The sequence below is a fragment of the Schistocerca serialis genome, chromosome 2 (assembly GCF_023864345.2).
Source record: "Schistocerca serialis cubense isolate TAMUIC-IGC-003099 chromosome 2, iqSchSeri2.2, whole genome shotgun sequence".
In the NCBI taxonomy this organism is placed as follows: domain Eukaryota; kingdom Metazoa; phylum Arthropoda; class Insecta; order Orthoptera; family Acrididae; genus Schistocerca; species Schistocerca serialis.
The window spans coordinates 327,512,103-327,584,191 of NC_064639.1; the positions used below are offsets into that span (position 1 = coordinate 327,512,103).

The following is a 72,089-nucleotide window of genomic DNA, read 5'->3' on the forward strand; positions in this document are numbered from 1 at the left end:
GCTTGACTCTTCCAGGAACGTGCAGTACGCTCTGAGAAACTTAACAGTAGACCACACTATGACGCAAAACTCCTCTCTTGCAGCGTCGGCCTCTGGAGTTGCCTGAGCATCTCCGTGACGCTTAAGCGCTTATTTAACGTACCTGTAACGAAACGTGCTGCTCTTCGTTTGATCTTCTCTATTTCCTGCATCACCCCTATCTTGTACACGTCCCATACTGACGAGCAATATGAAAGTATTGGTCGGACGAATGTTTTGTAAGCTACTTCCATTGTTGATGGACTACGTTTCTTGATATTTTCCAGTGAATATAAGCCTGAAATCTGCCTTACCGGCAATAGCATTACGTGCTCATTCCACTTTACATCGCTCCATACGCACACTCCTAGATATATTATCAAAAATGGTTCAAATGGCTCTGAGCACTATGGGACTTAACATCTATGGTCATCAGTCCCCTAGAACTTAAACTACTTAAACCTAACTAACATAAGGACATCACACAACACCCAGACATCACGAGGCAGAGAAAATCCCTGATCCCGCCGGGAATCGAACCCGGGAACCCGGGCTCGGGAAGCGAGAACGCTGCCGCACGACCACGAGCTGCGGACACATATATTATCTAAGCAACTGCAAGCAGTGACTGTTCTGCAATTGTGTAATCATATAATAAAGGATCTTCCATCTATGTGTTACATTTATTTATGTTGAGGATCAATTGCTGCTCCCAGCACCAAGCTTCGGTCCTCTGCACCCTTCCTGCAGTTTTCTAGCGTCGCGAGTTCTCTGTATATTGCAGCATCATCCAAGAGAAGCCTCACGGACCTATCTACTACTTCACTTATGTATGAGGATATTGTGAAAAGTTATGGTCCTATAAAAAACTCTTCTGCGACACATCCTAAAATTGTTTTTCTTCATATGTCTGAAGTATTCTCTCTCTGCTGTCTTCTATTTGCTAGAAACCCTTAAGTCAGTGACTAAGTAGGTATGATATTCCATATGCTCGTATTTGGTTCATTAGGCGGCAGTGCAAAGCTGTACTGAATGCTGTCCATATGGTTGTATCTACTGTTTCCCGAGCTTGGTTTCACAGTATCGTTGTTTTCAGAACCCATGTTGATTCGTACAGAAGAGATCTGTGTTCACTCCCAATTGCTCCATTATGCTGTACTGGTCGAGACACTCCATAGAGGAATGTGACTATCAGAAAGTGAGAGCTACCAAGTGTCTTCCCTACATTGATCAAAATGATGTGTAGGCTGCCTGGCACAACAGATGTGTTATGTGCGAGTAGTGTCAGCATGCCCTATAGACTTGCTTTGCGGGTCAACCTACACACCAGGGGAAAGAACAGCTTTTTCCAGCCCCTGATGTGTAGGTTGCCTGACACAACAGACTTCTTGTGTGCGAGTAGTATGTAGTATCAGCATGCCATATAGACTTGCTTTGCAGGATAGCCTATAGTTCAGAGACAAGAGCAGTTTTCCAGCCCCCAATGTGTAGCCTGCCCTGCATGACAGTTGTTTTGTGTTGGAATAGTATCGGATTGCTTCATCGAATCGGTGGTAGCCTGCCGCTCCAACATACACAGCAGCTTGGCATACGGAGGTGGATGTTAAGAAGGTAGTGAGGAGAATATGAAGTGTCACTCACCAGTATCGGGGAAGATCTCGGAGAAGTGCATGTGGATGTCGAGGTCGTCCGACGAGGAGGAGGAGGAAGAGGGGGAGGCGCGCGTGGCGGTGGCGGCGGCGGCGGCGGCCAGCCGGGCGGCGGAGCTCTTGTGCTGCTGCTGGCTCTGCTGGTGGTGGTGGCCGTGGTCAGCGAAGGCGGCGCGCTCCCAGCGGAACGCCTCCTTCACCTTGGTCCACTTGGAGACCTTGGCCTTGCTCTTCTGCGGAGACTGCCGTTGCTGCTGCGGCGGCTGCGGAATGTGTACTCCCACGGAGCGCGAGCGGCCGCGAGCCGTGGGGTCCGCCGCCCCCGCAGACGACGTTCCTCCCCCACCTGCTGCCGCCCTCGCAGACGCCTGGCCGTGGCCGGCGTCAGCCTCTTCGCCGCGCAGCTGTTTGTGCATCACCTGCAGCCGCTTCAGGTCTTCCAGGTACTGCACACGTCGCTGCAGCTTTGTATTCTGCTCCTGCGAAGAAGAAGAAGGTAATGGCAGTTAAGAGTGGTAACTTTCTCTCATTTATGCTTCTGCATTATTCAGGGTGTTCAAAAAATTCAGAGGCCAAGGATGATACAGGAGCCAAAAACAAATACAGATTTAACATTAATAAAATTGACAAGCTGCAGGGGCGGATTCCACGGCAAATAGAGGAGAAACGTCGAGAAATGCATGCCACGATAGAAGGCATTGACGAGTGACGGTTCGTGTGTTCCTTGTGTGTTGCAGACTGTGTGATTAACGCAGCGTACTGTAAGTAGCAGAATTGTCCTATATTCATGTCGGGAACAATCCGATATGGTGTTTGTGTAGCCCAAGCAGATGGATACGGTCGAGAGGCAGCATGTCTTGTAGAAACCGGTCCTCCAAATCTGATGTACACACAGTCCACCACTTCTCTGCACGTTCGCCTGTCTGAAAGGACCCATAATCACCCAGAAAGGGTTTGAAATGTTGTCTGATGTGGTAGGTGTTTGTGAGGGTACTTGTTTTGGTATAGCCATGATGCCTCTCGGCCGTTTTCATCCGCTTGGCAGTATACCATCTCGACTTGTTCCCGCCATGAATAAAGGATCATTCCGCTGCTTAAATACGCTGCGGCAATTAGTCAGCCTGCAATAAACAAGGAACACACAGCAAGTTGTCAAAGGAACTTTCATTCGTCAGCGCCACCTACTTGGCAACGATGCATTTCTGGACACGTGTCCATAGGACTTTTTTCCTCCATTCCAACCGTCCCTGCATTTTGTCGATTTTATTAGTGTTCACCATACACATTTCTTAAAGCAATCATGTGCTCGAAACCTACACTGCGTGAGCACTGAGCATGCGTAAGTAATACGCGAGTGGAGCAGATACAAGTCGTCGTGCGTAACGCTGTTTTATTAGTTTGAGATACGTTGTATTTGGTGATGTCATGCTCTTCGACATTGAGTCAGTAAACGGCGGTAGCACTAGTGCCTGGAGGACTGTTGGTGCTACATGTGAGGAGAACTGCGAGACATGCATTTTGTTTCCAGTGCGGCTGAAGGCGATAGTAGAACAACCCAGTGAATGCGCCTCGAAAGTTTCCCTGCAAGCAATTGTCCACATTATCGCACAGTTACTGAAATCACGCTCGACTGGGAAACACCGGCATATTGATTGTAACCATGGATAATACGCAGACCACAGACGGTGTCTAGGCTGTCGTTGAGGAAGAAGTGTTGTTACGCTTTGAGAATAATCAAGGGACAAGTACACGAGCAATTAGTATGTACTCATTAACTGTACTTTAGTATGGGATGTGGTGTCTGAGCAGCTGCTTCATCCTTATCGTTCTATGAGAGTACAGGCCATGTGACCAGATGACTATCCACCAGGTCTTGGGTTTGTACGCTGGTTACTGCAACAGGTTAATGAACACACTCGTTTTGCTGAAGCTGTCATGTTTACAGATGAGGCTCAATTTACTCGAAAAGGAATTTTCAATAGTCACAGCTTGCTAGTATGGTCGGATAAAAACTCAAGTATCACAGCTGTGCGAGATCATCGAGACGTTATGCAGTAAACGTGTGAGCCGGTATCGTGGGCGAGTCCTTACTTGGGCCTTACAAGTTGCCTGCTTGCTCCACTCAGGTGGCCAATGTATTGAATGTTCTTGGAAGTTCTCCTGCCGGCGTTATTTGATGAGGTACCCATAGATATCAGAAGAAGGGGAGGGGGGGGGGGGTTCAGGATGGGGACCCAGCGCACCTTGAAGATGCAATGCGAGCAGTAATAATCACTGCTTTCCCGCAATCGGTGGATCGGTCAGTGAGGACTTGTACATTGGCCTGCAAGATCGCCCGACCTCACCCTGTTAGACTTCTTTCTATGTGGTTACATGAAAGCCGAGGTATATTGTACCTCTGTTGAATCGGAGACTGAATAGCTTACAAGAATTCGTGCAGTAGCCACACAAGTACAGAACACACCACACATTTTCCAGTTAACACGAGACTCCCTGCTATGCTCATTTGCCACATTTACTGTAAAGTAATTGTGACCAGAACAATAAAGCAATGATAAACAATTAACACCGTTTTTTTCTCAGTTACTCATAATAAACGTCTGCATGCACAGTGTTCCAACAATATGCGTTTCCGACACATGTTTATTTTACGAAATACAATTGTTTTTATCTGCGTTATCATCCCTTTTAGTTCGGGCGCTGAGTTTCGAACATCCGGTATATACGAGGGCGGTTTTGAAAGACTGGTAAATTTCTACGAAATAGCTGAGAAGCTCGTTAAACCACATGACTGTTGGTAACCTTGATTAATGAAACAGTCCTGCTCGAACTAGCAGCTGTCAACATTTGAGACCCAAGAAAATGTCCTCTCTTTGGCAAAATCCACCTATTCGCAACCTGGAGATTTGATAACAAATGTGACAAATTTGAAATAACTACTCCACGGCTTTGCTCCCTATCAGTTTGTTTGTTTTCTATGCTCAAAAATGGGTTACAGTTAAGGAATTTGTGCTGAAGGAATAAGAAAAACTGCCCTGTTCCTCTCGTTACATTGATCGCATTGGAGATTATACCGCGATTATTTATTCAATGTTGGTAATAAATGTTATATCGTAGATTTCTCAGTAAACGTATCATTCTATATTCACGCGCAATATCCAATCAAAAGTATCCGGACAGCCATGTGTAACTAAGAAGACAGTGGATGTCACGAGTGAGGGACCCGCCAGCGTAAAACGAAGTGCGGGGAATTGTGTTGTCAGTAAAGATGCAGTAACAGCAGAATCAGTCGATCATGAGAGCTTAGTGACTGTGAACGTGGACCAGCCATTGGATGCCACCTGCACGTCCATGAGGAACATTTCAACCCTTCCAATGCTGACCACGTCGACTTGTGGTAACGTGGGGACGTGAAGGAGCAACCATACCTAATCCAAGACGAAGCAGATCTCATGTGCTATCGGACAGGGACTGTCGAACATTGAGGAGAGTGGTTGTAAAAACTCTCATGAAATCAGCGGAAGATTAATTATGCAAAGCAAGTTTTCACGGCTGGTACTGACATCACGTCAATCTTCCGGGCTAATAATCCGTTGTCGATATATAAAGCTTTCTCTTAATGTTTCCTTTCCGAATGTGGGAGACAACTTCAGAGGTAAAGTGGCGAACTGCAAAGAGAACTAAAGGGAGCGCAGAATATACGGGCAGTTTAGAGCGCACCACAGTTCATCAAGTGACGTCAGCTACGAGATTATCTCTGGTACTGGCAACATTCTCGATTGAAAGTAATCGGTCGGCATTCTTACGCTGCGATATTGACATCAAAATTTTATATCATTTAACACCTTCCTCTTTCCTGTTAAAGTTATTACGGTGCTCATACATACGGGCATGATAATACGATGTTTTCGATATGACACTCGTCTCTGTGAATTTTATTTCGTGATCATCCTCTTGGTAAAGATGTTCCGCTACGGCCAATTTATTTGTATGTCCCACTCAGCAATTCCTCTTGTGTTCAACCAGAGGGGCGTTAACACTTTTTTGTGGTACCTATATAAACCAGTCCACAACTGCAAGGAATTTTATGTACACCCGGTGTAGGCAAAGGATGTCGTATATCTTTTGCCGATCTTAAACACTCTTTTATCTTCCTGGAGGATCTGAAGGTAGCTTCCACACAATAATTGCTCAACACTTTCCCAATGTAATAGTACTAATGAACGGAAGGAATCACCTGTGAGATTCAAAGTGATACCGGCTCAACAAGTAGCTCATTAGCACGAATCAAATTTTCACTCTGCAGCGGAGTGTGCACTGATGTGAAACTTCCTGACAGATTAAGCACGGCTAGGCTGTGGCTAAGCCATATCTCCACAATATCCTTTCTTCCAGGAGTGCTAGTTCTGCAAGGTAAGCAGGACAGCTTCTGTGAAGTTCGGAAGGTAGGAGACGAGATACTGGCGAAAGCTGTGAGGACGTGTCATGAGTCGCGCTTGAAAGGCAAAGGCCCCAATTTCCAGTCTCGGTCCGGCATACAGTTTTAATCCGTCAGAAAGTTTCAAGTAGCTCATTGACTTTCGCATGGAGTTCAAAAGAATTGGGTACAATGGTCGAGCAGCTGCTCATAAGCCACACATTTCTGTAGGCAATGCTAAGCGACATATGAGGTGGGGTAAAGGACGATGCCGCTGGCCAGTGAATATCTGGAAACGAGAGATGTGGTCTGATGAATCACGCTATATACTGCGGCATTCCTATGGAAGGGCATGGGTCTGACGATGGTTGGAAAACGTTATCTGCCATCATCTGTAGTACCACTAGTGAAGTACGGAGGAGGTGGCGTTAGGATATAAGAGCGTTTTTCGTAGTTAGTGAGTGTTACCCTTATTGCTCTTAAGAAAACAATAAATGCGAAAGGATATGAACACATTTTACAGCGTCGTGTTCTGCGCGCAGTAGAGGAGCACTTCGAAGACGATGATGGTTTGTTTCAGGATGGCAGTGCATCCCTGTCATAAAGAAGGATCTGAGAGGCAATGGTTTGTAGGCAATAAACTTTTTTAATTGACTGAGCTGCTTGGAGGTCCGACCTGAAACCAATGGAACAGCTTTGCTATGAGGTAGAACGTCAAATTCGCTCCAGACCCCAGTGCCCAGCATCACTGCCTTCAGTGGTTTTGCCTCTTGAGAGAGAATGGGCTGCGATTACAGCACAGGCATCCAGACGCCTCTTTGAGTATGTACCCATAAGAGATCAAGCCGTCATAAAGGCGAAGATTGGGCACACGCTATATTAATGTCCGATAATAAGCTTTTGGAAAACTGGCATCTTACCTATTGGAAGTATGTACCTTTGCAATTCTTTAAACACAGAAGCGCTAAAGATACTGGTATAGGCATTCGTATTCAAATAAAGAAATATATAAACAGACAGAATACAGCGCTGCGGTCGCCGACGCCTATATAAGACAACAAGTGTCCGGCGCAATTGTTAGATCGTTTACGTTGCCCGCCAATGGCAGGTTATCAAGATTTAAGTGAGTTTGAACGGGGTGTTATAGTGGGCACACACAACATCTCCGAGGCAGCGATGAAGTGGGGATTTTCCCGTCCGACCATTTCAAGAGTGTACCGTGAATATCAGGAATCCGGTAAAACACCAAATCTTCGACATCGCTGCGGACGGGAAAAGATCCTGCAAGAACGGGACCAACGACGACTGAAGAGAGTCGTTCAACGTAACAGAAGTGCAATCCTTCCACAAATTGCTGCAGATTTCAATGCTGAGCCATCAACAAGTGTCAATTTGCGAACCATTTAATGAAACTTTACCGACATGGGCTTTCGGTGCCGAAGGCCCACTCGTGTGCCCTTGATGACTGCACGACACAAAGCTTACGCCTCGCCTGGGCCCGTCAACACCGACATTGGACTGTTAATGACTGGAAAAATGTTGCCTGGTCGGACGAGTCTCGTTTCAAATAGTATTGAGCGGATGGACGTGTACGGGTATGGTGACAACCTCACGAATCCATGGACTCTGCATGACAGCAGGGGACTGTCCAAGCTGGTGGAGGCTCTGCAATGGTGTGGGGTGTATGCAGTTGGTGTGATATGGGACGTCTGTCTCTGACAGATGACACGTACACAGGAATCCTATCTGACCACCTACATCCATTCATGTCCATCCGACGGACTTGCGCAATTCCGGCAGGACAATCCGATACCTCAAAGGTCCAGAATTGCTACAGAGTGGCTCCAGGAACACTCTTCTGAGTTTAAACACTTCCGCTTGCTACCAAATTCCCCAGACACGAACATTATTGAGCATATATGGAATGCCTTTATGTGAGATCTCTTCTATCCTCATACTCTTACGGATTTATGGACAGCCCTTCAGGATTCATGGTGTCATTTCCCTCCAGCACTATTTCAGGCATTAGTCGGGTCCATGTAACGTCGTGTTGCTGCAATTCTGCGTGCTCGCGTGGACCATACACGATACTAGACAGGTGTACCAGTTTCTTTGGCTTCTAAGTGTAATTTGTTACGTCATGACCGTTTGGATACATAAAAAAATATTCACATCACAGGTTTCGACAAGAAGTCGCTATTTTCAGATCTGCTTAATCCACTAAACAACTTCGTACGGTCGTTTATTATTACAATGAACGTACATTATTTCATCGTATCATGATGTTAACATCAGAACTTCGAAACGGGAAAAAATTAATCTGTTATAACTATCTTTTTGTGCGTCAGTTCATACAGTTTTTGAAGAGCTGGTGAGTGGAGTTACAGAAAATTGCTTTTACGTGTGTAGTTTGTCCGCAGTTACTACATACAGCTTTCTCCTTGATTTTAATTTTGCTTCTGTCTGGAGTGTTTCGTGTACATGTAGAAAAACTGGTTGCGGAGACATTAAAGAGGAACAATATCTGATCTTTGAAAATCTGTGTAATAAGTTTTGAGTTCTGATTTTGATTCCCTAAGTTGTATGTAAGTCCGCCTCCATTGCTGAGTGGCCAGCGTACATGGCTGCCTTGCGGAGGACCTGGGTTCGGCTGCCGGTGCTCTCAAGGATTTTTCCGTGGTGGGAGGATTGGCACGGGGTACACACAACCTCTTGAATCCAATTGAGGAGCTAACTGACCGAGTAGTAGTGGCTCCACGGTCTGGAAAGTCTGCAAAACGGCCACGAGATGGTTATGGTGACGACAAGCCCCTCCATACTGCCGAAAGGCAGAGGATGAACACGGCGGCTGGTAGGTATCCCTTGGGCCTTCGCGGCCTTGTCGAGGAGCTCGTTTTAAAGAGGTATGTAATCCTTATCTGACGCTGAACATTCGCTGAATTCTGTTGGTATAAAATAAAGAACGGCTAACTAAAGAGACGGCAATGACCGCTGTACGACACTTGCTTGAGGAGACAGCTGTCTTGTTACCACTGTAGTGAGGTACCACGTAATGAATTGTTTTGTGTTCCTGATGCCTTGGAAATTTTTCAGTTCGTTAAGATGACCTTCCGTCTTGTGAAACCCGCATCGCGTGCCAAGAGCGGGTGGCACGCTGTACCTACGGCTTAATGAACTACCAGGCGTGCCGTGACCTGTGTTGTTAGATTGCTTGGCAGCGTTTCGCGGCCCAAATAGCCAACTCGCCGCTACTGACCTATTCCGGTGAGCTTAAAGCTCACTTCGCAGCTGGTAGCACCTACAAAACACTACAGTTCTGAAGCGTACGACTTGGTAGGGAAATGCACTTTAGTTAAACTTTTTCTTTACGTCGCATTATACGACATGGCCTTTTGTCCGGAAACTAAAATTGGTCTTTCAACTGATCATACATATAATGGACCATCAAAAGGTTTCCATTCGAAGGTCATACAGTCCAGAATCGGTATCCCAATCAGGCAAAATCGCCGTGAGCATTAAGGCAATCATCCCATTGACGTACCAGGTTGAAGGTACCCGTTTAAATTTCTGCTGGAGTCAATGTCACATGTGTTTTATTTTAAAATTTTACAACGAAGCCCTTAGGGTATTAGACTACCCACCTCCAATATTGCATAGAGTTGCAAAACTACTGTACGCTACCGTAGACTGCCATAAATAAGCGTAGACTTCGGTGGTTTTCCTCTTAGCCTTAGTCATTTAAGGTGGGACCTGTGTTACCTATATGTAAGGTGTGTTACTTTCGTGTCGGGCGTCACCTCATTTCAATCCCTTTCTTTGCGTATGCGGTCAGTGTCTCACTAGACTCCACTAGAAAGCGGAAACGGTGAACCTTCTAGTATCTGAGCAAGGATATATAAACTGCAGCCGAACTTACGGAACGTTTTTGTTCAACATAATCCTCCTGTCTGTAACTTAAAAATAAACAGTACTTTTAGCAAAATTGAAACTTTCAATGTTTAATTCAGATTTTATTTGAAAATTGTGATTGGTGTTGTGAAACAAAGGGATGGTGGAGTAAAAATAAAATAAAATAGAAACACAGATTTAGCATACAGCTCTCGAAAACATGATTTCATCAGAAATAGAGAAAACTAAGAAAAAAAGAATGAGAAACAAAAACGTGCCAGAGATCACCTCAATATTTCGTTGATATTGTATAAAACATATTTCCGATATTCATAAATAACTTCCGCACTTATCAGTACTAATAGGAAACTCTTGCATTTGATAATGATGAAGAACGTTTTGAGTACAAAAGAACTATATTAATTGTATAGTTTTTTATGTTTGTGCACGTAAACTGTATTTGCATCAAAAATAATTGCTTAGATTACATAAAAATGCGGAAGATAGGCGATCAATTAACTTTTATTACTTACAAAATGCAATTTATACTTTGTATGGATATAAAACACACGATGGACTAACACTAAACTAAGTGCTATTCTAATTACGGGCAATACAAATTCACAAATAAGCAAAAGACAAAGAGAAGTCGTCTGCTCCCAATTTCGCTCTCAAACATCCATTTATGTTTCTTTCCTACCAATGTTACTAATACCACCGATAATCCTATCACTAAGTCATTAATTACTACACCAAAACAACCGAACTATAGTTTTAGTAATCCGCAACTCTAATTATGCATTTTAACTGTTGACACTTGTGGATGTCATGCACATTGTGCTAGACAATACCTTTGTGGCTTCTGCATCCGTTTGTGTCAATGTTTGATTTTACGAGTGAGTGTCTATAATTTGGTACAAATTTTTGTAATTATTATTTATCAAATTTGCTTTCTTCTCTGGTTGAGATTTGTAACTATTTTGCAATAATTTGTTCAACAGGCGCATTTTCTTTCTGAAAAAGACACGTATATATTTGTCAAAACCATGGGAAAGAGTCAATAAATCTTTAATTCTGCAACTGTTTGACTGTTATTTCCAATCCTGTTATTTCTATTGGAATATTTGCAGATAGCTATGAGAAAAGAACTTATTTTCCTTGAAGATTCATTGTTCGTGCATACGTTTAATTCATACTGTTGTTTATACAAGTAAGCAGAAATTACTTTTGTTATATTATTTCTTCTGGAGGAATTTATTTTTTGAAGAATCTTTGCTTTGGAAAAGAAGTTAACCGAAGATTCGATAAAATGAAATATTTCTGCTCGAAAATTGGTATGTTCTGCTTCAGTATCCCAGTCCATACCAGGTTATACCAATTTACGCCAGGGGTATGCCAACTAACTCCACACCCGGTGTCAGTTGCCACAGCCGCTTAAGGAAAATTGTTTTTAGGGATTACCTAAAAACATATTTAATTAATGGGTGCTACAATAATTTTGTAATCAACAAGTTAAGCTATCGGCCGCATTCACCAGAATCTCTTCCAGTAATACACAAAAACATAAAATCAAAAACTAAAATCTATTTCAACTGGCCCCTACCACCCTTACTTTTTGCTATTTATTTTACACGCTTCGTTGTTTCTGATAAGCACAGTGCTTGTAAACGATCCCTGAAATGATTAAATGCGAGTGGTACACGATCTAACGCACATACTCAATTACACGCAATTGCACTAGTCCCCACAAGTAATATGTTTTTAAGCTCAAAACATCATAGAATGCTTCTGAAATTATTGATGATTTCCATAGCATTAATTCCAGTCTAATTCAGTCAAGTTAAATTGTAACTAATTTTGTATTTATTGAGTCTGTTAGAGCAGCTATTTCCGCCCTGAAACGACGATCTATTCACTGCATACACATTCCTCTGCTAAATGCGTAGTTAATGGCTTGTTGGCTTCTAAAAGGAAGAATCGCTTAATTAAGCAGCACAGGTGTAGCCTCAAAGTGCTAATTTCATGCATCGTGGGTTATCTGTGTCATCAGGAGATTAAGTAGACCATTTGTAACAGTGTGCGTGCAGTTTTCGGATACCTTCCGCATTCCATGTTCTCTCTGTCGATGCACTGTCTGGTTAAATATGAAATCTATTTCTATGTACAAACTGCAGCTAACAAATGGATCGTTGACGTGTTTTACGATTTGTGAGCAACGCGATTTTGACGGCATATCAGTCATGATGTACATTGGTATGTCTATTAAAGTACGCGTGAAGTTCTTGCTGGATGTGAGAATCTAGTATTAATGTTGATTGTTGTACTGACATGATAATGAAGTCAGTTTGTCATGGCTATGAGATCAAAAGATCAAAAGTCATCCCTTCTCCTGTGCCCCCCCCCCCCCGCCCCCCTCTTACAGTTTCCTTTCTGGTTAAAGGACGCGTGTAAAATACAATGGCCTCAGGGGACCCGGACAAGAAAACGATGATAACTCTGGTTTTGTATTTTTATACACTAAAATAATAGACACTTCCCTCTTTAGAGATACATGTGTTTTTTATTTTGCCTAATTGTACACTGACGCAAAAAATTCGCTACACCAGAAAGGAGTTGTGCGACATTTAACGAAAGTTGGTAGGCGTGTTACTACATTTGGAAGAAGGTTATTTCAGATTTGGCTCCGGTCGCAGAAGAGTGGCGCATGTAACGCCAATATGAAGATGCAAATAAGATTCGTTTTAAATTCACACTGCAACATTCGTGAGCGTTAGTTACCTTTGAGATTGGACGTGTTGAGTTGAAGTTAGTCAAGAATGTCTTTAAGGCGGCAAGGACGCCATTATCAACAACTCACTGAGTTCGAATGAGGTCGCGTAATAGGGCTACGAGAAGCTGGACGTTTCATTTGCGATACTGCAGAAATATTCTGCAGGAACGTAACCGTTGTGCATGGTTACCGGCCGCAGTGGTCACGGGAAGATGTCGCAAGAAGACCGGGCTCCGGACGGTCACTTGGCGCATCGTACTGTAGCTGCAGCAGAAAATTGAGTAGCAGCTGTCACCATAGCGACACAACGAACTGTAACCAATCGGTTACTACAAGGACAGCTCCAAGCCAGAAGCCCTTAGAGTGCATTGCACGGATTCTAAATGTCCGCCATTTACGTCTTCAGTGGTGCAAAGCGAGAGCTCATTCGGCGGCAGGGTGGAGGTCTGTTGTGTTTTCTGATGGAAGCTGGTTGTGCCTCGGTGACACTGACGGCCATGTGTTGGCTAGAAGGAGGCGAGTAGACGGCCTTAACGAACCTATCTGCGTGCTAGACACGCTGCAGCTACACCTGAAGTTACAGTTTTGAGTGCTATTTCGTAAGAGAGCAGGACCACTTTCGTGGTTATCCCAGGCAACCTGACTGCAAATTTGCACGTCAGTCTTGTCATCCGACCTGTTGTGCTGCCATTCACGAACAGCATTCCAAAGGGTGTTGCCGGCCGCTGTGGCCGAGCGGTTCTAGGCGCTTCAGTCCGGAACCGCGCGATTGCTGCGGTCGCGGGTTCGAATCCTGCCTCGGACATGGATGTGTGTGATGTCCTTAGGTTAGTTAGGTTTAAGTAGCTCTAAGTTCTAGGGGACTGATGACCTCAGATGTTAAGTCCCATAGTGCTCAGAGCCATTTGAGCCAAAGGGTGTTTTCCAACGCGATAACGCCCCTCCACATACCACTGTTGTAATCTTACATCCTCGGCCGAATGTCGACATGTTGTCTTGGCCTGCTCAATCACCAGATCTATCTCCAGTCGACCACATATAGGACATCATCGGGGAACAACTCCAAAAACTGTTCAGATGTGTGTGAAATCTTATGGGACTTAACTGCTAAGGTCATCAGGCCCTAAGCTTACACACTACTTAACCGAAATTATCCTAAGGACAAACACACACACCCATGCCCGAGGGAGGACTCGAACCTCCGCCGGGACCAGCCCCACAGTCCATGACTGCAGCGCCTAAGACCGCTCGGCTAATCCCGCGCGGCTAACAACTCCAGCTTCATCCATAAATAGCGTTAACCGTCTCTGTATTGACTAAGTGCAACAGGCATCCAACAAATTGACATACGACGCCTGCACAACACAAAGCATGCACATTTGCACGCTTGCATTCAACATTCTGACGTTTACACTGGTTATTAGTGTATCAGCATTTCACATTTGCTATGGCGCATCTCGCGCTTACAGTTGCCTGTGGTCCTGGAATGTTAATCACTTAAATATGTTATCTAGAGAGATCTATTCCAGGAAGTTCATTACTGTACATTAATTATTTTTTGGTGTTGTGATTCTTTTTCTGTCAGTGTACATATTTTTATTTGCACGTAAACGCTGACACAGATTCGTCCCCATGCGTTCTCTGAAAAAGTTTTCAATCGTTTCAGTTCTTACACTTTATTCATAGTAGCTTGTTTTTCTGCTAGATGTAAAATTTTTAAGTTTTAAGTTAATACATTAGAAGAAATAGAAATACACACACACACACACACACACAAACAGCACCCCAGACTATATCGCCGGCCGGAGTGGCCGTGCGGTTCTAGGCGCTACAGTGTGGAACCGGGCGACCGCTATGGTCGCAGGTTGGAATCCTGCCTCGGGCATAGACGTGTGTGATGTCCTTAGGTTAGTTAGGTTTAATTAGTTCTAAGTTCTAGGCGACTGATGACCTCAGAAGTTAAGTCGCATAATGCTCAGAGCCATTTAAACCATTTTCAGACTATATCCTTAATAAACAAACCGAGTTAGCTAACACCCCTTTCCTGAAAAATTTCCAATAATTATTTTCCCCGTCCAAAGCAAATAATATTCCTACGCCTATCTACAGATCAAGTATCAAATTTATATGTTACTACAATTCTCATGATGCTAAATGTAAATAAATAATGTACTGTCTTACCTATATAGCACTAAATAAATGGAACAACTTTATAATTAATGTAACAGTATTCGCTCTAAAACTCACAAAAACAATGTGTCTCTGATAGTGCGTAACTTTAAACTCGCGAAATTGAAGTAAATGATTTGAATCGTTGCTTTGGCACATGCCAGCTGCAGCATCCAAACTGCTGTCGATACTGTACCACTGTAGAAACTGAAGATACATGTAATTTGCCAGCTGAAGATGGGTGCAAACCCGAAATGCATATTGGCATAAATAAAACGCATTAGAAAAAGTGGCTGGTCGCTGTATTTTTATAGTAAAATATCATTATCCACGGCCACGGAGCTCAACAGTCCAAATAAAATGGACATATTGTCAATGTCTCTCTGTACTAGTGTAAAGGGAGTTTCAGTTGCATAAGTGCATATATGATATTTTTCCAAACATGGGACATCTTTACAATGTTACGATGTATCATAGCATCTTTGACACTCATATGTTAGTAAGCACTTTGTATGTATCAAAACATGTGGTGCATGTTAGAAATCTATTCTGTTACAAATCTAAAGTGTTCAATGAGAAAATTTACGTGTGCAACGATAAGAATGCAGTGGAAATGTATTCACATCTGTTGGACGAAATCTATGAAAACAAACACTTCAAACCGACATTTCACGTAAGTCACATCCAATGCAGATCTGTAACGCAACCATCTGTGTGGCGTGCTTATAATTATGTATTATTTATATTTTAGGACCATTAATCTGTAAAAAAACGCACCACATGTTGTAATGAATGCATGAAAACCGTCTGAAGATGAATCGTAATGATTCGAAACCGGTAACGGTAGGTTTTGAGTAAAGGAATTGAAAATGAATTTGTTTCTGGTTGCTGTCTCAACATCATCAACGTTTGTCTCCAAATAACAGCCACCGTCTCCAACCATGTCATCATATGACAAAATTGCATTTTTTTTCTTTTCAGAGAACGAGTCTCAAGAATAAGACGACATCATTCTTTGTTATTGGTTTGTAAATTGTATTACAATTTCAGTATAAATATCCAGTGATTCAGTAATTGAGTTTTTAAACAGAAGAAACCTCCGGGAGATAAGTAACAAAATAATGGCGGATAGTTGTATAATGCAGGCAATGCTACTAGCAGTGTAGTAGTGAGGAGACGTCAACTCAGACATCCAGTGCAAAGTAGTCGATATATCTAACTTCTGGTCCAGTCACATTGTTCAGGCTCTCATTCATATGGCGTCCGGAAAAGTGCGAACACGGAGACTTGCACATCCTGGAGATTTGTGGACATGTAAAGTTGCGTAACAATATGCAGCGCGGTAGCGGCTGCAAGTACTATTATTTAAGCTACACACAGCTATTTGCCTTCAGTAGTCGCTTCCGCCTGATTAATACGGATTCCTACGCGTACACTGTTCAAGTGACTTGAGAGGTAGTTCCTACGTCTTTAATACTCATATATACGAGTGTTTGTATGTTCATCCTTCTGAATGACGGTTTGCGGGACTTCGTGCGTTCACTTAAGCAATAAAATGGACACCTGCAGCCGTACTTTTGATGTTATTTATTACATAGTTACCAGTTACGGTGATTCAGTGCACCATCTTCAAGCCTTAACTGACGCTGAGTGGGTGAACTCCAATCATACACACGATTCCGTCAGTGACCAACATCTATGAGCTGGTTTCCGTAGACTATAACAGCGATGTTGTGTCTGCAGCCATCAACTGCCACATACTTAAGTAGCATAAGTCTGTGCAAAAATAATTATATTCGACACGTCGCAATTTGGTTAACAGATGATTCTCTAGAACACTGCTTTCATTTTAAATATTAAAACGCAGTTTTAGTTAGTCGAATTAAATAACAGCAGAGTTCCACATTGTAGCTGCGAAAATGTGTTTTCACTTCGAACAGCACATCAGATTTATGCAGTAGCTGGTACACTGTAAATTGCACGTCAGTCTCGCGAAATTATCACAAATGATTAAGAAATCTGGACATCAGGCTGTAGCAATACTTAGTTACGTCCTGAACAAAATCTGCGTCTTTATATATTTCAGACTTTTATTCCTCTTTGTTTACATAAGGCGCGACACAAAAAATAATTTGTTTTAGATCGCGCTACATTACTGAACACGACCATTAGCTGACTAAGATGATGTCCGCAGATCTCCGGCACACCCAGCTCTAGGCATATCTCCGTGTCCATATTTCACCGGCATTCACTCAGATTCTGTGCCCGCCAGGGTAGCCGAGAGCGCTAACGCGCTACTTCCTGGACTCGGGTAGGCGCGCCGGCCCCGGATCGAATCCGCCCGGGGGATTAATGACGAGGGCCGGTGTCCCGGCCAGCCTGGATGTGGTTTTTAGGCGGTTTTCCACATCCCGCTAGATGAATACCGGGCTGGTCCCCATATTTCGCCTCAGTTACACAGTTCGCAGACATCTGAACACATGCACACTCTTCCATGGATTACACTCGACGTGGACAGTTGGGGTACACTAATTCCGTCCCGGGGGGTACGGAGTGGCAGCAGGAAGGGCATCCAGCCACCCCTTAATCATTAACATGCCAAATCCGATTAACGATGGCTGACCCTGCGTAACTGCGGGACAAGGCTCAAGCGATAGAATTCACTCAGATTCTGTGTAAGACTATGAAGATACTTCTACAACAACTCAGTGTAAGACATATATCTGAAAACAGGCTTTATTTTACCCTTGGCTGGTTTGGGTAATTGGATAGTTGTCTAGTGACTTAAAATTCTTTTAGAATCTTCTGGATTTCATTAAATTGTTGTTAAAATTTTAAACGTTTCCCGCAAATCTGCTTTGTTGCCAGATAAGGAACATTTTCAAGTCAATTATTTGAGACAAAGACCTAAATTTTCACTGTTTATACGGAATAAGAGCTCTGTTACTCACAGGAATTTGAGAAAAGGTTGTTTTAAATTTTACAGTTATAAAAATATATCATCTGGAGGACAATTTCCACTGTACTGAAATTCCTTTGATAAAAGGTGTCAACATACCCACTATGCTGCTCCTAACAAATTGCCTTTACAGTGCGTGTGGTCTAAGAGGAAACGTTCCTTAAATTTAACATGACAAGCTTAGGAGCGTCCGGATCCTCTTATAGATGGTTGTGGTTGGTATAGCTACTCATGTTCTACCGTTGTAGTCATCTGATGGTGCAACGGAACTAGCCTGTAAATAAATCTACTGTCACACATATATTGTGGACAGAGCTTAGATACTGATAATTACAGCCTCATGGCCAGAAATTCGCTTGACTCAAGGTACTCATAGTAGCCTCTCGAATGGCGATGTGCTTGAAATGAGGTAACCTCACAATATCTGAGGTAACTGCCACTCACTTCTTATCTACTAATCCTACAGCGGACAAATGCACTGAGATTTCATATGTATGCCATCCTTCGTGTGATTACTTTTGAAACGATCGATACAAAGATAGATTATACGACATTCTTATATTCCCAATACCCGTTCCTCCAATCAGCTCTGAGTTATCACTAGTATACAAGATGTTTCTAAAATCCAATTTTACCACTTATGGGTTTGTTACGAGGACCAAGTGGGCTGTGGAGGAAATATTACATTCCTATTCTGCAGGAACAAACAAGTAAAACAGCAGTTTTGCTCTCCCAAGTCTGCTGCCTGAAAGAGCGGCAGCAGTCGCTCGTGACTACCAATTACTGCATACGTAAACAACTAGCTAATTCTAGGCCTCCTTGCAAATGCTAAGGGTCTAACCAAACGCACAGTAACAGTCTTCCATTTATCAGTCCGGGGCAGCCAAGGGTTCTCAGATGCGTCCGATTTCATATATGGAGAGTGAAACGCATAAGACGTAACACCCCTTTCACTTCATGAAGAGCACAAGATTTCGACACAAGGTTTTTCGGAGAATGAAAGTACGCAGAAGAACATGCGATTTTGTTGTATGTTCAATCCTCTTAATGATCGTAACAAATTAACATAGAAGGAAGCACTTTTTCTGAATGGAATGATATACTTCTTTTTACTCACTTAAAGGCAAGTATAGCGATATACGCTTGGTAATGTTTCCACTGAAACTTTTCGCAAAAATATATGTGATATCTATCAAAACTGAAAGGCAATTCGACCATAATCGTTTATTGAGGAGTAAACACTGTCGAGCAAGTGCGTTCATCATAGGCTTTGTTGTTATATGCTTTGAAAAAGTAGGATTATGAAACTAAAGAGGAATCTGCTTTTGGTATTTATACGACGAACCGGTGCTGGAACAAATTATGGACACACTACAAACACAACACATTAAAACTAAACTAAAAAGTACGCTCGAACAGCCCATGAAAGGCCAACGGTACCGACCGGCCGCTGTGTCATCCTCAGACTACAGGCGTCACTGGATGTGGCTATGGAGGGGCATGCGGTCAACACACCGCTCTCCCGCCCGTATGTCAGTTTACGAGACCGAAGCCACTACTTCTCGATCAAGTAGCTCCTCAGTTTGCCTCACAAGGGCTGAGCGCACCCTGCTTGCCAGCAGCGATCCGCAGACCGGATGGTCATCCATCCAAGTGCTAGTCCAGCCTGACAGCGCTTAACTGCGATGATCTGATGGGAATTGGTGCTAGAAATGCGGTAAGGCCGTTGGCAACACAACACATTACCATACCTAATACGATGTAGGAAAACCCCAGTGCCATTCAAAACAATTCCCTGTTCTCTCGAAATGGATAAACAGAGGTCCTTTGTGGTTTTTTAAGGGAATGGTATATAATAATTTTTGAAGAATAGTGACAAGTTCCTGAATCGATGATGGAGGTGGACAGTGATCACGCACCCATCTCTCCCAAGTTGGCACAAAGGCTCAACAGTACTGAGATCAGGTGATTGTGGCGATCAGGGGAGATGCGAAAGCTCATCGTCATACTCACAAAACCAAACGAGATATGTGGACAGGGGTTCTGTAATCTTGGAACAAAGCGTCACCACTAAGGAATAAAAGTTGTACCATGAGGTGGACCTGACCAGCCAAAATGGTCGCATAGTCCTTGACAGTTATGCGACCTTATCGAGTAACCATGGGAACCATGGAATACCACGATATGGCTGCCCACCTCATCTCCGAAATCCTGCCATGTTTTGCTCTTGGAACGTAAATTCGACGAGAAGTTAAAAACAGTGTGAAACAAGACTCATCCTCCCAAATAACATTCTTCCATTGGTCCATAGTCCAGCTTCTATGGCTTCAGCACCAAGTTTTCCCGTTACAGGCATTTGAATCACTGATGAGTGGTTTTTAAATATCAGCTCGCACTGAAATTCTCAACTTAAGGAAGTCCCTTCCTGTTGTTTTGGTGTTGATGGAGTCGCGATGCGATATTTAGTTCCTTCGGTGACTTGCATTGTTTTTCGTCACAATCCTCGTCAATGTCCGTCTGTCACGAGCAGTCAACACACATCTTCGGCCGTGTTGTGACTTAACTGATGACATTTTTCCGCTTTGCCTGTACGTGATATAAATATTCGACACGGTGTATCTTGAAACAGCAAACACTTTGACTACATTGGTTACGGAGGAACCACCCACCATATGGGCATGTACAATTTTTCCACGCTCGAAGTCACTGAGCTCCGATATAACGCACTCGCAACTACGTAGAAGACTTTTCAGATCATGACCGACACCTGCAACGTATTCAGGACATTTCACAGGTGCCGTTCGTGGTCAAATGCAATAGTCCAGCATAAAGGCGTCGCCAGAATCTGCATTTATGTTCAAATATGAATTTTTCATGTGTTTCCCTATTTTTTCCAATCCCCGTGGTCGGGTACGATTTTTATTTATTTATTTTTTTAATGGAGATATATGCTGACATGTAGCTTACCGGTAGGGGGTTAAGAAAACTATTTTAAATGTGCATAAGTCCTCATATTTAAGAGAAAAGCTTTAATGGAAAAATACTAAACAATCGCAAAGTTTGATACAAGGACGGAGGCTAAGCTGAGAGCTCCTGTTGATGGTGTTTATTCCGGTAACACAAAAGAGCATTGTATCACTATATTTGTCCTCGGGAGCTTTCGAATCCTGTTAAAAAGTGTATAGTTCCACAAAAAAAGATATTTGCTTCAGTATTTCGGTTGATACAAAAGCTAAGAATACTAACAATACAACAAAATATCTAATCGTCGGCGTACTATCATCTGCCTTTCTCTCGACGATAATAACGCCACATAAATGCTCATGTGAAAACGGCTGAATTTTTTTGGGACACACTGTGTTTTTATAAAGAACATAATTTAAAAACAGCAGTAAGCCACAAGTAACATAAGAAAACGTTTATTTAAACTACTATTTGAACGTATATCATCTTGTTGTCAAAAACAGAGATACACATTGAGAAAACATGGGTGTATTACGATTATAGTCACTATGTTTAATTTTAATTACATGTTGAATATCTTACTTGTAAATGATTGTTGTTTCTAAGGTCGTACGACAGTCATGTGTTTTTTCAAAATGTCTGTTTTAGACAACATAGTGCTATATTTACTTAACCAGGCATTGAGGAACAAACATGCTTTCGATCCATGTCTTCTGAATACTAGTATTACACCTTACTTAATTTTTCAGACTGTAGCAGTTATAAACGTACTATATGTACAAACATGTATATCAATGTTTCATATTAGTTTTTAATCGTCAACACGATTTCCTACAATTTAATTACATTATTTACGCAATTTAAACGGCAATTGCCACACCAAAATTATGTTCTTTATGTTTTAGCAGGCCTATTTTCTTTTCAGAAGTCGCTTATTTTGTCATTGCTTCCTTTGGTTACGTAATCATGCTTATTACGTGGCTTAAAGCCCTTTAACTCGAGGAAAGGGGAACCGGTAGCCGTTAGGCAATGGTATAACGTGTCACGTTTCTTCTTCTTAACCTGTCAGATATTTCATTTCATTGGGCAAATGGTTAACTATTTAGACATGCGTCGTTCACCTATTTTTCAGCTAGAATTAATTTTAATTAAGGAGACTGGAGGTCATTTCTATCTAATAATAATGTATTATTGTCGTAATTACTCTTTCAGAACCGTAAGATATTAGTTACAAGAAAAGTACGAAATAATACGAATTTAGATTGATAAGTATGTTTAGTGCTTACAAAAGAGGAGGAACAATTAGTCAAACTAGACTGGTAAAGGCGATACCTGGAACTTGTAAAGATTTTATTGAAAGTATCAAATGGATATGATGTGCTGCTGTACGTTAGTTAATTAAGATGTACGTGTGGTACCCGTGGTCTAGGGGAGCCGGCACGGTAGCTCAGCGTGTTCGGTCAGAGGGTTAGCTACCCTCTGTAATAAAAAAACTGAGTGGATGGATCAATAACGAACTTCAGGGCGTCAGGGGACGTCCGCTACGAACAATTGCAACGAACTATAACGAACAAAATGAGATTAAAAAAAAAGGGGGGGTAGCGTCGTTGATTCATGACCAAAACGTCTTCGGTCCCGGGTTCGATCCCCACCACTGCCTAAATTTTGATAAATAATCAGCATTGACGGCCGAAGACTTCAGGCATAAGAAGTCAGCCTCATTCTGCCAACGGTTTTGTCAAAGAGGGCGGAGGAACGGATAGAGGTTCAGGGCACTCTCTTGTCCTAGGGGTGGGAAATTGCCCCTAAAGGCGGAAGAATCAGCAATGATCAACGACATGAGGATGCAGAAGGCAATGGAAACCACTGCATTAAAGACACGTAACGTGTATCCACAGAACATGTGGCCTGTAATTGAAGAAGGGTCATGATGATCTCTCCATTGGCAAAAGATTCCGGAATAGTCCCCCACTCGGATCTGCGGGAGGGGACTGCCAAGGGGGAGGTTACCATGAGAAAAAGATTGAATAATCAACGAAAGGATAACGTTCTACGAGTCGGGGCGTGGAATGTCAGAAGCTTGAACGTGGTAGAGAAACTAGAAAATCTGAAAAGGGAAATGCAAAGGCTCACTCTAGATATAGTAGGGGTCAGTGAAGTGAAGTGGAAGGAAGACAAGGATTTCTGGTCAGATGAATTTCGGGTAATATCAACAGCAGCAGAAAATGGTATAACAGGTGTAGGATTCGTTATGAATAGGAAGGTAGGGCAGAGGGTGTGTTACTGTGAACAGTTCAGTGACCGGGTTGTTCTAATCAGAATCGACAGCAGACCAACACCGACAACGATAGTTCAGGTATACTTGCCGACGTCGCAAGCTGAAGATGAACAGATAGAGAAAGTGTATGAGGATATTGAAAGGGTAATGCAGTATGTAAAGGGGGACGAAAATCTAATAGTCATGGGCGACTGGAATGCAGTTGTAGGGGAAGGAGTAGAAGAAAAGGTTACAGGAGAATATGGGCTTGGGACAAGGAATGAAAGAGGAGAAAGACTAATTGAGTTCTGTAACAAGTTTCAGCTAGTAATAGCGAATACCCTGTTCAAGAATCACAAGAGGAGGAGGTATACTTGGAAAAGGCCGGGAGATACGGGAAGATTTCAATAAGATTACAGACAGAGATTCCGAAATCAGATACTGAACTGTAAGGCGTACCCAGGAGCAGATATAGACTCAGATCACAATATAGTAGTGATGAAGAATAGGCTGAAGTTCAAGACATTAGTCAGGAAGAATCAATACGCAAAGAAGTGGGATACGGAAGTACTAAGGAATGACGACATACGTTTGAAGTTCTCTAACGCTATAGATACAGCAATAAGGAATAGCGCAGTAGGCAGTACAGTTGAAGAGGAATGGACATCTCTAAAAAGGGCCATCACAGAAGTTGGGAAGGAAAACATAGGTACAAAGAAGGTAGCTGCGAAGAAACCATGGGTAACAGAAGAAATACTTCAGCTGATTGATGAAAGGAGGAAGTACAAACATGTTCCGGGAAAATCAGGAATACAGAAATACAAGTCGCTGAGGAATGAAAAAAATAGGAAGTGCAGGGAAGCTAAGATGAAATGGCTGCAGGAAAAATGTGAAGACATCGAAAAAGATATGATTGTCGGAAGGACAGACTCAGCATACAGGAAAGTCAAAACAATCTTTGGTGACATTAAAAGCAACGGTGGTAACATTAAGAGTGCAACAGGAATTCCACTGTTAAATGGAGAGGAGAGAGCAGATAGGTGGAAAGAATACATTGAAAACCTCTATGAGGGTGAAGATTCGTCTGATGTGATAGAAGAAGAAACAGGAGTCGATTTAGAAGAGATAGGGGATCCAGTATTAGAATCGGAATTTGAAAGAGCTTTGGAGGACTTACAGTCAAATAAGGCAGAAGGGATAGATAACATTCCATCAGAATTTCTTAAATCATTATGGGAAGTGGCAACAAAACGACTATTCACGTTGGTGTGTAGCATATATGAGTCTGGCGATATACCATCTGACTTTCGGAAAAGCATCATTCACACAATTCCGAAGACGGCAAGAGCTGACAAGTGCGAGAATTATCGCAAAATCAGCTTAACAGCTCATGCATCGAAGCTGCTTACACGAATAATACGCAGAAGAATGGAAAAGAAAATTGAGAATGCGCTAGGTGACGATCAGTTTGGCTTTAGGAAAAGTGAAGGGACGAGAGAGGCAATTCTGACGTTACGGGTAATAATGGAAGGAAGGCTAAAGAAAAATCAAGACACTTTCATAGGATTTGTCGACCTGGAAAAAGCGTTCGACAATTTAAAATGGTGCAAGCTGTTCGAGATTCTGAAAAAAGTAGGGTTAAGCTATAGGGAGAGACGGGTCATATACAATATATACAACAACCAAGAGGGAATAATAAGAGTGGACGATCAAGAACGAAGTACATCGAGGAAGCAATGATGGAAATAAAAGAAAGGTTCAGGAGTGGAATTAAAATACAAGGTGAAAGGATATCAATGATACGATTCGCTGATGACATTGCTATCCTGAGTGAAAGTGAAGAAGAATTAAATGATCTGCTGAACGGAATGAACAGTCTAATGAGTACACAGTATGGTTTGAGAGTAAATCGGAGAAAGACAAAGGTAATGAGAAGTAGTAGAAATGAGAACAGCGAGAAACTTAACATCAGGATTGATGGTCACGAAGTCAATGAAGTTAAGGAATTCTGCTACCTAGGCAGTAAAATAACCAATGACGGACGGAGCAAGGAGGACATCAAAAGCAGACTCGCTATGGCAAAAAAGGCATTTCTGGCCAAGAGAAGTCTACTAATATCAAATACGAACCTTAATTTGAGGAAGGAATTTCTGAGGATGTACGTCTGGGGTACAGCATTGCACGGTAGTGAAACATGGACTATGGGAAAACCGGAACAGAAGAGAATCGAAGCATTTGAGATGTGGTGCTATAGACGAATGTTGAAAATTAGGGCCGGCCGGAGTGGCCGTGCGGTTCTGGGCGCTACAGTCTGGAGCTGGGCGACCGCTTTGGTTGCAGGTTCGAATCCTGCCTCGGGCATGGATGTGTGTGATGTCCTTAGGTTAGTTAGGTTTAATTAGTTCTAAGTTCTAGGCGACTGATGACCTCAGAAGTTAAATCGCATGGTGCTCAGAGCCATTTGAACCATATGAAAATTAGGTGGACTGATAAGGTAAGGAATGAGGAGGTTCTACGCAGAATCGGAGAGGAAAAGAATATGCGGAAAACACTGATAAGGAGTAAGGACAGGATGATAGGACATCTGCTAAGACATGAGGGAATGACTTGCATGGTACTAGAGGGAGCTGTAGAGGGCAAAAACTGTAGAGGAAGACAGAGATTGGAATACGTCAAGCAAATAATTTAGGACGTAGGTTGCAAGTGCTACTCTGAGATGAAGAGGTTAGCACAGGAAAGGAATTTGTGGCGGGCCGCATCAAACCAGTCAGTAGACTGATGACCAAAAAAAAAAAAAAAGTGGTAAGAAATGTAGAAGAGGAAGAAAAGAAAGAAACGAGGTTCACTTTGGTATCAAACACATTCATTTAAAACGTTCAACAGCCGCTAAGAATGAAACCGAATTGTATGAAGTTCATTGAGATCTGTCACTACCACTTAAGTCTATGTTTTTGTCTGAAGATACAGCATAAAAATTGAAATGCGCATCATTGGGCAGTTTCAGTCAGCAGTTGCGGTCATCACACAATAAAAAAACTGAACAGTTCACTATATGGTAACAGAGTTCTGCAAAATGAATGTCAGCTCTCAGTCCATATAGTAGGCTCCTCTGCTGAACGACTACACAGATAATTTTTCATCGGGATGAAATAATTTAAATCTCTCTTGGCAAAGCAAACTACATGTTAAGAAATAAAGTTATTTCAAAAAGCGGTTATTTATTGGTGAAGCTCCAACATAATCTAGGAGCGAGGATAAGCAGGAATACTAAATTTTATTTTCTCAATTCCCGTCACAGTTGCGTTCAAAACATTTTTGTTTGTGGTGAATAGTTTCGGACTACATTGTCCATTCTGAGACCAAAGCCTACAAATAAAACAGAACTGTTTGACGTAATCATTAAAAAATGTACATTCCAGAAAATTAGGCAACGCTCGATATTGCAACTAACACTGACATGGTAACATACATTTCCACCAGTCCGCACACATACTGTAGCCACAATTGGTATTTTTACATGCATAGAATAGTAATGACTATTCATGTTCCAGTAATTTCACAAAGACAGGTAGTGAAAGTTCCCCCCAAAAGCATGTGTATACTGAAGGTCCATAGTGTGACGGTGCTAAAGTAAACTAAATAAGCCTCGGTAGTAGCCTCATGTGATATTCTTACGCACCTACTAGCGACCTCTATTGAGTTTACTTCGACTCCGTCACAACGTGGGCCTTCAGTGTACACATACTTTTGGAGCGAGCTTTCGCTACTTGTCTTTGTGAAATTGCTGAAACATGGACAATCATTAATATTCCATGCATGTAAAAAAGCCAATTATGGCTATTGAATATGTATGCAGTGGTGAAAATTTATGTTAACATTTTCAACGAAGGTATATAATGTTAATTACACTGATGACAGTTTTCTAACTTTCTTTAATGCAAACTTTTTATAAGGCTATATTAACACCTACGTATTGTTTGTAGGCCAGTGCAGTCCGAAACGCGTCGTCAAAAATACTAATTTTTTGATCGTAAGTGTAACAGAAACTTAAATAGTAAAATGTTTATGGCTTTTTCTCTAAACAAATCAATCTACCCTAGTATGTATGTTTTAAATATGTAGTGAAAATGCTGATCATCCTTAACTGTTCTCTACAAAGTGATCGTGGGTAGGTAACACAAAATATTCTTAGTGAAAAGCTTTTCCGCAATAAAAACTCTTATCTATGATTAATACTCTTAGAAACCAGCAATGCATGGTGTGCATGGGCGAGTGAACAATATTGTTTAAGAGGCTACACAATGTGTGGTACTGTCTAAATTCTCATTAATGTATACGCTCTAAAAGTTGGTAGTTCTGTATATGTATTTAGATAAGAAAACAGGGCAAAAAGACAGTACTTACTGAGGACACAATAAAAGTGAAAGAGCTTCACAAATTGAGCAAGTCACATTGCGCCGATCCACCTCTGACCTTTATGCAAGCACTATTCGTCTTGGCACTGACTGGCAGAGTTGTTAGATGCCCTCCTGATGGATGTGATGCCAAATTCTGTCCAACTGATGCGTTAGATCGCCAAAATTCCGAGCTGGTTGGACCCAACCTACTATGCTCCAAAGGCAGAGGGATCTGGCGACCTTGCTGGCCAAGGTAGGGTTTGGCAATCACGAAGACAAGCAGCAGAAACTCTCGTCGTGTGCAGGTGGGCATTATGTTGCTGAAATACCGGGTGATCTAAAACTCATTATAAATTTGAAAACTTAATAAACCACGGAATAATGTAGTTAAAGAGGTAAACATTGACACACATGCTTGGAATGATATGGGGTTTTATTAGAACAAAAAAAAAGTTCACAAAATGTCCGATAGATGGCGCTGGACAGTAAAACGTCAGTGACTGCGCATGACAATTGTGTATAAAAGGAGCTGTAATGAGAGAGAGAATCAGATGTGCCAGCAGTCGTAGCATGTTGACGTTACCTGAAAAGGCACTTTTAGTGAAGCTGTGTTAACAGAATGGGGATACGCCGCACCACTCGCTCCTTTCGCCTCCATGATTTCTACCTCACCCTTTATGGTCGTCCCATCCAGCTCACCCCCACCCTGAAATACCTTGGCCTCACCCTTGACCGTCACCTCACCTGGACCCCTCATCTCTAGACCATCCAGCAGAAAGCCCATTCCCGCCTCCACCTTCTGAAACTCCTGTCTGGCTGGACATGGGGATTGCATCCTTCTACCATCCTCCACACCTACAAATCCCTCATCCGTCCTATCCTCTGTTATGCCAGCATTGCCTGGATCTCCGCCCCCGCCCGCTTTTACAAAGCCCTCCAAATCCTTGAAAGCCATAACTCCGCCTTGCCTTCCATATCTGCCTTCCTTCCCCCACATGGCTCCTGTATGAACTGATCCCCTTCCCCCACCTCCTCCTGTTCCTCCAACATCTCCACAGCCTTTACATTGTCCGCAGGCTTGATCCCCCCCACCCTCTGGTTTCCTGTTTCCTCTCCACACCCTGCTCATTGCCGCACCTCTATCGCTGTATCCCTCCCTCTCTCCACCTCCACACCCTCCATCTCCTTCATCAGGGCAATTTCCAACACCTCCCCCTCCCGGATGACGAACTTCGCCGTGACATCTACCCTTCCTTCCAACTATAACCTGGCCTTGTTCCCCCCCCCCCCCCAGGGCCCCCTTTTTTCCTCTTCCCTCATTCTCCCAGAGCGGATTTTCCTCCTCCCCCCCTCCCACCCCTGGGACCCTGCACCCCATACTTGCCTCTTTCCTTCCCACATCCCTCCCTACCTGGACCTCTTCAGCGCGCCCCCCGCTCCTCTCCCCCATCTCTTCCCCTCCCTCCCTTCTTCCAGTCTCCCTCATCTCCTTGCGCCTGGCAGATCCTCTGTTTTGATCATCGTCAGTGTGCCACATCAGTGTTGTGTTTAGTGCTGTTTCTCCTGTGCATCAAGAGGTGTGATTTTAATTGTGTACTGCCTTGAGGTTCGCCGTCAGTGTTTGTTACGTGCTACGCCATCCGTCGATACCTTTTATGCTCCAGTCATACTGTGCTTGTGTTCTTTTAATTGTCGCAGTGTGTGGCTTTTTGTGTGTGCTACTTTTAAACAGTTTTCACAGTTTTTTATCTCCATTTTACGGTCACCCCGTTTTTTTGTCTATTGCCTTCCATGATGTTCCCCCTTTTTTATATCTATGTTTACCATATTCTCCCCTTTGTTATTTTTAAATGTCTTCTATTGTTTGTTCTATGTCTTTCGGCTGAAGAGCAGCGCATATGCTGCTGCCAGCCCGCCCCGATGGGGAATTGAAATACAATAAAGAAAAAAAAAAAACAGAATGGGGAATGTGCTAGTTCAGCGTTACGATCCTACCGCCGTAGGAAGGGGATTCGAACGGGTAAAGGCCCGTTGACAAATGCAGCTGTGGCGAGAATTATTTCGAAGTTCGAAGCCACGTGTTGTTTAGACGATAGACCCCGTAGTGGCCGACCGAGCACAAGGCGTAATGCTGCTGAGACGCTTCAGGAAGAAATGGTGACTGTAGCGGGTTCGTCTATGCACGGGGAAGTCAGCGCTCGAGCAGTCGCACGTGGCACCGGCATTCGATACACTACTGTTTGGTTGGCACTGAGGCTTACCCTCCGATGCTATCCGTACAAAATCCATCGGCATCATCAACTGTTACCTGGCGATTTAGTGAAGCGGAGGGCATTTGCAGTGTGGGCGTTACAAAAGGTGGCGGAAAATGACGATTGGTTGAGTAACGTGTTGTGGACCGACGAAGCTCATTTCACGCTCCGAGGGTCTGTCAACGTCCACAACTGCAGAATTTGGGCTACCGAAAATCCTAGAACTGTCGTGGTAACTCCATTGCACGACGAGAAACCCACGGTATGTGTTGGATTTACCACATCTACCGTTATCGGGACTTTTTTCTTCGAGGAAATGCGTGATTCTGGTTTTGTAACTGCTACCGTGACGGGTGAGAGGTACGCCGATATGTTACAGAATCGCATCATCCCCAGCCTGGCTGATAAACACCTGCTGGAACGTACGATGTTTGTGCAGGATGGCGCTCCACCCCATATTGCTAGACGCGTGAAAGATCTCTTGCGAGCGTCGTTTGGTGATGATCGTGTGCTCACCCGCCACTTCCGTCACGCTTGGCCTCCGAGGTCCACGGACCTCAGTCCGTGCGATTATTGGCTTTGGGGTTACCTGAAGTCGCAAGTGTATCGTGATAGACCGGCATCTCTAGGGTTGCTGAAAGACAACATCCGACGCCAATGCCTCACCATAACTCCGGACATGCTTTACAGTGCTGATCATAGCATTATTCCTCGACTGCAGCTATTGTTGAGGAATGATGGTGGACATATTGAGCATTTCCTGTAAAGAACATCATCTTTGCTTTGTCTTACTTTGTTATGCTAATTATTGCTATTGTGATCAGATGACGCGCCATCTGTCGGACATTTTTTGAACTTTTGTATTTTTTTGGTTCTAATAAAACCCCATGTCATTCCAAGCATGTGTGTCAATTTGTACCTCTCTATCTACATTATTCCGTGATTTATTCAGTTTTCAAATTTATAATGACTTTTTGATGACCCGGAATAAGACCAGGATGGCTTGCCATGAAGAGCGTAGAATATCGTCCACGTACCGCTGTACTGTAATGATGCCGCGGATGCCAATCAACGGGGACCTGGTATGAAACGAAATGACACCACAACCCATCACTTTTGGTTGTCGGACCTCATGGTAGGCGAAAGTCATGTTGGTTTGCCACCACTGTCAGGGGAGTCTCCCTACACGTCTTCTCTGGTCATCAGGACTCAGTTCGAAGCGGGACTCATCACCGAGGACAATTCTACTTCAGTCAATGAAATTCCGGGCCGAATGTCGCCTAAACCACTTAAGACGAGCTTTTTGGTGTACAGAGGTTAACTTAGTTGGCACGAGGAGCATTGTGAGCACAGTCGCCTTTCTGCGAGCCGTCTATTAATGGTCACTGTGGTCGCTGGAGCGCCAGATGCACGGGGTTACCTCTCTGACGACAGCTTGTTGTTCACGTTCTGTCCTCCCTGTTGGTCGACCACTTCTTTCTCGAAACTGTGTCCGGCTTCGATTCGCCCATTCATGCCAACATCGTCGAATAATGGCATCGCTCCTATTCAAATGTCGATCGCTTCACAGATTACTCCATTTGGCTTATTTGAGCCGAACAACTCGTTCTCTTTCAAAATCTGTCTTCTATGCGTAGGCCTGGCTGCAAGGCATAGTTGCGATCCAACTGAAATTCGCAAAGACTTCATGCGCTGGTATCGACATGTCCTCTCTTTACTATCCTTTCAACCTGTCCGATGAAATGACACTGCAGCGTCACAAATTCATAGGCATCGGCCGCCAAAGTTCACAACTTCGCATTTTCCGTTTGATACCTGAATGAATATCAAATGGCTCTGAGAACTATGGGACTTAACATCTGAGGTCATCTGTCGCCTAGAACGTAGAATTACTTAAACCTAACTAGCCTAAGGACATCACACACATCCATGCCCGAGGCAGGATTCGAACCTGCGACCGTAGCAGTCGCACAGTTCCGGACTGAAGCGCCTAGAACCGCTCGACCACCGCGGCCGGCGAATGAATATCAATTTGTGATCAGTTTACATACCTCCTTCGTTGTGCGCCGCATTTTTTTCTTGTCGTAGAGTGGACACAGTTCATAGAGTTTTTCGTAAGTTCCAGAAAGAAACTACGAGTAAATATCTCTGAAAGAGTATCTATTGTTAGTAATGGTATATCGCTAATTATAAGTTGTATATCTCCTTTAAGGGCAAATAAATTTAGCCTGCATTGCTTCGTGCAATCATGAAATTTTGCACAGACGCGTCTTTCACGCAAGACGCATCAGCTGCTACTGGTAGTGTTCTTCAACTCTTTTCCAACGCCACGTTCGATTAGACAAGATGCGTAAAAATAAAGTGTTTCCTTATGGAGAAAATAAAAATGACAAATTTGCCTACTGAGGCAACAAATAGGCATTGTAAGCGGCACATACAACTGTAACGATTTTCTTCTGGTCTCTGTGCCGCTAATGCTGCTAATGCTGATTTCCTCTGCTTCACCAACTTGGTTCGCTGCCACCTTCCGCGTGTTGGTAACGTGCCAGTAAAACAAAGTGCGTCTTTCACGAATGGTATGTACCCTCGTTACCGGTATAGTCAGCCGAAGTGAGTTCTACTGCTTGCCGAATAATTCTAAATTTAAATTCGCCTTACTGTCAACGGGAATCGCCGAAACTGAGTGTACTGTTAGAAAGCTGATTTTACTCTTATGTAAGTTGATAACGATATGTAGCCACTGACGTAAACTGTAAGTACATTGAAGCACATCGAAAGTACATCGAAATGGAATACCACTTCGTACATATACACATAATCGATGTGCACTTAAATGAAACGACCTGCAGCTGTAATGGCTGTTTTAAGGACGTTGCGAGCTACCTCTGTGGTATGTCATGCAACAGCCTTACCACACAACCCTTAGGCTGTACTTATGCCGCCATAGAGCAGGTCTGGCCGTACGTCGAACAGTGACCTGCTGTCTGGACACGGTGCTTACGTATATTAAACACTGAGTTGGCGTCGGTCTGGTCTCGGTGACGTTGATATTATTTGTTCCTTGCAAATGTCGGCTGAAAACAACGTTTTCTGCGAGTGGATGACAATATGATTATTATTTCGTGGTGTATTAATTGAATTTTTTTCGGTGGTAGACAAAGGTACTGTCGTCCTTTTCTGAGAAAGCCGGTACAAATTCTCATTACTAAACGCAAATCTATCATCACTGCAGCTATGTACTGTGTATTATACAAAAATCACTCGTGGAGGAGTTATCAAATCTTCTGTATATTTCTTGTGTCCAGATTTTGGCTCTCACCCCATTATCGAGTACAATGCTAGAAGTACAAACATGCAGATACTAAGACACATCGTTGAAAACTGAAAATTTTAAAAGAAGTCAGCTGTCCGCAGCCCGTGGTGTTGCGGTAGCGTTCTCGCTTCCCGAGCACGGGGTCCCGGGTTCGATTCTCGGCGGGGTCAGGGATTTTCACCTGCCCCGAGATGACTGGGTGTTGTTGTGTCGTTTTCATCATCATTCATCCCCATTACGGTCGGAGGAAGGCAACGGCAAACCACCTCCATTAGGACCCTGCCTAGTACGGCGGTGCGGGTCTCCCCCATCGTTCCCCTACGCTCTGTCAAGCAGCATAGGACTTCATTTCCATTCCAGATCCTAGCTCATATAAAACTACCAAAGACGCACTTAAATCGTAGACCATTAACGTATTATACTGTGTACTATCCAAGAAGACATATTATTTCAGGCCGAAATATGTTATTGGTGTAAGATGTAAATGCGTATCTCGTAATTTTGAATCAGCTTGCATACAATATCTTTTAAAATTTTCAATTTTTTACGAAATGTCTTAATATTTCTATATTCTTGCTTTTAGCGCTGCACTCGATAGTGGCGTGAAAGCCGAAATCTAGATTGTTCACAGGAAATGTACATAAACATAGTCAAATGGCGAGGTATTCTTTCAAAAAATACTGTATGACTGTTACTCGGCACTATCAAAAGTCCTCATATTCAGTCTTAAGTGCCCATCAAGAGGTAATTATGAATTCATCATAGATAACACACAATGTGTCCCAGACTAAAGTTGAGCCGAAGCTGACTTATTATGGTTCTAAATTTCAGTACTAGAATTTTCACCATCTTCAAGCCATCTGCAGACGTTTCCGGCTTGGTAACACCCCAATTGTTTGATAAATCTTTTACTTGTCAGGTGCCGGCCAGAGTGGCCGAGCGGTTCTAAGCGCTTCAGTCTAAAACCGCGCGACCGCTACGGTCGCAGGTTCCAATCCTGCCTCGGGCATGGATGTATGTGATGTCCTTAGGTTAGTTAGGTTTAAGTAGTTCTAAGTTGTAGGGGACTGATGACCTCAAAAGTTAAGTCCCATAGTGCTCAGAGCCATTTGAGCCATTTACTTGTCAGGTAATCGAAAACAGAGTTAATTCAGGAAATTTATTAGTATATTTATCCCCTGATCCACACCTGTGGCTTTTGCCTATTACGTTTCACATCTGTTATCAAAGTATGCCACCCTGTCACCCAGACTTCAAGCGAATTCCACCGCCTCGTTACTAATACAAGCCGATCTTCCCACATGGACCACAGTCTTGCATTCGACTATGTCCTGCTACCAGAGGTCGAGCAGATGTCCCGTAACTAACGCAACCGTCCCCCATTTACATTAAATGTCCCGTTGTCCCGAAACAGTAAATACGGGACGTGTGTCGTCCCGTTTTTCAATAATAATCCATTACATTTTGAAACAACGTGTTTTTGAGTAACGTTTTAGCGTAACTAAATGGACAGCAAATGTGGTCATACCCAAAGAACACAGAAAATACACTATTTAATTAAATCAGACTGAATGAGGCCTATCATTTTCAACTTCCTTACATCTCAAGATAACTTCTGCAAAAATTTGCGGCTCGTTACCGAGTTTGTGCTAGCTCTACCTCGCACTCGTGTTACTGCCACAAGGGTGTTCTCGATCACAAATCCTTTACGAAATGATAAAAGAAGAGGTTTAGTGTGTAAACTATTAAAAATAATTATAGCTAAGATTAGTTTCAGGTTACTACATATGCAGATTTTTATAATATTGCGCTTGAAAATATGAAACTGCTGCAAAATATAGCAAAAAACCTTTTTCACAAACTACCCACAGCGCAACTTTCAGGCCAATTGAGAGTGAAAAGTAAGTATCCTATGCAAATAACAATCATTTTTTTCCTCGTTAAAGACTGTTATACAAAAGTGATGCATTGTGTTTCCATGTCGCAGCAATAAAACAATAAAATATTTACTCGATTAGTAATGAAAGGTATTTTGACGCATTTTAGTGAAGATCTATGTAGTTGTAGTACAAACCGAGTAGTTTAACATAAATCAACTATACAGATATAATATCAACAAAAGTTTCCACAAAATGCCCGTTCATTTCAACTTCTAATTTGGGTCCCATATTTTGATTTTGGAAATATGTACACTCAACGCTCCCATAACATCTTTTGGAACAGATGACGCTGGTGCATGACTATAATTCGATTAAAATAAAGTTGTCATTGACGTCTCAGCGAGTCGAGTAGTAGAGGCCATCTGCCAGCCATATTCCTTTCTTTCACGCCAGCTAATCGCTGTGTTGTCTTTTCTGTAAGCATGCGTGGAACCCGATCAGGCGTGGCTACTTGCATGCCGGCGACATCGCCCCCCCCCCCCCTACTCACCGCCGGCCACCCACACTGGAAAGTGTCAATTATGAAAGTTAGTTTATTGGAGCTATTTCTGAGAGAACGGTCATTAGCTGTCTGACAACTGTAGCCATGTTCGTGTACCTTACTCCTTAAGTATTTATGACTCATGCCTAAATTTAATGCTATTCGCAAAAAAATACAGAAAATGTTTGGGCTGCTCTGACCGGAACCGTCACAACGACTGTTTCATGAAAACTGTGACATGACTGTCCCATATCGCTAGGCGAATTTGTTTCATTTTTCTGCCACTGTTTCGTGGTTATTTTATTGAGAGCAATGGACATGTTTGGTTCGGTAAACACATTTGCGTTTTTCTCTTTGGAAGGCCTACGCTGGTGTAGTCTCTAGTTCCTGTTTGTCAGTGAATCATGTTAGGAGAGGCAAGCATCCCTGAGGAGATGAACAATATCACAGAACTGGGACCGCGGCCCGCTCGGTACTTTTTTGGGTAGAGCCAGTGCCTGAGGGCAGAGACCACCCTACCGCCATTGGTGCCCCCAGAGAATAATTATCAGGCATGACATTTTCGCCTTTTCTTGATGGACATCAAAGGATAGGACGCTGTGGTGCTGCCTGAGAAAATCGGCTGCTCTTGCTCCAGATTTTTGGTGTAGCCAAACGAATGAATACCTTCTTCCGATGTGCTTGGTGCGAAGAGGTTGGCCAATTGGTCGGACATTGCTGCCAACCTCTTGTCAGTTAACATTCATCTTATATGTCAAGAGTGGGACGTTTCTGCTGTGTCCCCCCCCCCTTTTTTGTGAAATAATCGATATTCTGGTTCGCCACATTGGCAACAGCACTGTGTAGTGCCCTATGTATGGAGGTTTCTTTTTTTTAAGTTGGGAGATAAAGCAGAGATGAAAGTTTTAGGGCTATTCGCCTCCCGACCGCCATCTGGTGCTGACTGGCGCACCCTGTATGATTTTTTGCAGAAATGTGAGTGTCACAGTTACGGCAGCGTTATACACATTCCGGGTAACTTGCAAAATACTTGTTTTGCTAACATACTTCTGTTGCCTATAATGTTTGGTTACTTTTGTCTGATTAACTTTGAATTTGTAAGATGTCCAGATCAGAAATTCTTGTCGCGTTTTCTCCATGCAGTCTACCACATAATTTGGTACCTCCTCACAGTGTTAACGTCATTTTGGCTAATATTTGTAGAGTTCTTAGAGAACTTTCATGTCTGTAAATTTTATGAGAATTCTGTGCATCATAATTAGCAAATAAAAATCTGATACATTGAGACTTCACTTAGAATTCAAGATCCTTTAATTCTCCTAAAACTTTTCCGTAGTTACGCATCCCACAAACAAAAAAATAAAACTGTTGTAAAGCTTAGTTGTTATTTTCACTGTGACGGTATTTTCCATTGTGTATATCTACATCTACATGAATACTCTGCAATTCACACTTAAGTGACTGGCAGAGGGCTCATCGACCCACTTTCGGATTATTTCCCTACCGTTCCACTCTCAAAGAGTGCGTGGGAAATATGAACACATAAAGCTCTCCCTACGAGCTCTAATTTCTCTTCTTTTATTATGATGATCATTTCTTTCTGTGTTGTTTGGTGTCAATAAAATATTTTCGGAGGAGATTGTTGGTGGCTGAAATTTCGTGAAAAGATCACAAAAATCACCTTTGTTTTACTGATTGGCACCCCAACCGGCTAATGATTTCAGTGACACTCTCTCCCCTATTTCGCGATAATATAAAATCAGCTGCCCTTCTTTGGGCTTTTTCGGTGCCCTCCGTCAATCGATTTATCGTGCAACCGAAATCTAACGGAATTCCTTTAATACTCATATGGATAATCTCACGAGTTTCGTTATTCAGAGTCAACTGCCGGTTTTTGAACCATACAGTTATCGTGTCTAAGTCATTTTGCAATTGGTTTTGATCTTCTGATGACTTTGCTAGATGGTAAATGACAGCATCATCTGGAAACAATCAAGAGGGTTGGTTTGATTGTCTCCTAAATCGTTTACGTAGATTAGGAACAGCAGAGGGCTTATAACACTTCCTTGGGGAACGCGGGATATCGTTTATATTTCACTGGATGGTTTTCCGTCGATTGCTACGAACTATGACCTTTGTGACTCGAAATCACAGTTCAGGTCGCACAGCTGAGACGTGGACACTCAGTTGGATGTGAAGTCTCTTGTGAGAAACTGCTTCAAATACCTTCTGGAAGTCTTTAAATATGGCATCAATTTGATATCCCCTGTCGACAGCACTCATTGCTTCGTGCCAAGAAAGAGTTAGTTCTGTTTCGCAAGAGCGATATTCTCTGAAACCATGTTGATTATGTGTCAATAGACCGTTTTTTTTCCAGATAATTCGCAGAGTGCGACCATAGTGTATGTTCCAAAATCCTCGCACACGTCGACGTCAGAGATATGAGGCTGTAATTCATCAGATTATTCCTATTTCCTTTCTTGAGTATCGGTGTGACCTGTGCAACTATCCAGTCTCAGGTACGAAGCTTTCGTTGAGCGAGCCGTTGTATATGACTGCTAAGAATGGAGCTATTGTGTCAGGATACTCTGAAAGAAACCTTATTGGTATATAGTCTTGGCCAGAAGCCTTACCGTTATTATACTCTCCAATTTTGTATGGGAGTAGGAACCCGTTGAATATGACTTCAAGTCACCTCTCGTAGGCATCTGGGATATTTTAACTTGGAGCCATCATTTTATTCCCACGTATCTGATCTCTTTCGAGGGAGGATACAGTAGCTGACACATGACGTCAGAAGATGGGGTGATGTGGCAACGGTAATGCAGTTATGGCAATCTTGGAAAAACGCGCCAATTGAATTTTCATCTCACTGCCTGCTGTAATGAAAATGGAGGGATTAAACCTTTGGGTTGCGTTCCAACAGCTGTTATTTTCGTATATTAATAATTACTAAAGTATCATCCAGATTCTGTTTATAATAACATGGAAGAACTATTTAACACTACGCTATCATTTCATAAAGAAAACATCTAACTTCATTAAAACGTAAATGTTCGTTTACCTAAAATCGTATATTTCTGAAAGTTCTTCACAGATTGCTTTGAAATTCTGATACAACGCTGCATTCGAATACGTGCGTGTTGTTGTATACCTACAGGAGTGCCATATCGCGTGTAAATATATGTATTACATACATTATTAATAAATAATGTATTAAAAAGGGTGATTTAAAAGGAAAGAACAGATCTGTTTATTACAGAGGAACTATGAAATATAGAAACACATTGCGCATGTCACTGCATAGAGGAAGGTTCAAAGTTTTATGTTCGCACAGACACTGTACCATACATTCAACATGAGCACCATGCGTTGCTCGAGAAACACTGAAACGATAGTGCTTTTCATGTCACACACGAATCAACAGGTCGCTGTTTATTGAATAGACAGCTTCAACTATTCGATTTCTCAGATCTTAAAGAGTGGCTACCATATGTGGAAGAAAGGCTATGTCTCTTATGTATCCCCAAGAGAAAAAAATCACAAGGTAATGAGGTCTGGTTGTCTCGTGATCTGGGAGCCAAAAAACAATGATCAAGATCTTGTTGCCTACCTCTTCCAATTAAACCTCGAAGGATGGTGGCGTTAAGACAACGACGCAGCTCATGGTGAAAATGAGGTGGGGCGAATAAAAATGAAATCACTGAAATCTTCTTCAAATTAAGGAAACAACCGGTTTTGCAGCGCGTCCAGGTATGACATTCCGGTCTCGGTTTCCTCGAAAAAAAAAAAACTATATGAAGAGAAACGGCACAAAACACATTCATTTTCGGCGACACGCTTTCATGTTCGATGAAGATGATGACGCCAGGATTTTGTACCTCCCGAATTCTTACATTACGGTGGTTTACTTTACCCGATATATGAACAATCTATTCGTACGAAATGATTTCTCTTGTTGTGTAAATAAATACCAGCGCAGCTGCGACAATACTTTCAAACTTCTTCTATCTAGTCAAATGCAATGTGTTTCAATGTTATATAGTTTGTAATAAACAGTTGAAGTCTGTTCTTTCTTTGAATCATCCTATATATAATGTGTATATTTATATATCACATGGCGCACCGTGCTCAATTATCCTAATGTTTACAGCCGCTATCCGTTCTACGTCTGCACGATACATTAGCTCCGGTCGCATTACATTGCCTGTTATGGTATGTCATAGTTCGCTAAATGGCTACGTTGGAGCTTCGAGTAGTCCCCTGTTCGATATGTCGGAGAAATACTTCGTTGCAAATCGGTTTTCCAATTATAAGTTATGAAATACTGTCTTGTTCTGCACTCGCAGCATGGAGTGGGATCCCACGTGCCATTGGATATTCAAGGGCCATTAGCATGTCCTAAATTACGATTGTTTACTCATTTATATTCCTCCACAGCGTCGTCTGTGGCGAAACGATGAAAATACTTCAGAAAAAACGTTTGCAGATATTGCCGTTGAATCGTAATCTGCAACAAAAAACGAGGGTTCCCATTGAAGATTTCGCAGTTGCTCCCCGCCATCCACGCACGGAGTTGGATCGGGGAGGGCGGGCGCGGTTGGTCGACTGTGGTATCATTGGATGTTCCCCTCCAACAGAATTATAACTTTTATTGACCCAACATGTAGTTTTCTAGATATTTCAATGTCTTCAGTTAAAATGAATACCCTATACAGGGCGAGTCACCTAACGTTACAGCTGAATATATTTCGTAAACCACATAAAATACTGACGAATCGATTCCACAGACCGAACGTGAGGAGAGGGGCTAGTGTAATACGTTAATACAAACCATAAAAAAATGCACGGAAGTATGTTTTTTAACACAAACCTACGTTTTTTTAAATGGAACCCCGTTAGTTTTGTTAGCACATTTGAACATATAAACAAATACGTAATCAGTGCCGTTTGTTGCGTTGTAAAATGTTCATTACATCCGGAGATATTGCAACCTAAAGTTGACGCTTGAGTACCACTCCTCCGCTGTTCGATCGTGTGTATCGGAGAGCACCGAATTACGTATGGATCCAAAGGGAACGGTGATGGACCTTAGGTACAGAAGAGACTGGAACAGCACATTACGTCCACATGCTAACACCTTTTTATTGGTCTTTTTCACTGACGCACATGTGCATTATCATGAGGGGTGAGGTACACGTACACACGTGGTTTCCGTTTTCAATTACGGAGTGGAATAGAGTGTGTCCCGACATGTCAGGCCAATAGATGTTCAATGTAGTGGCCATCATTTGCTACACACAATTGCAATCTCTGGCGTAATGAACGTCGTACACGCTGCAGTACATCTGGTGTAATGTCGCCGCAGGCTGCCACAATACGTTGTTTCATATCCTCTGGGGTTGTAGGCACATCACGGTACACATTCTCCTTTAACGTACCCCACAGAAAGAAGTCCAGAGGTGTAAGATCAGGAGAATGGGCTGGCCAATTCATGCGTCCTCCACGTCCTATGAAACGCCCGTCGAACATTCTGTCAAGGGTCAGCCTAGTGTTAATTGCGGAATGTGCAGGTGCACCATCATGCTGATACCACATACGTCGACGCGTTTCCAGTGGGACACACTCTATTCCACTTCGTAATTGAAAACGGAAACCACGTGTGTACGTTTACCTCACCCCTCATGGTAATGTACATGTGCGTCAGTGAAAAAGACCAATAAAAAGGTGTTAGCATGTGGACGTAATGTGCTGTTCCAGTCTCTTCTGTACCTAAGGTCCACCACCGTTCCCTTTGGATCCATACGTAATTCGGTGCTCTCCGATACACACGATCGAACAGCGGAGGAGTGGTACTCAAGCGTCAACTTTAGGTTACAATATCTCCGGATGTAATGAACATTTTACAACGCAACAAACCGCACTGATTACGTATTTGTTTATATGTTCAGATGTGCTGACAAAACTAACAGGGTTCCGTTTAAAAAACGTAGGTTTGTGTTAAAAAACATACTTCCGTGCATTTTTTTATGGTTTGTATTAACCAATTACACTAGCCCCTCTCCTCACGTTCGGTCTGTGGAATCGATTCGTCAGTATTTTATGTGGTTTACGAAATATATCCAGCTGTAACGTTAGGTGACTCACCCTGTATATCCACAATGCGATCCAGCAGGAACGTAAAAACGCCCGTATTCGAATGCAGCAGTGTGTCAAAATTTCAAAACAACTTTCGGAGATTTAAGATTTTGAGCAAGAGAACATTTACATTTATATAAATAAAAATATAAATGTTCGTTTGTTCAAAATGTTAAAACTCCGAAAGTTCTACACCAATTGATTTCAAATTTTGACACAACGTTGCATTTGAATACGCGCGTCTCTTTGTGTACCTATTAGTGCACAGCACGTAATACATACCTAATGATAATAGGCCAACGTTGCATTCGGATTAGCGCGTGTTTTAATATCACTATTTTAAGTATTTAAATGAACATGTAATATATAAGGAGGAAACGTTATTATCAAAAATCTCGAAAAGTTCTTGACCTATTTGCTTCAAATTTTTACACAACACTCTGGTGAACATTCGGGTGGACATTTTGTATACACTTTAATATATAGAAGTATACATGTAATATGTAAGGTAAAACAATGTTCTTAAAAATCTCAAAAAGTATACGACCGATTTATTTCTAATTTTTGCACTTTACAGTAATAAAAATATGGACACATACAGGCTACTTATTTCTAATGTAGATAATATATAAATATATTTCTACACTGAAGCGCCAAAGAAATTGGTATAGGCATGCATAATATTCAAATACAGATATACGTAAACAGTCAGAAAACGACGCTGCGGTGAGCAGCGCCTGTTTAAGACAAGTGTCTGGCGCAGTTGTTAGATCGGATACTGCTGCTACAATGGCAGGTTACCAAGATTTAAGTGAGTTTGAACGTGGTGTTATTGTCGGCCTCACGAGCGGTGGGACACAGCATCACCTAGGTAGCGATGAATTGCGGATTTTCCCGTACTGTCATTTCACTAGTGTACCGTGAACATCAGGAATCCTATAAAACATCTAATCTCCGGCATCGCAGCGGCCTGAACAAGATCCTGCAAAAACGGGACCAACGACGACTGAAGAGAAACGTTTAACGTGACAGAAGTGCACCCCTTCCGCAGATTGCTGCAGATTTCAATGCTGAGCCATCAACAAGTGTCAGCCTGCGAACCGTTCAACGAAACATCATCAACAAAATGTTAAAATGTGTGTGAAATCTTATGGGACTTAACTGCTAAGGTCATCAGTCTCTGAGCCTACACACTACTTAAATTATCCTAAGGACAAACACACACACCCATGCCCGAGAGAGGACTCGAACCTCCGCCGGGACCAGCCGCACAGGAAACATCATCGACATGGGCTTTAGGAGCCGAGGCCCACTCATGTACCCTTGATGACTGCACCACACAAAGCTTTACTCCTCAACTGGGTCCGTTAACATCGACACTGGACTATTGATGACTGGAAACATGTAGCCTGGTCGGACGAGTCTCGCATCAAATTGTTTCGACCGGATGGACGTGCATCCATTCATGTTCAAATGTTCAAATGTGTGTGAATTCCTAAGGAACCAAACTGCTGAGGGCTGAGGTAATCGGTTCCTAGACTTACACACTACTTAAACTGACTTATGCTAAGAACAACACACACAACCATACCCGGGGCTGCGGAATCCGTGACATCGCGCCTCTAACCGCGCGGCGTTCATTCGTGCCCATTGTTCATTCCGACGGACTTGGGCAATTCCAGCAGGACAATGCGACACCCTACACGTCCAGAATTGCTACAGAGTGGCTCCAGGAAAACTCTTCTGTGTTTAAACGCTTCCGCTGGCCACCAAACTCCCCAGAAATAAACATAATTGAGCATATCTGGGATGCCTTGCAATGCACTGTTCATAAGAGATCTCCACCCCCTCGTACTCTTACGGATTTATGGACAGCCCTGCAGGATCCATGTTATCAGTCCCATCCAGCACTACAGGTTGAGCACTAAGTCTTATCCCGATTATAAAAATTTATAACAGAATAATCGTTTTACGTAATAAGTTGCATTTGATGCCGTTACAGGTTAGTGTTACGACTTCTAGTTTTTTTTTTTTTAAGATCACTTGCGTTAGTAAATCTCAGCGTGTGCTCCCTTGGTAGCTCGGAGAATGTCGAGGCGATATTCCAGTTCCCGCCAGGTGTTTCGTAACATGTGTTCTGTCACAGTTATGCCCACAGCAGTTTGTATCCTAGCCTTCAGTCTGTCGACGTCAGCAACTGGTGTGACGAAGACTCTGTCCTTGATATAGCCCCAGAAAAAAAAAATCAAGGGGCGTAATGTCTGGAGAGCGGGGTGGCCAGGGTGTTGGACTGTTCCTTCCAATCCACCGATCGGGACATTACTCCCCTTTCCAGACCTATGAAACGGCATCAAATGTAAATTATTATGTCAAACAGTTATTCTATAATAAATTGTTATAATCATGGTAAGACATTGTGCTCACCCTGCACTTCAGAAATTAGGCGAGTTTATACCACGTCGTGATGCGGCACTTCTGCGAGCTCACGGGGGTCCTACACGATATTAGGCAGTCGTACCAGTTTCTTTGGCTCTTCAGTGTAATACAGAATGGTGAAAGTTGTTAGCAAACAGTAAAGCTATACTTTTGGCTGATCAGCTTTTGATTAGAGTACTGCTACACAATCTGAATTTGCAGCAGCAATAAACAAGGCTCAAGCACAAGAGAGGGGTGAATAAGAAATGGAGGGGACATGGGACGAAATGGTCATAGAAAGCGGAAGGAAGGAGTTGGACAGATATAGGTAGGAGGAGGAGATTAGGACGTATATCCAATACCCGTACATATTAGAAACGTGTGCTTTCTCTTTTCTTTCTTCTCCGTTTAACCAAACTGAGCCACAGAAACCAGTGGCCGAGAACAACTACTTTTGTTATAAACTTTTAGAAAACGTTTGAGTACCTAGAAGGATGTGAATGACTTCGTGTGTCATCTGCTTCGTCCCGGATGATCACCTAGCCAAGCTTCAGTCTGGAACTGCGCTGCTGCTACTGTCGCAGGTTTGAATCCTGCCTCGGGCATGGATGTGTGTGATGTCCTTAGGTTAGCTAGGTTTAAGTAGTTCTAAGTCTAGGGGACTGATGACCTCAGATGTTAAGTCCCATAGTGCTTAGAGACGTTTTTTGATCCTAGCCAAGTAGTCCGCGCCAAACAGCTAAGTCATTAGTCAAGGGATCGAAGACTTACATTGGATGGATTGCAGTACGCGTCTAAGATCGCAGCTCTGCAAATATTGCAGACGATAATTGAGTTTACGAAGGTATAATTTGGTTTGTGAAGTGTTAAGAATATTTTCTACTCAGTTTTAAAATGAAAAAGTAGTATTCTGTTCGGTAAGATTGTCTGATGACTTTATCTGCGATTCCTGTAGGTGTACGCATAGCTACGCCACATCATTGTACAGTTTGCTGTGTGCATAACAGGGAAGGTACTAGTATCCATTTAAACCATGGGCTTCACTGTTTCGGTAAGACAGGGCTTTAGCCTGTTCCTTGCTAGTAGCAAAAAGCCTGCAGCAAAAGCAGCAGACTGAAGGTACGTGTGGTACTTGGGGGGACGCCGACTTCTCTTGAAGAAACCAGTTTGACTGACGTTTTGGAAATATTGTTTTGCTTTGACACAGCAAGAGACAACTGGGCTACTTACACGTCCTACTTCCGTAAATGGATGAAACAGTTACGTATCATCTATGGCGACACAGGGAAGGGAATCACAGTCGGACTTTCAGTGATGACTGATTTGTGCGTTACATTCAGTTGCGATGGAGAATGTTAATTTTGCGAGGTTTGTCGTAATACATGTCCTGCGTGATCCATTCCATACTGGGCGAAACGGTGCAGTGGTTAACACACTGAACTCGATTTCAGACGGAGAGGGGCTGTTCCAAAAAACAAACCTTAGGTTTAGCAATGTCTAATCTCCACCCAATGTGAAGCTGTTATCATGCATGATTATGGGACAAAAAGTTGAGTTGCGAACTGCGAACGAAAATGTACTGTCAGTTTGAAGTTAATGGAGAGATCACAAAGTGCGTTGGGAGAGCAAGGAGAAGAGTTCCTTCTACTAGCTGTAACTTCCCCCACGGTGTATTTTGCTAATTCTTAATTGCACTAGTTTACATAGGTAAGGGCTGGTTAATACAGAGAAAATCCTTCGTACTAAACGTGAGAGTGTTTTCTAAAACGAAAACGTATCTATTTCATTCACGAATATTGTAGTTCATCAGTTTTATTGGAATTTCTCAAAATTAGAGAAAAGAAGGAGCGTTCCGTAATTGCTCTGGAGGAAATTTAGTAGCCAATATCGCATTCAGTACTATTTATTCCTGGTTATCAGTTTCAACAGTTAAGACTGTTATCTTCTGGTCTATAGAAACTTCTTGTTATACGTATAACAACAAGTTCTTTGAGGATCAGAAGACGACAGTCTTAGTTGTTGAAACTGGTAACCAGCAAAAATAGTACTGAATGCGATCTTGGTTATTAAATTTTCTCCTCAGTTTTAAATGGCGAAGTGTGCTTGGAATGGATACCATCTCATGTCATTTACTTCTTTTATGGATTTCGTAAGCAACACGCTTCTTAACGATGGCTAGACTAAAACATGTTCGTATTTGCAATTAAATTTACTTCCAATTACATACTGAAGTTTTCAGTTGCAGTTGCAGTTGCAGTTGCTGTACTTCTTTTCAAAATGAAACTATCAAACTGTAATAGTTCATGGTGGTCTTCATAACTGTACATCGCTACGGATGCTACTGACTAAAAATGACGGTATTTACTTGTCCACTGATTTCGTGCGTAAATTGAGCGCATCCTTTGCGACTAAATCTATTAATCACACACTGTTACGCTACGATTAGACGGAAATCTTCTAGACTCATATTTTATCAACATCTGCAAACTGTCCATACATTTTCGGCGCGACTCGACTATATACAGTCGTTCCACGGAAAATGTGAAAGACTGCTCCCGCCCTGCATATGAACGCTTGGACGGAAGAGCCTGGGCGTTGTTGAACGATACAGCAATACAGTGCCACCTATTGGAAAAGGCCCGCTCTGCTTCTACGCGTGACCGTGTTCCCTAAAACGAGAACAAATGCCTTTTCGTCACAAATTCTAAAGTTCCTCAGTTTTAAATCATAGGGGTTGCTCATAAAGGGTGCTACTTCACCTCATTTCCCCTTTTATTAAGCTCGTAAGTAACACACTTCTTAACAATGGCTAGATCCAAACACGCTCGAGTTTGCAGTTAAATTTACTTCCACTTTGATACTGAAGTTTGCCACTGCTGTGTTGCTTCTCAAAATTAAACTACCAAGCTGTAACAGGTCGCCGGCCGGTGTGGCCGAGCGGTTCTAGGCGCTACAGTCTGGAACCGCGCGACCGCTACGGTCGCAGGTTCGAATCCTGCCTCGGGCATGGATGTGTGTGATGTCCTTAGGTTAGGTAGGTTTAAGTAGTTCTAAGTTCTAGGGAACTGATGACCAAAGAAGTTAAGTCCCATAGTGCTCAGAGCTATTTGAACCATTTTGTACCAGGTCACGGTAGCCTTCATAACTGTTCAAATAATAATATAGCCTCCCAACAGGTGCTAGTGAATAAGAATGACGATAATGATTTGTCCGCTGCTTTCGTGTGAAAATTACGCGAGCACTCCGCGACAAAATCGATTAAATACTCACAGTTGCCGTATTATTCGACAGAAAACTTGCAGACTCATATTTTGAAAACCATCCAGACATTTTCGGTGCAGCTCGAACGCATACGATCGTTCCAAGGGAAATCTGAAAGACTGCTTCCGCCTTGCGTAAGGATGCGTGGACGGAAGCGCTTGGGCATTGTTGAACGTAAGTCCATGTCTCCTTTCGGAGAAAGCCCTCCCCACTCCAAATCTTCCACAGAACCAACGATGCGGGTGGGATAAGGCTGACTACGTCATACTACTGTACGTCTTTACAAAGCAGAGACCTGGGTACGAACCCAGATCTAGCACGGAGCGTTAATCTCTCAGTTATATCTGTATTTTCTACTGTATTACGCCATATTTTCCTGTGACTAGGGCCACGCAGGGAAGATGCTGTTTTTGCGGTTAGAGAGGAGAGTTTTTAGCAGTTGGCTGCAACCATGGTATTGTACATCTCTCACGAGTTAAACGGCCTGCAACTTCTCTCGTACTGTGTGGGCTTGTGGATCGCTCTGTTAGTCGTGTCACAAGTACAGTTTTGCCAGCATGATTAAGCACTAGCACAATGAAACTGCGAGAGAAACGCTCTCGTCCCGCACGTGCTCAGTGGCGCAGCCCGCAAGTCAGTCAAACAAACGCCTCTTAGCTCAGGACCGCAGCAGAGACGTATGTCGTGCGTCACCTTACTCCGCCTCGCAGCTCGGGCGGCTGCCAACAGCCGATGCAAGAGTCTTCGTGCTGCAACAGCAGTTAGTCACGAATGCGTCATCGTGCGCTCATCTTCACAGAGTTCATTCAGTGTATTAGTAATCTACAGTTTTATAGCAAACTCTTTTGTTAATATTTATTGAATTCTGCAGCTAAGTGATTATCGTGTCGTTGCCGGCCGTTGTGGCAGAGCGGTTCTAGGCGCTTCAGTCCGGAACCGCGCTGCTGCTATGGTCGAAGGTTCGAATCTTGCCTCGGGCATGGATGTGTGTGATGTCCTTAGGTTATTTAGGTTTAAGTAGTTCTAAGACCAGGGGACTGATAACCTCAGATGTTAAGTCCCATAGTGCTCAGAGTCATTTGAACTATTTTTGATTATCGTGTTTCGGCTATTTGCGGAGTTTTCATCAGAAGACGACAGTCTTATCTGTTGAAACTGGTAACCAGGAATAAATACTACTGAATACGATCTTGGTTATTAGATTTTCTCCTTAATTTTAAATGACGAATTTTGCTTTGAAAGGATACCAATTTATATCAATTACTTCTTTTATGGTGTTCCTAAGTAACACAATTCTTAATGATGGCTAGACAAAACCATGCTCGTGTTTGCAATTAAATTTAGTTACACTTACATGCTGAAGTTTGCAATTGCTGTACTACTTTCCAAAATGAAAGTATCCATTCGCACTTTATACTTGAAGCTATTGCGAATAGGGTTCTTAAAAACCTGTATGAATAGATTTCATTGAAGAGTGGTGCCCACAAATACTAAAGAAAGACTGGAATATTATAGGTACTAAAGGAGACGTCGTTATAATTATCGAGCCTTTCCTGTGACTCGTTGTCGTATAAGGTCACATCCAATATAAAACTGAGCTTCCATCACGTATACCTGTCACAGTCAATGTCCTCGTAATTTTTTCATCATAATAGTTTTCAGCTTTCGAGTAAACTATTTTTGCATGCTGTAAGACGTCCCACTAACTTGATTTATTGTCTGTTGGCTTACGACTCGGGATTCGATCGACTTTTGCCAGCATGAGTGGATGGCTTTGTCATGGATTCACACTTAGTTGCCAATGGCAGAACACCAGCAATGGAGACTGAGTCTTTGAAAATGTCTACCACTCGTGCTGATGAAGCGTCAGAAGCATAATTAAACAAACGTCAGCCGAAGATCGCGAGATGAAAGTCAACTGGTAATATGTGACTATGAAAGACTCAATCACTTTATCCCTCTATCCTGTGATCTTTACTTTCCCCCTTTTTCTAGTACCTCTTAACTGTTTTAAATGGTGACCTTTCTAACAAACACGACTCAATAACTTCATTTGAGCCGCTGACCAATTTCAGCATTAAAGCGTTGGAAAATGAGGCACTTAAGAATGTCGTAGCACACACCATTGACATATAACGTCCCGCACAAGATGACAAAGATTAATGACCTGGAAAGGAAACGTAGTCATCATAAAGTTCCATTGTGATGTATCCATTAAATCATACGGAACTGAGAAAGGTTTCTGAGGAAAATTTTCATCATTTTAAGTCAATTCCCTTCTAATGTGTCAGATGCAGTCACAAACATGAGTCACTTTACTTCCTAGACAGTAAACTTGCCATATCATTCTTAACGAAAAGAAATATTCAGATGAAAAATACAAGGGGCGATCAAAAAGTTTCCGTTCGAATGCCGTACCACCCAGAAATGGTATAGCCGGCCATGTGGCCGAGCGGTTCTAGGCGCTTCAGTTTGGAACGGCGCAACCGCTACGGTCGCAGGTTCGAATCCTGTCTTGGGCATGGACGTGTGTGCTGTCCTTAGGTTAGTTAGCTTTAAGTAGTTCTAAGTTCTAGGGAACTGATGACCTCAGATGTTACGTCCCATAGCGCTCAGAGCCATTTGAACCCAGAAACGGTATATCAGTGAGACAAAATCGCTGTGAGCGCTGAGGCAATCACTCCTCTGACACATAAACTTGAAGATACCCCATTGGTAAAACACTGTGTCCCACTGCGTGAACAAATCCGTCATTGCCTGCTGTACATCCTCGTCCGACAGCAATATTCGACTCTTCAAGGCCTTTTTTTTAAGGACCGAAAGAGTGACAATCGCCTGGGGTGAGAACAGAACTGTAGGACGGATGCTCGAGTTTCACTGGAGCTGGCATAACTTCTGCATTAAGAAATTTCCAACATTGGGACTTGGTTTATCACGAAGCAGTATCACCATTCGACGACGATAGTTTTCTGCACGCTGGTCCTGTTTGGACTTATTTGGTAATAACGCCGTCATAGTTCACATTTCCGCATTTACCGCATGCACACCGGGAAGAAACGAAAACCCCACTAATCCCTTGCCAACATGTCGGTGCTTATATAACCTCATCTGAGTCCCGATGCGTTGCATATATGCTGTATCAACGCCCTCAAACGGAAACTTTTTGATTGATCCTTATATTTTTGGGGGTTTTATAAGACTTTTACAATTATCAGTATGTTGACAATATGTATGTGTTACCTATTGTGGAACGCCATAAGCTCAATGAGACTGTACTAGACGATGCTGTTGTACGCTGAAGGGCAAAAAATCGCAAGACGAAAAAATAATTAATGTAAATAATGAAATTTTGAGAATGTATTTCTCTTGGTAACATATTTAAATGATGAACATGGCAAGATCACAGGTTACTGTAAGCTCGAGATAAGCCATCGCAAATGTGAAATGATGGTGCATTAATAATCAATGTACCCCAGACTGTCGAATGCAACCATGCAAACGTGCAGCCATTGCGTTTTACAGGCGTCGTATGTCAGTTTGTGGGACGGAATTCTATGTCTGTTGCACTTGGTCGGTCAGTACAGGGACGGTTAATACTGTTTGTTGATGACGCTGGAGTTGTCTTGCGGTAATGTTGCATGTGTGCTCGATTGGAGATAGATCTGGTGATCGACGAGACCAAAGCAACATGTCCACACTGCGTAGAGCATGTTGGGTTACAATTGCGATATGTGGGCGAGCGTTACCGTATTGGAAAGCACAAGCTGGGACGCTGTTCATGAATGACAGCACTACAGATCGAACTACCATATTGATGTATAATTTTCCAACCAGGTGCATGAGATAACCACGAGAGTGGTCCTGCTGTCATCGAAATCGCACCCCGGACGATAACTGCAGGAGTATGTCCGGTGTGTCTATCACGTAGAAAGGTTGGTTGCAGGCCCTCAATTGGCCTCCTAACTAACAAAAGGCCATCTCTGTCACCGAGGCAGAACCAGGTGTCATTGGAAAACACAACAGACCATCACTTAGCCCATCTATGATCTCTCACTTGAGACCGCTGAAGTCGCAAGTGGCAGGGGTTTGGTGTCGGCAGAATAAAAGCTACAGGGCGCCTGTCTCGGAGCAGTCAGTGAAGTAACTGATTTGCAACAGTTCTATGTGTCACTACTATGGTGCCAACTGCTGCTCAAACTGCTACTGCAGATGCAGTATGATGCACCGCAACCATACGCCGAACACGAAGGTCTTCTCTCTCGGCCGTGTCACGTGGCTGCCCAGATCCCGGTCCTTTTACGACTGTACATTCTCGCTACCACTTCTACCAGCAATCATATACATTCTTGCCAACTCTTTCTGCAGTATCGCGGAAGGAACATCTAGTTTCCCGTAGCTCTACTACACGACCTCGTTGAAACTTAGTGAGATGTTAACAATCGCGTTATAGTGTCCCTTTTGAAATATTCAAGCCTATATATTTGAGGTAAATATTAAAAGGACTCTGAATAATATTATATGGACATAAACGACAAATTAATTATGAAAATGTATTAAATTAGCTTCAAAGAAAGACTATATCGATTGCAATGTTATAAAAAGACATTATTTATATTAGATGAGATCGTAGTGCATAACGTTCTCGAAACTAACATTATTATCTTTGTCATTATATATAAGAGAAAAAAAGATATTTAAAATCACTTCGAGTCAGATCATTTCTGATGCTGTATGTAAGGTACGCTTGCGGTAGCTTTTGTTCTTTTTGTTCTCGTACGTAGCGAATAATTCAAGTGTGTTTGTGCTTTGTGGAAATGTATTTGCAAAAAATGAGGACATTGTGTTACTTAAAGAACCCATGCAAACAATTCTTCCTGAATTAATAACTGCAAGAAGTTATGTAGCATTTTTTCAGTCTCTGTGAAGCGAGCAGCGGTGATCTTTGACTGGCAACAACTGGCCGCCATTGCGCGGCGTATTTAAATTTATTTTTCTGTGTAACATATCACCACAGCCGGAGCAGAAAGAATCATTTCAAGTTATTCAATTAACTAAAGTGCAAGGCTTCACTAATTTTATTTCGTCAGAAAATGCGTACTTTCAAAGAAACGATTTATTCTAGGTCAGTGAACTTAGCATGCATTACATTTCGACAAAAGAATTTGAAATAATTTGTAGGGAGCTTGGCGCTCATTCGAAACATAATTTAACATTTATCTTTGGCCACCTACAAATCAATATATATATATATCACTTAATAATAATAATAATTAATAACCACAGAAAGGAAGGGATAATATAGCGTCTCTGTCGCCTTACGCCATTCTTGATTAACATCAGCTCACCACGTCTAGTCACAAAGGTAACTAACGCTCACGACCGATAAAAGCGTATATTTAAAACAAACAACCCGCACGGATAGCCGTCGTTGTTGAAGTACCGCCTCTGGGACAGGTAGGTGTGTCGGTCCTGTATCGAGTCTGCCCAGTCGATTAACGACGAGTTTCGGTGTGCTGGCAAGCCTAGATGTGGTTTTAAGGCGATTTCCCACATCCCACTAGAAGGATTCCGGGCTGGTATCCAAGTCCCACCTCTGTTACACGATTTGCAAACATTTAGAGAACTTTCGGTCACTCGCACGTAGGTAAGACTACTCACAGACCTATTCTATTCTGGGAAGGGGGGGGGGGGGGGGGTTAACGCGGCGGATACAGGAGGGGAATCTGGCCACCCGTTAAAATTAACCATGTCAAAAACCATGTCGTTGTTGGACAAAGGCAAAGGAAGAAGATCAAGGCTAGGGGTGTTACAAGGTAGAGTGCTGCAACGTTCAATGTTTGACCGGTCGCGTCTCGTCTGTTGACGGGGGGACCGAGCCGCTCGCGTCCAGCCCCACACGACTCGGCTCGGCCACGTACTCGCCCCATGTCTGTTGCCCGGATTCAGGACACGCGGATAACCTAGCATGACCGGTCACCACAGACATTTCACCTCGCCTCGTCAAGGCTCGCTGCACTGTACTCTACAAATCTAACGCCTCTCTCTCTCTCTCTCTCTCTCTCTCTCTCTCTCACACACACACACACACACACACACACACACACACACACACACACACACACACAATGTATTTATCTCTGCCTCTCTCTCTCTTTTGATACAAAAGTAACGTTTCCAAGAACGGGTACGTGACACAGCTAAATTCATAAAGCGCTTGGAAAGTAAAATGATATTTCAATACAATCGCGGATAGAGGACGAGCCTCATTTCCAAACAGAAAATGTACCATCTTCATAAAGAAAGCATACAAAGAACATTAAACATTTACATACTTAACTTGTCATACTTTGCACCCGTTTTCAACAGAAACAAAATTATAGTTATTGTTGTTCAGCAGTAAATCACTAACGCGTTCCGCATTTATTTGGCTGCGGCGATTTGTTAGTAACGTGCCGGCTTTACTAAAGCATCTTTCACCAGGTGCGCTTGTTGCTGGGATACATAAAATACGTCTTGAATCTGCAGCCAGGCCTGGCAGATTTGTTTCATGTCTGCTTCACCACTTTAAGATGTCATCATCATTGTATATAAAACATTGTTCACAAGAGACCAATCTGTGTTAATGTAATGTGTTGTAAGCGTCAAATAGTGCACCTGATTGTGCGAATCAGTCCACATGTCAACTGTCGCAGCACATGTTTTATTAATAACTTCCGAAATAACAGAAAGCATTATACTGTTTCGTATTGCATCAGCTTGTTTTTTTGACATGTCTGCTTATAGTAGAGGGATGTGGCATGACATCTGCCACGTTAACTTCTCCATAATGCGCACCTAGATGTATTAATTCTTGGCCTATTTCTGTGAAACATTCACCGGAAACAGCATTAAAAGGTCTCATATCTTTAGCACACATTGCAACACACTTTGCTGTAATACAGTTTTTTATTACTGCCGGTATCTCTGAAGGAGCTGTATCTTTGTGAGGTTTCTTGCAACTGTGTTTCTTTAAATGAGTGGTTCCCGACTGCAAACAGAATAATGTGGAGCAGTTTATGCACGATACGTACCCAGTAGACGCACTGTTTTCGTCTTCAACTAACAGAAATGTACTCCATAATTGGCTTTTTAGACCTTCCCGTTTCTTCAATGTGTAAACATTGGTTTCAATCTTACGTCTTACTGCACTGGCTTCTTCCCGCTGCATGATTACAGACAGAGAGACACCGCAAATGAGAAGCCCTTACTGGCTGCAGTCTCACACGGATAATGACACGTGTAATGTGTTTGAAGTTACGTGCTACGTATTCGGTCACGGCTTCTATGTTCGCCGGCCGCGGTGGCCGTGCGGTTCTAGGCGCTCCAGTCCAGAGCCGCGCTGCTGCTACGGTCGCAGGTTCGAATCCTGCCTCGGGCATGGGTGTGTGTGATGTCCTTAGGTTAGTTAGGTTTAAGTAGTTCTAAGTTCTAGGGGACTAATGACCACAGCAGTTGAATCCCATAGTGCTCAGAGCCATTTGAGCTTCTATGTTCGGTCACTAGAACTAGTGCGGGCAGCTTATCCAGTTAGGGTGTGCTCGCCTCACCTCGTATTTTGTGCTCGTTTACTCGCTCATGCAGGACTCTATTACAAGGTTATGAAGGTACTAGCGTGTTGCCTTTTGGGAGTGTGCTTAGACTGTACGAACATTGCAGTCAGAAGTAACGTGCATGACACAGAGCAGGCGTACCTTGAGGTCACCGAGCTGCTCCATGAGCTTGCACAGGTTGTCCAGGTGGTCGAGCCCCGCCGTCCGCGGCTGCTGGGAAGAGGCCGAGGCGGACCTCACAGGCCCCGTGGCTGGGGTCGGGTCCTCCTCCTCCGCCACCCCCGAGTCCTGAGCGGACCCCGAGTCGGCCGCGGCGGGGGCGGCGGCTGTTCCGTCGTTGGCGGTGGCGGAGAGCGACATGAGGTACTCGAGGAATTCGTCCTCGCGCTGTAGCGCCTCACTCATCAGCCGCCGGCTCTTCTCTCGGTCGTTCTTATCCGCCTCATCCTGGGCTGCCGAGCCGTTCTGCGAGGGCAGCGGCGGCGGCGGAGGTGGCGGCGGTGGCGGCGACTTCTGCTCCCGCTCGTGCTGTTGCGGCTGCTCCATGGCGGAGGTCGGCTCACTTCACGCCACTCGCGCGAGGTCGCCGGGCGGAGTAATCGACCGTGACCGCCGGCACGACGGCTGGCTCCGGTCCCTGTGTCACCGCCGACCGATGGCGCAGGGCTCGGGGGCGGTCGGGCGTTCAGAATCGCGTTAGCCGCGCTGCACGGCGTCGGGGCACGGCTGACCGCTCGCGGTCCTCAGCGCATCTCTGACGCCGCTCTTTGGCGCCGGCCAAGAGTTCGCCTCACGAGCGCAGTGTCGGCGAGACTGCGTCGCTCTGTCGCAGTTCAAACGATCACCATAACATCGCGACGGAAACAAGCATTGTCGCTCCACACGCTCGCACGGAACGGTGCCGAAAATTAAAATTGGTGGCGTCCATCGAAGGGGTTCTCTCAGCTGTAAGGAAACATCTGTTGAAAGGAAACTGCCGACTGTCTAGAAGCGATGCAGATAAACATAACGGGGCAAGTCAACCACGTTTACGAAATGCGTCAATTACTATATCCACATACCGCACAAAATACACGTAATATTACAGTCAGCAAAGCATCATTTTCGCCAACTCAAAACACGTCAGATCGTAGTTTTCATTGGAGAACTGGCATCGAAATGAAATCGACATACTTCGTAAAAGGTTCCGTGTTAACCGGGACTGGGCGGATATATCTAGTAGGCGGTTGGTGGAATTTAAGTCAGCCATATACAGAGAAGGTGAGAAATATTGCCTAAAGTCAGTAGCGCACCATTGTTACCACACAGAACGCAACAGAGATACTAGAATGTCAAACCGAAAATGAACACCATAAACTTCATTGACGGACTCGTTTGTGTTGCTGGACGAAGGCAAGATTCTGATGCGTTTAATATGAGCCCTGCACAGTAGTTAGACGTGAACGGACGCGACGCCTCGGTGTGGCTGTGGAGTGGCGTGGTGCGGAGCGGTGCGACCGGCGTCGCGACGCTGTCGGAGCGTCCCTGGCACTGCGCGGCGCCGCGGTATGCCTGGACGGCGGCGGCGACGCCTGCGCCGGTTCTAAAAGCGGAGCGCAGGGCGGCGCGCCCCGCGGCTCATTCAGCAAGCGGCAGAGGGCGGCGGGCGGCGCATCCTGGCGGTGGTGCGGCCGCTCCGAGCACAGGTGGTGTCGTCCAAGGTGGACGGGAACGTCCACGCCACCAGAGGAAATACCAGGTGTACCGGTATGAAATGAGCGTATTTTTGTGAAAATGAAACACTAATTTTGAATTGGAAAGTAAAAACATTTTATTCAAATTACTGACCATTGCTTTCTAGACATTTTGACCACCTTCCTGGCAGTTTGTGGACACCACGCCAATAGAAATGTTCGTGTTTTGAAGCAAACCAATCAGACACCCAATTTTCGACTTCTTCGTAGGAACCGAAGTGTTCCTCAGCCAATGCGTGTCCCATTCATGAAAACAAATGGTAGTCGGAAGGGGCCAAGTCTGGTGAATACGGTGGGTGGCGTAGCAGTGTTTTGATTGTATCCTCAACCAGTTTTGCTTTGTGTGCAGGTGCATTGTCGTGTAAAAAAGTTACTTTGCCATGTCTTCTGGCCCATTCTGGTCTTTTTTTATCAATGCATAGTTCAAATTGATCATTTGTTGTCTGTAGCGATTAATATTCACAGTTTCACCGGGTTTTAGAAGCTCATGATACACCACACCTTTCTGATCCCACCAAACACAGCGCATTGTCTTCTTGCCGAATCGATCTGGTTTTGCAGTCGATGTTGATTGTTGTCCCGGATTAACCCCTGATTCTTCCCGTTTAGGATTCTTAAAATAAATCCATTTTTCATCGCCAGCAACAATTCGATGCAAAATTGATTTTATTTCATGTCTTTGAAGCAAAATTTGACAAATGGTTTTTCGGTTTTCCATCTTACATTCAATTCATGTGGCACCCATTTTCCACACATTTGGATCTTTCCCATAGCTTTCAAACTGCCAGAAAGTGTTTGTTGTGCAACATTTAGCTTTGCTGCCATTTGCTTCTGACTCAAAGTATCATCTTCATCCAATATTGCTTGCAATTCGGCGTCTTCGAACTTTTTTGGTGGTCTTCAACGTTCTTAATTTCTTACGTCAAAATCATTATTTCTTAACCGTTGAAACCATATTTTGCATGTTGCTTCCGATAGAGCATGATCACCATATGCCTCGACAAGCATTCGATGCGACTCTGCAGCACTTTTTTTCAAATCAAAACAAAAAATTAATGCTTTCCGCAAATCATCACATTCTGGTACAAAATTCGACACTGTTAACACGATGAAAACATATGATGATGTTTGTTCCATGACTTCATGTATACTAAATATCTTTGACAGATGTCATACCAACCAAACAAACAAAAATTGAGACTCGTTCACAACAAATGTTCCCTATCGACAAATTTGTATCTTAACGCTCATTTCATACCGGTACACCAGGTACACTGAGGTGACAGAAGATATGGGATATCTCCCAATATCGTGTCTGACTTCCTTTTAAGCGGCGTAGTGCAGTCACCCTATGTGGTATGCACTCAACAACTCGATGGAACTCCGTGAAGAAATATCGAGCCATGCTTCCTCTACAGACGTCCATAATTCTGGAAGTGTTGCCGGTGTAAGATTTTGTGCACGAACTGACCTTTCGATTTTGTCCCATAAATGTTCGATGGGATTCATGTCAGGTGATCTTCACATCCATATCATTCGCTCGAACTGTCCAGAACGTTCTTCAAACCAGTCGCGAACAACTGCTGCCTGGTGAAATGGTGCACTGTCATACATAAAAACGCCATCGTTATTTGGGAACTTGAAGACCGTGAATGGCTGCAGATGGTCTCCAAGTAGCCGAACATAACCATTTCCAGTCAATGACCGGTTCACTTTGGACCGGAGGAAGCTGTCCACACCGTTATGGAGCCACCGCTAACTTGCACAGTGCCTTGTTGACAACTTGGGTACTTGACTTCGTAGGGTCTACACCACACTCGAACCATACCATCAGCTCTAATCAACTGAAATCGGGACTCATCTGAGCAGACCACGGTTTCCCAGTCGTTTGGGGTCCAACCGGCATGGTCACGAGGCTATGAGAGGCGCTGCAGTGCTGTTACCAAATGCTGCCAAAGCCCATCAACGCTAAATTTCGCCTCTCTGTCCAAACGGATACGTTCGCCGTACGACCCACATTACTTTCTGTGTTTGTTTCACGCAGGGTTGCTTGCTGTTATCACTAGCAACTCTATGCAAATGTCATTGCTCTCGGTAATTAAGTAAAGGCCGTCGGTCACTGCGTTGTCTGTGGTGAGTAGTAATGCCTGAAATTTTGTATTCTCGGCACGCTATTGACACTGTCGATCTCGGAATATTGAATTCCCTAACGATTTTCAAAATGGAATGTCCTATACGTCTGTCCCCAACTACCATTCTACTACTCCGCATTCAAAGTCTGTTAATTGACGTCATGCGGCCATAATGAGGTCGGAAACCTTTTCGTATGGATCAACTGCCTTTTTGTGCCTTGTGTACTCTATACAATCGCCATCTGTATGTGTGCATATCACCGTCCTTGTTTTATATCACTTACTGATTTAAACTGTAATTTATTTTTATGTATAGCACCTCGCTCTCTTTCAAGCTTCACCGTGCGATACACAAGTTCCACTTTCCCCAACGCCATCTCGCTGGGTTTTCGGATACCACAGCCAACGCAGTTTTCCTCATGACTACTTCCGTAGGTCAGTGTTCCTTATGGCCGTGCCCTCATCGTCTCCACCTCATAATATGGTATGTTTCTGTGAGGGCTTACATGAATTTTACAACGCTTTGCAGTGCTTATTTTATACTCTCCTGACGAAATACTGGTTTCATTTTTCTTTTACGGAACACATTTTTATCAATTTCACAAACTCGTCTAGCGAGTTTTAATTTAAAATTCACGTGAAAGGCACGAAGAGGCTTCCGGAGAACGTAAATGTTGTAGACACAATTTATGTAAGTACGTGATGTACAGGACTAGTCTACTTCGCATAACAATATTTACTCAGCCAGTTAAAAAAATTGTAAAACATTTCCTTTATAATCCCTGTTCAGGTAACACTGGTCGTGCTTTTAATAAAAATATCTCTAAGCCAGAGCGGTGCTTTTTTTCCTGCTTATAAAAGTTATCCCATGCTGGCTACAGGGTAGGTGAGTTCCAGTGATAGTACGTTCCGTTCCTCCACCAGCGCAACTGACAACTGCTGGGTGGTCGTTCAAGCATGTAGACGTGCTGCATTACGCCTTCCCAACTCATCCTACAGGTACCCGATGGAATTTAAGTTGGGAGAAAGGGCAGGCCAGCCCATTTGCCGACTAACCTCTTATTCCGAGAGCTGCTCAGCCTGCTCTGTTTGAAGCGGTCGCGTGTTGTCATCAATAAAAATGATGTCAGAGCAGAATGCAACCATGAATAGTAGCACATGGGGAAGGAGTACTGTGTTGTACCTTGTTTAGAGATTTGGTAGTGAGTATACCCATGCAACATTAATGCCTTCTCCACACCATAACAAGTGGACCACTACAACCATCAGGTTCGATAATGTTCCTGGATTAATTATGTATTCCTACCTCTCGCCATATGAAGGTACGCCCAGAATCAGTACTCAGGCTAAATCCGCACTCATCCGAGGAGACAACGCGGCCCCACTATTTGTCTGTCCATTCTGTATGCTCTTCGCACCAACCCAAATGGTACCGCCGATACGCAGATGTTAACAGCGCACTACGTACTGGACGTCGGGCAAAGAGCCTCCTTGCCACTGTGGAACTTGAGATAATGTGCCTTTCGGTCCTATTAAATGTGGTTCCAATTGCAAGTGCTGTTTGACGTGGGTCCTTTCATGCCTGTTGCACAATGTAGCGATCATCTGCTGCCGCGGCTGACTACGGTCGACCACCTCCTTTGCCTCGGGCAGCACTGGCTGTGGTTCCGAATGTTCTCCACGCATGGGAAACAATGCTGTGGGCAATACAAAACTCTAGTCTACCTTAATTAAACTTCGTCTTTCTCCCAGTTTCCCGATGATTCTTCCACGTGTGAAGCCATCCGAACACTGTCTCCGACCCATGTTGTAATGGGGAACACCACTATCTATCGTAACTGCTCGCTGATTGACACGCACTATCTTTTCCGTTCCTTCCACTGGCAGGTGTTGCGGGCCAGCGCCATTTGGAGAAACAGTCACACTGACCTCTCACCAATGACGTCCAGTTCTCTGTGCTGGAACGGGTGACCTATGGCAACAAGCTCTCGCACTTTGAGACTTTTGCACAGAGTTGTTAATATGTTGTGTTACTTTATCTATCTCATCCTCCACATTTGGAGAGCAGTGTATATACCAGGGATCGGTGACAGACACCTTCCTACAAAAAGTTAATGAGGTACGATACAAAGCGCTAAAATGTCTTAGTGTCAAGAACTCAATTCAAATAACTGCGTTATTTGTGGAAAGTAATGGACCATCCCTATACTTGGGGCGAAAATCTGAAGCATAAAATTCCTAATAATGAGGGCTCAGTTTTCAGAGAACGCTTTATTATCCTGCGTAAAGAAACTTTCTATTATACGAGTATATTACACATCTAATTACTGGCTGTGTAAAAATCTTCCTCCGCTAGCAAGGGAATATACAAGGTCAACAGGAATACCATCAACAACTATCAGCCGTTTTTTTGGGGTACCTTCTGAGTATTTTGGTATCAGTGACCCACGGTCTCCGAAGACTTGTTACGTAGTACTAAGTAATTATATTTTATCCCTCTTTTTTCGCAATCACCCTCGTTTCTGAAAGGCTATCTTCACAGCAATGAAGAAGCGTGTAATATGCAATAACCAAAACCTGCAAACACAACACCGAAGAATGCAACAGCTCTCAGGCGAAACACGTACTCTTCTGTTGCAGTGTATTCAATCTGTTCTATCACTTTATAATACAGCATGTAAAAAAATGTAAAACTGTTCACTTACAGGTAGAGTCCAAAATTTCGAGCACCGTCGTCATCGCAGAGTGTACAGCGACGCACCATCGACTGCTCTCACGTGTGAAACTGGTTCTGATCTATCTTCCTGCCACAGTAGCGCAAGGAAGCCCTGTCAGTGTTTTAGGAATTTGGTGTTGGACCTACGGCCTGCAAGGTAGGAAGATACCATCTCCCACATGCAGAGTTCAGAAGAGTGCAGCAGTATGAACTGTTATGTAATCGGACTGTAATCTCAATGTCCGTTCCACCACACTCCTTGTAAAGGAAACGTTGTCGCTAAAAGAAATAAGTGTGCTGGTTCAGGCACAACTATATGCTAGCCAAAATGAAAATATTAGATTTTCGTTATTAAGGTTTATTTTTACTCTAGGTATGAAAAAAAAAAAAATGGTTCAAATGGCTCTGAGCACTATGGGACTTAACTACTGAGGTCATCAGTCCCCTAGAACTTAGAACTACTTAAACCTAACTAACCTAAGGACATCACACACATCCATGCCCGAGGCAGGATTCGAACCTGCGACCGTAGCGGTCACGCGGTTCCAAACTGACGCGCTTAGAACCGCACGGCCACACCGGCCGGCTACTCTAGGTATGACTTCATGACATAGTAATGTTAGCAAAAATTATGTATAGGATGGAAAAATATTGATACTGGGTGTTAACAACAGCGAAGCGAAATTCGTAATTATTATAAGGTTCTTTAATGGTATGATGGTTGATTGACCATGTCTGGAGGTCGATAAATATAGAAACAAATTAAATACATTTGGGGCCAGAGATATCAAATACACTAAAATGCACAATGAAAAACCCAGCACAACAACTGATCAAGAGCAATAAAAGAGAAGTACACAATTAAAGTAATTCATAACTCTACAGTGGCTTATCAGTCCTTTTTGTTAGATGGGACGTCTCACATTTCTGCTTCAATTAAGCCCAACAACCGTGAATATCTTAAACTGCAGGTCATTGTTGAATGTACGAAAATTAGGAGAGATGGAGACGACCACAGTTCTGAGTGTTAATTGAATATCACTAACTGGTGTAGCGCAAGCGCATGTGATTACCTTGCATCGGCGATGGCATTGGCGGTTGTCGGCACGACCTGAGAATCTGAGAATCTATTCTAAATCTCTCTCGACTGTTAAACACCAGTCTGATATATTTTCTGCGTCTTTGGTGAAGTCGAGACTCCTGGTTATTCCCTAGCTAATTGGCATGGTACACGCTATTTGGCTGGATTAGCGTGTACATTGTTGCCCTCAGATCTCTCGCAAGTGTTAACTGTCAATGCTCGGTGCGATTCTCCATACTAGGAGACATTGCAGTGTAATTCCTTACGATTTAAGACGAGCCTGTGAACGAGTGTTCACATAACGACTCTCGCAGTCGTGTCAGCGCGGCGCGAGTCGCCTTGCCCAAATGGTTCAAATGGCTCTGAACACTATGGGATTTAACATTTGAGGTCATCAGTCCCCTAGAAATTAGAACTACTTAAACCTAACTAACCTAAGGATATCACACACATCCATGCCCGAGGCAGGATTCGAACCTGCGACCGCAGCAGTCACGCGTTTCCGGACTGAAGCGCCTAGAACTGCTCGGCTACCGCGGCCGGCCCGCCTTGCCCGAACACTCGACGATTTTCTGCAAGAAAAGAAGCCAATTACTGCATCTGCAATTTGCCCACATCAAAGCTGGTGGCCACGCGTTTTCTTTCTGGCCATTCAGGGCGTTAATACTTGTTATAATTCCACCCACTGGAGTTTTTGTAGCCTATCACAGGCGTCATTTCTTTCGGAGGGCAGGGTTTAACTTCTGCTATGTAATACTGAGATAAACAGCTTTGTATTTCATGCGAGTTTTAGTGCAGGTGGCTACAGTGAGTCACGAGTATTTTAAGTTGGGTTTCTCTCCACGTTTATCTGCTATCTCCAAACGTGTTCCTGTAGATAGGTTTTCCGAAGGGTCTTCGTTAAAAGCAGGGACAAGGGGTGCTTTTTTCCGGCGGCCTACAAAGCAGCTGCGGCAACTCATTGTGTCCGCTAGGTGTCCCATGGCGAGGGTTTCAGCCATGTGAGACAGTGTGTTATCGTTTAAGTTCTCCTTTCCCTCAGAACTGCATCTCGTAGCTTGGGTCGGGGAAATTACTTGCGTGCAATTATTATTGTGAGTGTTAGTGGTTTGTACTCACAAAATGTCGATTTGTTTATTTGCTTCGCTTTGCCTATCAATAAAATTCATACATTTTCACGTAACTATTCGTGTGACTTGTCGAGTTAACTGGAATTGTTTCAGGGATTCAGAGTAAGGTGTGTTATTGGATGACTCTTTACACTGTCTTAAACGCACAAGAATTGCAGGAGTTGGCCATACTACTTCAAATGCTGCTGCAAACCTAGCTACCAGGTCCTTGTGACTATCGACCAGTCTTGTGAACTAGGTTCCTTACATGTACCCAGAATAACGATGAGGCTTTGTGTCTGATGACCACTGCGACCAGTCCAGTGTTATGAAATGAAGTGAAAGAACTCCATAACTAGCAGCCAGAGACAGTGAGTCACTTACACCAAAATACTCAGAAGGTATCCTTGAACAACCTCTGAAAGTTTGTTGCTGGAGTTCTGGTTCACCCTGTATAGAGAGAGAAATGGTCATCCAGTTATCGATCTCAGCACAACAATTGATCATGTTTGAACCAAGTTGCTTGTGCACTATCGCTGAATCTCACGTCACTTTTGATCTGTCAGCTTCTTCAGCTATTTCAAACCATGACTTGCGCCATCTCTGAGCAAAATATCCACACACAACGATACTCTACACAGATGGCTCAAATATCCAGGAGGGAGCAGGCTGTGCCATTTGGATTCTTCTGTGCAATTTCCAGCACCTCTCCCTCCCAGATGTTGAACTTCGCCATGACATCTACCCTTCCTTCCAACTGTAGCCTGGCCTTGTTCCCCCCACCCTCACCAAGGCCCCCTTTTTCCTCTCCCCTGTTTCTCCCAGAGCGGATTTTCCTCCTTCCCTCCCTGAGTCCCTGCACCCCTTGCTCAGCTCTCACCTGTCCCTTCCCTCCCTGACCCTCCTTCAGCGCGCCCCTCACCTCACACCCTTTTCTCTCCCCTCCTCCTCGTCTCCTTTTCCCCTTTTCCCTTTTCCATTGCCCCCCCTCCCTGGCAGATCCTCCCAGGTTTTTATACGTTATCAATGTGATGCGTTAGTGTTGTTTTGGTGCCGATATACAGTGTCATCTAGTGACGTGGTTTTAATTGTGTGCTCGACCTGTTTTTCGTCAATGACTATTCCATGCTAAGCCGTCCATCACGTGGCTGTTTTAATCGATCTACGACTTTTATGCTCTGGGCATAATTTGCCTGATGCATTTTAATCTAGTGCATGTTTTTGTGTAACGTACTTTTTTTAGATTTTTATCTCCGATTTACAGTGACCACTTTGTATGCTTTCTTTTCTTCTGTTCCGCCTTTTTTGTTTCCGTATTTCGCCGTGTTTTATTCTTTATATTGTTTTACATGTCTTCCTGTCTATTTATGACTCTTGGCTGAAGAGCAGCACTTCTGCTGCTGCCAACCTGCCCCTGATGGGGAATGGAATACAATAAAGGAAAAAAAGGGTAATAGCCTTAGTGTCCCTATGCACAGGGTTAACACACATTACAATGTACTGGGAAACTGATGACTCTGAAAGTGATGATCACAGTTACAGAACACTATACTCACGTCCCAGCGAAGGATCTATTACCGATTTTCTGGAAGAAGATTCTCAGGCACTTTAGCGCCATTGAAGTTTAACTGCTGGCACTTTACACAGTAGCTACACCACGTAACTGTATTACCATCTCCAGTTTGTAATTGTAGCGAAGTAGTAGACACAACTTACGTGTTTTTTGGATGCATCAGCCAGTGCGACCTCAGATGAAAGCTGCTAAGGAATGTATCAAGGAGAGGTCCCTAGGGTGGGGTAGACTATCTGAAACGATAATGTAGGTTAAGATTGCAGGTATCACGTCCTGTAGCCATTCATTCTGGTGGGCCCTCGTTTGCGAGTAATCGACGAAAAAAATTCAGAATTTCTCGAACTGTTCTACAGCTGGTTGTGTAGCGTAATTTCATGCAGGAGGCTGTGGATTCGAATCTCATCAGGTGCTATAAAATTATATGTTTTTAAATCTTCATTTAAATGATTTTGACCATTATTTTTGTTCAATTAAACGCTTTAAATGTAATTTCTTATTGCTACTCTTTTGTCTCATTTTAATCATTCTATTAATGCTTTCATTTGCTCTTGTTTTTCTTTCTATGATTTTGTTCCCACTTTGAAAATTTTTAAAGCACCTGACAAGATTCGAACCTTAACCATTACGTTATGCAACCAATCAGTACAATATAACTATTTTAAAGTTGAACAGCATCACGAAGAGAGATTCCGAATTTTTTTCGTCAATTTCTCTCAAACGAGGACACATCAGGGTGAATAGCTGCAGGGTATGATACCAAGGACCTTAATCGACATCACTGTGTAGATGGTTTCAAAACGTCGATCCCACAGCTGGGGACCTCTCCTTGTAGCAAATACCACAAACTGCGACACAGTCAGAAACAGAACAGTGACGCAGAAAGGGCAGAATAAATTTCTTTTAGTTTACGTTATATCACTGTATAAACGTATACACTTGGCTGGGCCACTATAGATTTTGCCTATCGTATTCTTCATTTTATTGCATTCTGCACAATTTTATAATCGACGAATATGTGAAGACTTACAGTAGCGACATCTAATGCGCTTACGACACAAACATATTTTGTGGCTACTGTATCTCAGTTCATTTTGAACATTAGCGCAGCTAGCAGCGTGACTCCGCTGGTACTATAGCCTAGTTTACACTATATTTTAAATATGCGCGACGACGCTAAGCTGATTTTGGGTGTATTCATGGAAGGTTTTTGGAAACTGCCACTGTGGCTACATATTTTCAAACAGGTATGCCTCGTCGTATTTCAGTGTATGTTTTCTACATGTATCGAAATAATACTTTTCATTATGACCTATTTTATTGTTTTAAAATGTATACTGTCCTCTAATTGTATGTGGTTTTCCCATTTTTTCCTGGAGTTGTGAAGATGGTCATCGCTGACCGAAACCGGTAGTCTAAGGACCAAACAATTTTGTGATAGCCGGCCGCGGTGGTCTAGCGGTTCTGGCGCTGCAGTCCGGAACCGCGGGACTGCTACGGTCGCAGGTTCGAATCCTGCCTCGGGCATGGGTGTGTGTGATGTCCTTAGGTTAGTTAGGTTTAAGTAGTTCTACGTTCTAGGGGACTTATGACCTAAGATGTTGAGTCCCATAGTGCTCAGAGCCATTTTCAGCCATTTGTGATCATAGACGGAAACAAATTTATTCTAAGAAATACCAGTTACCAACATCTTTGCCAACGTTATTAGCAACTACAGACTTTGCAGTTTATCAAGAACTTTGTTCCTTTGTTGCGTAAACTAAATAACTTTGTATAATATCAGTATGTTATTTCGAGATGTTTTCCCCTTTGTTTTATTTCATCTTCTTTAGCATTTTTTAGAGATTTAGTTTTGTTATCTATGCCAGCAGCTATATGTAATTCTTATTTATTTACGTGAATGATTGTACGAGGTATACTCAGAAGCCAGTAAATTAATAAATGAAGTCAATCGCCGCCTCTCGCTTTTCACAGAGTTTAATGGGAGCCTTCATAGGATAGGCGCTGATCCACTTGCCAGTGCTAAGCCATTCACGCGCAGAATCCGTACATATCGTTTTCTGTACGTATCTGACGCTGGAGAAAACAGTGACTATTTTCGACAAACAGAGTGTAATTGCGGAAACGCGAAATAGGCCAGTATTGTGGAATTGTTCCAAGCCGGACTGTGCAAACAAATTAAGGAAGGCTGAACATTGGAATGAAATATGTAGACAATACACTGTGAACCTGCTCTCTGCCTACAAGAATTCAGAGTCTGTTAAGGAAAATTTTCTGAGTGTTTTGGTATAAGGAACTCCCGATCGTCGGTGGTCCGTTACAGAGTGACTGCACTTGCGCAATTACGTCGTAAATTTACAAATTCCTGACAAACAAAAATGAAGCACTCAGAAAGGAATGAGGAAACAAAATGAAACTTCTTGGGCTGAGAAAGTGTCTGATGTTATTTCAGTGATTACAATATTTAGTCAAATTTACAAAGAACTTGGCAGTACGAGCCCACTTATCAGTATGACGCTGCACCCTCTCTGGTTTGGGTACAGTTACTGATTCGGTTGGGAACGGTGACGTAAAGTCGTTGTATCCTCTCCTGAGGTACGCTGGCCCACAGCTGTTGTAGCTGATCCTGGATACCGGCTGGCGCTGGGACGGAGATGTCGTCCAGGCTGGTCCCATGCATGCTCTGTCGTGGACGGATCTGGGGAGTTTTCTGGCTACCTCAACGACACACATCCGGTTCATAGAGACACGTGCCCTGTGCGGACAAGCATTGTCCTACTTAAAAACGGCTCAACGATACTGTTGCGTGGTAAGTAACACATGAGGAAGTAGGATGTCCGTGACGTGCTGTTGAGCCATCAGAGCTCCCTCAATGGCTACCCCTGAGCCCCCCCCCCCCCTGTAGTTGATAGTATAATTGGTATAATGTCAACTTTATCCTAATGCCACATGTCCCAGACTTCCTCAGCCAGTTGGATGTATTTTTCAATTTTTTCTCCTGTTTTCTTCTGTATATTTGTTGTATTGGGTATGTAGTTGATAGTATAATTGGTATAATGTCAACTTTATCCTAATGCCACATGTCCCAGACTTCCTCAGCCAGTTGGATGTATTTTTCAATTTTTTCTCCTGTTTTCTTCTGTATATTTGTTGTATTGGGTATGGATATTTCGATTAGTTGTGTTAATTTCTTCTTTTTATTGGTGAGTATGATGTCAGGTTTGTTATGTGTTGTTTTATCTGTTATAATTGTTCTGTTCCAGTATAATTTGTATTCATCATTCTCCAGTACATTTTGTGGCGCATACTTGTATGTGGGAACGTGTTGTTTTATTAGTTTATGTTGTATGGCAAGTTGTTGATGTATTATTTTTGCTACATTGTCATGTCTTCTGGTGTATTCTGTATTTGCTAGTATTGTACATCCGCTTGTGATGTAATCTACTGTTTCTATTTGCTGTTTGCAAAGTCTGCATTTATCTGTTGAGGTATTGGAATCTTTAATAATATGCTTGCTGTAATATCTGGTGTTTATTGTTTGATCCTGTATTGCAATCATGAATCCTTCCGTCTCACTATTATTGTTATTATTATTATTATTATTATTATTATGACAATAATAAGAATAATAATAGTGGCAGATATAAAAGGGATGTACAGGAGTACAAAGTAGATGTTTTCTTATTCCATGAAGAGCAGAGGAAACTGGTACACCTGCCTACTATCGTGTAGGGCCCCTGCGAGCAGGCAAAAGTGCCGCAACACAATGTGGCATGGCCTCGAGTAATCTCTGAAGTAGTGCTGGAGGGAACCGACACCATGAATCCTGCAAGGCTGTCCATAAATCTGTAAGGGTTATAGGGCGAGGAAACTTCTTTTGAAAAATACATTGCAAGGCACCTCAGATATGCTCAATAATGGTCATGTCTGGGGAGTTTGGAGGCCAGCGGAAGAGTTTAAACTCAGAAGAGTCTTCCTGGAGCCACTCTATAGCAATTCTGGACGTTTAGGGTGTCGTATTGTCCTGCTGGAATTGCCCAAGTCCGTCGGAATGCACAATGGACGTGAATGGATGCAGGTGATCAGACTGATGTTTAAGTACGTGTCACCTGTCAGAATCGTATTGGCTCCGAAAGCTCATATCAATGATGTTCCGTTGAATGGTTTTCACGCTGACACTTGTTGATGGCCCAGCTTTGAAATCTGCAGATATTTGCGGAAGTATTGCACTTCTGTCACTTTGAACGATTCTCTTGAATCGTTGTTGGTCCCGTTCTTGCAGGATCTTCTTCCGGCCGCAGCGATGTCGGAGATTTGATGTTTTACCGGATTCCTGATACTCGCAGTAAACTGGTGAAATGGTCGTACTGTAAAATTCCCCCTTCACACTACCTCGGAGATGCTGTGTCCCATCGCTTGTGCGCCGACCATAACACCACGTTCATAATTATTTAAATCTTGTTAATCCGCCATTGTAGGAGCAGTAAACGATCTAACTACTGCGCCAGACACTCGTTGTCTTACGTAGGCGTGGTCGACCGCAGCGCCGTATTTGCCTGTTTACATATATCTGTATTTGAATACGCGTGCCTATACCAGATTCTTTGGCGCTTCGGTGTATTACGTTTTCTTATATAACGATCATTCCAGAGTCGGGTTCTTGCAACTGAGAAAGACTTCGAAAAAGCGGCTAAACAATGGAAAGGAACAGAAAGGATTTTGCTCTGAAGGCAACAGGTGCTTCTGCCACGTTGTTCAAGTTGGAGGAGAGACATGAGGAACTGTGTACGTTGATAAGACAGTAGAGAAGACAGAGGGTATGGAAATCTCTGCGCTTGTCTGCACATAGCCAGGATATTTGTGCATATGATGCAGATATAACGGACACACATATACCCGATTATTGCCGCATGGGCTGGATGCCATGTGAGCTGATACTCCCGAAACACAGTGTTTTTATACAAAATCGCTTCCATGATGTGAGGAGGCAGCTGCTTAAAAATTATGCATATTACGAAAGGCGTTCAATAAGAAATGCAACAATTTTTTTTTTCTGAAAGGAAAACCATATTATTCTTCACTCTTTTGGCTACAAAACCCTATTTTTCAACATAATCTCAGTTCAATGTGACAGCCTTACGCCACCTTACTGGGAGGGCCTGTATACCTACATGGTACCACTCTATCGGTCGACGTCGGTGCCAACGTCTTCCTGCTTCAATAACCGCCCCCCCCCACTCCCCCACCCCCCATCAACAACGTACTGCTTCCAGCGAAGTGCATCCTTCATTGGGCCAAACAGATGGAAGTCTGAAGGTGCGAGATCCGGGCTGTAGCGCGAATGATGCAGAACAGTCAAATAAGGTTTTGTGAACTCCTCTCTTGTGTGAGGCCTTGCGTCATAGAGAAGCAGAAGTTCGTCTTCATTTCTTTGGCGACGAACACGCTGAAGTCGTTGCTTCAATTTCCTGGGGGCCGACTGACCTTGTTGCGATGATGACAGACACTTCACCCCACGACTCACCGTGCTTTTGTTCATTGCCAGATTTACGAAGATATTCTGCAAGCGGCTGTAAATATCTGAGAAGCTCTGGGGTTTCACTCCAAGAGAAACTCAATAACTACTCTCTTCTTGTAACAGACGCCATTATGAAGGCTACGTCCAGCGCCGCTACCTACGCTTCAAGAAACTGTAGGGGCTGAAGTGGGAATAATCCACAATGTCCCACAGCAAATTCAACATTTTTTTCAACCGAAATTGGCCGATAAAGAAATGTTTTGCATTACTTATTGAAAGCCCCTCCAATAACAGCCTTACATTTACTTTTGTAAAGATCGTTGTGAAGAAATACGCCAAATTTAAAAATAGTAATAGCATTTGTACGCATAAGATTGTAAACAAAAGCAGCCACCAGTATACACAACTTGACCTTGCTCTTCCACTGAACACAGCAAAGTATGCAGGCATAAAAGTAGGCATAAAAGTATTTGACCACCTCTATTATGAATTAAAAGTACTGGATGATAACGAAAGATTTAGAAACAAACTGACATCATATCTGCTTGACATTTCCTCCTGCTCCACAGATGAATTACTGCTAAGTACTGGTTATACTCATCAAATTTTTCTTGTAAATTAAGATTATTAAAAAGAATCAAGATGTGCAAATGGCAGCACGTAGGCATATTTTTGTAGAGAAAATGTGTCTCATCTGTAAACCAACTGACACGTTCGAGATAGCAGCGAACTATCACTAATATGAACCACGGAACTAGGAAAAAACTACAGTAAACATCACCGAGAGGAAATAACATTTGGTGATAGAGGTAACAGTTAAGTGCTAAATATTATCCAGCAGATCAATCGCCATATCAGTAATGGACAACAATAACCTATAAGCAGTTGTAGTAATGGTTCACTCTAAGAAGAATGTCGGTGCGGTGACTGACAGGAGTAACTGCTTCGACGGAAGTCTGAAGACAGTGTGTATTCACTTGCTTTCGGTTGCTACGAACCTTTACATTAAGTACTGTTGTTAATACATTGCCGACCGGAGTGGCCGTGCGGTTCTAGGCGCTACAGTCTGGAACCGAGCGACCGCTACGGTCGCAGGTTCGAATCCTGCCTCGGCATGGATGTGTGTGATGTCCTTATGTTAGTTAGGTTTAATTAGTTCTAAGTTCTAGGCGACTGATGACCTCAGAAGTTAAGTCGCATAGTGCTCAGAGCCATTTGAACCATTTTTGGTTAATACATTGACATTGTTGTAGTCATATTGTCCATGTGTAAACTTCGTCCTGTGATGCACAAAGGATCTCCACTTCTAGTACTTGAAAGTACAGAGTGTTACAAAATGAATGACCTGATTTT

At 43.2% G+C, this 72,089-nt stretch overlaps 1 protein-coding gene across 1 annotated transcript; it reads right to left on the reverse strand.

Moving 5' to 3' along the window:
- Window positions 1–1,826: 1,826 nt before the first annotated feature.
- LOC126455953 (homeobox protein Hox-A3-like) lies at window positions 1,827–55,423 on the reverse strand. Its single transcript, XM_050091710.1, has 3 exons — window positions 55,019–55,423; window positions 2,014–2,146; window positions 1,827–1,930 (listed from the first exon to the last, which is right to left on the reverse strand). Exons 1-3 carry the CDS (start codon window positions 55,421–55,423, stop codon window positions 1,827–1,829), a joined length of 642 nt encoding a protein of 213 aa, XP_049947667.1.
- Window positions 55,424–72,089: the final 16,666 nt, after the last annotated feature.

Excerpts from the sequence above, each read along its gene's own strand:
- LOC126455953 (XM_050091710.1), bottom strand. The coding sequence starts at position 55,423 with ATGGAGCAGCCGCAACAGCACGAGCGGGAGCAGAAGTCGCCGCCACCG. Across the intron at positions 2,147-55,018 it reads AGCAGCTCGGTGACCTCAAG|GAGCAGAATACAAAGCTGCA; the intron begins GTACGCCTGCTC and ends TCTTCTTCGCAG. Across the intron at positions 1,931-2,013 it reads GTCTGCGAGGGCGGCAGCAG|CCGCCGCAGCAGCAACGGCA; the intron begins GTGGGGGAGGAA and ends CACATTCCGCAG.